This window comes from Desmodus rotundus, chromosome 13, assembly GCF_022682495.2.
Source record: "Desmodus rotundus isolate HL8 chromosome 13, HLdesRot8A.1, whole genome shotgun sequence".
Lineage (NCBI taxonomy): Eukaryota > Metazoa > Chordata > Mammalia > Chiroptera > Phyllostomidae > Desmodus > Desmodus rotundus.
This window is the reverse complement of record NC_071399.1, coordinates 65166678-65238766: the sequence shown is the minus strand read 5'-3', so window position 1 is coordinate 65238766 and position 72089 is coordinate 65166678. Positions and strand designations below refer to the sequence as shown.

At 34.3% G+C, this 72089-nt stretch overlaps 1 pseudogene; it reads left to right on the top strand.

Moving 5' to 3' along the window:
* Window positions 1-21397: 21397 nt before the first annotated feature.
* On the top strand, window positions 21398-66614 carry LOC128779823 (large ribosomal subunit protein eL22 pseudogene; annotated as a pseudogene).
* The last annotated feature ends 5475 nt before the right edge of the window (window positions 66615-72089 follow it).

Below are 72089 nucleotides of genomic sequence, written 5' to 3'. Positions count from 1 at the left end.
AATTTGAAAGAATGTTCTTAACAAAATAAAACAAATTACAAATCAAAAGACTAGATATTTAATATCAGCTCCCAAAATAAACTGATTGCATAAACCTGGGTAAAATCATTAACCTTTCTCAGTTTTAGCTGTCTAAACTTGAGCTGCGAGGAATGGCAAATGAGATACTGTATTTTTCAGACTATAAGACTCACCACCCCAAATTTGGGAGGAAAATGGGGGTGCGTTTCATAGTCCAAATGTAGCTTACCTGGCTCTCTGGGGGGCAGGCGGTGGTGGAGTGGGTTTTTTTTCCCTATTTTTCCTCCTCTAAAACTTAGGTGTGTCTTAGGGTCCGGGGCATCTTATGGTCCGAAAACTATGGTGATCTATTGGAATGAAGTTTATGCTGCATGTCACCAAACCTTACAACTCTCATCAAACGTAAGGCAATATCACTCTCATCATCACAGTCCATACTGCATACACCTCATTACAATATCTTTTACTTAGTCTCCTTATTAAAATTACTTTTCATTTATCTTTTTAAAAAAATGCAAAAGATTTGTGTGTTCTGAAGGGAAACCAGAGTATCATTTATTGTTTTAATAATGAGATATACCTTTTCAAAATTTACTTTGAAACATTAATCTGAAATGGAGCTGTAAAAATTACCCAAATTATAATGTTTTCTTTAAACATTAATGTTTGATCTCAGTTAAAGGATATAAGGTCTTAGGCAAATTACTTGAGCTTTATAACCTCACTTTCTTTATATTTGAAAAAGAAAATACTGCATGACCCTAAAAGTGTTGCCTGTAGAATTTTGTCTCTTTTCTGTTTCTTTTTTATTTGTTTGTTTCAGATAGAAACAGGTACATTTGATATTAAATTCTCAAGTAAGGCAGAACGTGAAATTTCATCTGTCTTGCAAAGTAATAAGTTAACCTATCACTGTTTCACAGATACTGGCAGTGAGACATGAGATGTCTGCTTCAGCCACAAAAGACCATTTATTACTCAGAGTAAAAACAGCATGCAGAATAACATTATAGCAGGAGTTCCCGAACCCTGATTACCACAGGTAGTAAGGCCAGGCATTGTTTTTACATGCTACGGAGGCATGTGACAGGAAAGGAACCCTGAGACTAAGGGACTTCTCTAAGGACTGCCTGAAAGTATGCCCATTCTCCCTGCTAGAGTGACACGATCTTGGAACACAAGCTAATCTTTCTGGAAAGAGAAGTATCTTGATTTTATTACCTTGGAATGGCTTCAGGAAAGAGACTGCCTCCACCTTTATTATTTAAACATGTAAATACATTTGCTTCAGCAGGAATCTTTGTCTCTGTCTTTCCAGTTACGTGTTTATACAAATATTTCTGAAAAAAATAGCCCTGTGGCACATGGCTTTTTACTGACTAGATGTGTAGAAACATGTGAGAGATTTATGGCAAATTTTCTTTCGACATCTGCTCCCTGTTAGCTATCTTAGTTGGAAATAGAAATTCTTTACAGCTTTTTAAGAGTGAATAAGATCTAAGGAAGAGAGAACTTTAGATAGAACATAACCTATAGATATAACTGCTAAAACATTTCTGTTGAACGTGTGTGTCCACTTAAGTCCCAATAAGAGAATCTAAAATGAACAATGCATGACTACTTAGTAACTCTGGAAGTTAGGGGTCTCACTCAGTCAGGACTATCTCATAGATTAGAAACTTTAGGAAAATAATCCTCCACCATTTGAAGTGCATCAGATTCAACAATAATTCAGCTTAAATTTTAGATGCAAGCAGCTCATCTTAGCCCAACTGAATCAATATGATTTGGGCACAATATCTGTATAATTAAAATCAAAATGAACAACAGAAAAATACTCCAGAGGTGATATTGGTGAAATTAAAAGGAGAGGAAAACTGAACCTGGCAGTTTTTCCATCTGTGCCGTAAAGAACTGTGACTTTCCACAGGGAGAGTGATATTTCATGGTGCTTAATAAGTAACAAATGGTTTCAATGTTCCTGAATTTGTTGAGCCTTATTTTGTGTTCTGTCATTTAGTCTGTTTTTGAGAATGATCCATGTGTACTTGAGAAGAATGTGTATTCTGATGCTTAGGGATGAAATATTCTGTAAATATAAAGTAATTCCATTCAATCTAGTATACCATTTAAAGTTGCTATTTCCTGGTTGATATTTTATCTGGAAGATCTATCCATTGGTGACAATGTGGTGTTAAAATTCCATAGGATGTCTGTATTGCTGTCTATCTCTTCCTCAAATTCAATAAAATTAAAATCATATCAAGCTTTTTTTCAGACCACAACGACATGAAACTAGAAATCAACTTCAATTTAAAGAACACAAAAACATTCAAATACATGGAGTCTAAAGAGCACGTTATTAAATACTGAATGGGTCATTAATGAGATCAAGGAAGAAATAAAAAAATTACCTGGAAACAAATGAAAATGAACACAACACAACCCAAAACCTATGGGACACAGTAAAAGCAGTCCTCAGAAGGAAGTTCATAGCTTTTCAGGCCTACGTCAAGAAGATAGAAAAATGTCAAATAAACAATCTAACCCTACACCTAGAAACACAACAACAAACAAAGCCCAGAGTGAGTAGAAGGAACAAAATAATCAAGATCAGAGTGGAAATAAATGTCACGGAGACAAAAAAAATTCAGGAGATCAATGAATGGTTCTTTGAAATGATAAACAAAATTGATGAACATTTAACCAGACTTATCAGGAGAAAAGTGAGAGGACTTAAGTTAATCAAATCAGAAATGAAAGAGGAAAAGTAACAACTGAGACCACAGAAATACAATGGATTGTAAGAAATTACTATGAACAACTATATGCCAAGAAATTGGACAACCTGGGTGAAATGGACAAATTTCTAGAAACCTATAATCTTCAAAAACTGAATCAGGAATAGCAGAAAACCTGAACAGACTGATAAAACTGAGTGAAATTGAAGCAGTAATCTATAATCTCCCAGCAAACAAAAGTTCTATACCAGATGCCTTCACAGGTGAATTTTACCAATGATTCAAAGAATTAACACCTATTCTTCTCAAACTATTCCAAAAAATTCAAGAAGCAGGAAGACTTTGAAGTTCTTTTTATAAGACCAGTATTATCTTAATTCCAAAATCAGATAAAGATGTAACAAAGAAAGAAAACATAGATGAATATTAATGCTAAAATCCTTAGCAAAACATTAGCAAACTAGATCCAGCAATATATTAAAATGATTATTCACTATGATCAGGTGGGATTCATACCAGGGATGCAAGGTTGGTACAATATTCATAAACCAATAAATGTGATACATCTCAGAAGCAAAATGAAACATAAAAATCATATAATCATATCAATAGATGTATAAAAATCATTTGATAAAATCCAGCACCCATTTATGATAAAAACTCTCAGCAAAATGGCAATAGAGAGATCGTACTTTAACATATTAAAGGCTATCTACGATAAACCTACAGCCAACGTCACACTCAATGGGCAAAAGCTAAGTGTTTCCCTTAAAATATGGAACAAGATAGGGATTTCCACTTTCACCATCCTTATTCAACATAGTGTTGAAAGTCCTGGCCACCGTGATCAGAACAGTAGAAGAAATAAAATGCATCAAAGTGGAAAGGAGGAAGTAAAGCTGTCATTATTCTCAGATAACATGGTATTGTACATAGAAACTCTCTGGGTTCAACCAAAAAAACTACTAAACTTAATAAATAAATTCAGCAAAATAGCAGGACTGTAAATCAATACTCAGAAATTGATGGCATTTTATACACCAAAAATGAACTACCAGAAACAGAAACTAAGAAAACAATCTTATTTACTATTGCAACAAAAAAATGAGGTACTTATGAATAAATTTTACCAAGCAGGTAAAATAAGTGTATTTGGGAAACTATAGCACACTGAAGAGAGAAATTGAGGAAGATATAAATAAATGGAAGCATATAACATGTCCATGGACTGGAAGGTTTAACATCATTAAAATGTCCATATTACCCAAAGCAAGCTACAGATTTAACACAATTCTTATCAAAATACCAATATCATATATCACATATCTTGAACAAATATTCCAAAAATTCATATGGAATCATTTCTACCCCAGATAGCCTCAGCAATCTTGAGAAAGAGGTACAAAGTTGGAGGGATCACAATATCTGACATAAAACTATACTCTAAGGCCACTGTATTCAAACCAGTCAATCTGGTACTGGCATAAGAACAGATACATAAATCAATGCAACAGAACTGAGAGCTCAATATAAACCCACACCTTCATGGTCAATTAATATTTGACAAAGTAGGCAAGAACACACAATGGAGTAAAGACAACCTGTTGGATAAATGGTTTTGGGAGAACTGGACTAGAACTGAAACTAAACCACAAAGTTACACCGTATACCAGAATAAACACAAAATGGATAAAAGACTTAAATATCAGGCACAGTACCATAAAAACCTTAGAGGAAAGCATAGGTAGTAAAATTTCAGATATCTCATGTTGTGATAATTTTGCCAATATATCTCCTAGGATGAGGGAAACAAAAGAAAACAAATAAGCAAACAGCAACAACAACAGTGATGAAACAAATGGGAGCATGTCAAATTAAAAAGATTCTGCAAAGCTAAAGGCACTATAATCAAAGCGAAAAGGGAAACTACTGTATGGGAAAACTTATTTGTCAAAGATACATTGGATAAAGGTTTAATCTGAAAGATATGTAAAGAACTCACTTGACTCAACACCAGGACGACAAACAATACAATTAAAAAATGGGCAAAGGACCTGAATAGACACTTCTCCAAGGAGGACTTATAGTGGGCCCATAGTCATATGAAAAAAAATGCTCATCACTAGCCATCAGAGCGATGCAAATTAAAACCACAATGAGATATCACCTCACACCTGCCAAAATGGCTATCGTTAATAAATCAACAAACTACATGTGTTGGCAAGGATGTTGAGAAAAGGGAACCCTAGTGCACTGTTGGTGGTAATACAAACTGGTACAACTACTCTGGAAAATAGTATGGAGTTTCTTCGAAGAATTAAAAATGGAATTGCTTTTGATCCAGCAATTCCACTTTGGGGAATATAACCTAAGAATCCTGAAATACCAATTCAAAAGACTACATGTACTCATATGTTCACAGCAACATTATTTTAATAGCCAAGATATGGAAACAAACTGAGTGCCCATTAGTAGATGAGTAGATAAAAAGTGGTGGTACATTTACACAATGGAATACTACACAGCAGTTAAAAAAATTCTTACTTTTTTGTGACAGCATGGACAAAACTGGAGTCTTATGCTAAGTGAATTACGTCAGTCAATGAAAAATAAATACCATATGATCTCACCTATAAGTGGAATTTAATGAACAAAACAAATTAATGACCAAAATAGAATCAGAGGCACAGAAACATGGCACAGACTGAAATTTGCAAGAGGAGAGAGGGGAAAGGTGGGGGGCTGGTTGAAATAAGGTGAAAGGAATGGTCAAAGAACATATATGCATGGACCATATACAGGGACAATGGTGATTGTGGGAATGAGGGCAGGGCTCTGTGGCAGGGTGGAAATGGGGAAAATTGGGACAACTGTTGTAAAATAAATGATCAAATATTTAAAAGGCAAAAAAAATAAAAGAACCAAATGGGACTCAATATCATCAGTAACTGTGCTTGCTGCCCCCTATAAGAAGGAGCTGTGCATCTCTGTGTTTCTGCACCGAAAGGCACAGAAATGACTGAGGAATTACAGCATCATTATCAGCATGCACAGTATTTCAGCCTTCTGGACAACTTTGCAGAGATGACAAAGCACTATGCTGGCAATGAAATGTGCAGAAAGTCATTCAGAAAGTCAAATGTGCAAAAAGTAGTAGTGCAGATGTGTTTAACAACTGTACAAACACAGGCAGGGAAAAGATTTAGGTTCAGTGCCTAGTTATATGTGTGAAGCAATCTCAGGTATTTATGCTTCAGAATTCTTAATAACTTTTTTATTTTTTTAACTGCTTTACAGTTGTTCAATTACAGTTGTCTGCAATTTCTCCCCACCATCCCCCCTGCCTCCAGCCAAACCCATCTCCCTCCCTTGCTTCCACCCTCCCCCTTGGGTTTGTCCACGTGTCCTTTATAGTAGTTTTATGAGCATGCTTTGTGAAATCCTTGAGTATTCTGACAAATCTTCTTCAGATTTAATAGCAAGAATAATTGAGTTTTTAGGGAATGTCGTTAGGTGGGTGGTATGAGTGCAATGGCCAAAGATTAACAGAGAACTACAGAAGATTCACAAGTGTCCTTAAAGTATATGAGAGTGGACAGTCCAGGAAAATGGGCAGCAGCAGTGAAAGAGATTCAGTCTGACAATGATAGCAGAAATGGACCTTTAGAGAGAGACTCAAGGTACCCAGGCAGAGCAGCCTTTATAGGGTAACCATGATTAAACTTTTGAAGCTTGGGGTAAGTTAAATAAAACACAGATAGAAGAATTGAGTGCATTGGAAACCAAGACAATAAGAATTTATCTCAAAGTTTTGGGCATCAGTTTTGGTGAGTGTTCAAAGACAATTTTTTAAAGTATTTTAATTTTTTTAATTTGCATCTCTCTGATGGCTAGTGATGCTGAGCATCTTTTCATATGTCTCAGAGAGATGCAAATTAAAACCACAATGAGGTACCATCTTACACCAGTCAGAGTGGCCAACATAAACAAATCAACAAACAAATGTTGGAGAGGATGCAGAGAAAAGGGAACCCTAGTACATTGTTGGTAGGAATGCAGACTGGTGCGGCCACTGTGGAAAACAGTATGGAATTTCCTCAGAAAACTAAAAATGGAACTGCCTTTTGACCCAGCAATTCTGCTGCTGGGATTATACCCTAAGAACCCTGAAACACCAATCCAAAAGAACCTATGTACCCCAATGTTCATAGCAGCACAATTTACAATAGCCAAGTACTGGAAACAACCTAAGTGCCCATCAGCAAATGAATGGATCCAAAAACTATGGTACATTTACACAATGGAATTCTATGCAGCAGAGAGAAAGGAGGAGCTTATACCCTTTGCAACAGCATGGATGGAACTGGAGAGCATTATGCTAAGTGAAATAAGCCAGGCGGTGAGGGACAAATACCATATGATCTCACCTTTCACTGGAACATAATCAACAAAAGAAAAAAGCAAACAAAATATAACCAAAGACATTGAAGTTAAGAACAATCTAACAATAGCCAGAGGGGAGTGGGGATGGGATAGTGGGGAGAGGGGTTTATAGGAGCTACTATAAACGACACAAGGACAAAATCAAGGGGAAGGGTAGAGGTGGGGAGGGGGGTGGGACTGGCTGGGGTGGGGTGGGGGGATGGGGAGAAAATGCAGACAATTGTAACTGAATAAAAATAAAAAAATAAAAAAGTATTTTAATTTAATTTATTTATCTATTTATTATGGCTGATATATTGCTAAAACAATAAATGATATAAAAAGTACACAAAATATATTGTCTAGATCATTTTTTACAAAATGATATTTAAAAAGGCAAAATTATTTTAGTATTTAAAAAATTATATTGGTTTACAATTTACAGAGTGTTGTCACATACATTGTTTTATTTTAAATTAATATTGATCATATATTAAAAAACTATGATGCTGAAATATTCCTCAAGGACATATAGTTATGTGGCAGAACTCCCTGGAATTCAGACTTATAGATTCCAAATTCAATGAATTTTCCAGGATATAATACATATCATAAGGTGTTTTTATATTTCTATTATTAAACACAGAACCTTGATATTCTAAGCTTAAATTTTAACTGGCTAGAAACTGTATTTTCTATATTGTAGGAAATAAATAATAATTGTATCAGACAACTATTCTTTTATAATCTTGTCATACACCAACAGTCTACTTCATACTTTAATTTAATAAATCATGGGTAAACATTACTTTATTCCTTCATAATATTTTAAGTTAAGCAAAAGCCAAACTTAAAGTATCAAGTTCAGTTTTATCTCACAATGTTAGGTGAAGTTAAAATATCAAATATTGCACGTATAGGGGATCTGCCTTCTGATAAATTGCATGGTTCTTATTTAGTATGATTGTCAGGGCAGCATTTCAATGCAATGAATCTTAATGACTTCATCATTGATTAATTGCTTGCCTAATTGTGAAAACTGAATTAAATAAATTAGGGGCAAGAAAAATCAATTTGTCAGCCTCAAAGCCCAATTAAGTTATGAAGTTGACAAATACAGGTTCCAAGTTTAGAAAAAAAATCTTCAAATGTCTTTTTGTGAGCCCCAACTTTTATTTAATTAGGAAGTGAGTTAAATTTCCTTCAAAAAATAGTAGTTACAAAAAAAAAAATCAACTTTATTTTCTTGTTTTTAGGATTAAAATCAGTCTTTCATTTTCTCTTATTTAATATTTCTCAACTGTTCTTCCATTCCTATTTGTTTTTGTCATCCTCCCTCTTTTTCCCTGAATCTAGTCTTTCAACATTTCAAATTTCCATGCATATTATGGCTAATTAGTTTTTTATATGATCCAGGGGCTCTTCCTGGGTCTACAGTACAGTCAGCCTTCCAACTATGAGCTCAAGTTCCTACACAGTCAAAGACCAAATTCATCTCCTTGCTCCTCTATGAACAACCAGTGCTGTCGTTCAACTGTCAGAATATCTGTTTTTCCGAACATATTGATTACTATCCTTCTAGCTACCTTGTTCGAACTTCATGGCTGATTTCAATGACATTGTCAGTTAATGTTTATATTGTATTTATGTGTTCCAGAGACTATTCTAGGGACTTTACATGTAATAATTTATTTAATTTTTATAACAACCTTATCACTGGCAAAATTATGTTCATTATTTTGCCGATGAGAAAACTGAAGTGTGGAGAGGCCGAGTGTCCACAAACAGTGAAAAGTGAAGCTAGGATTAGAATCTCACCTGCAGAGAGCCACATTATGACTTCCATGAGACTTAGGCACTTTTTTCCTCATAAGACCTTTCCTCCATTAAAAATAATAAAATATAAAATAAAATAAAATAAAACTGTTTTGTTACTGCCAAGATACAAAGATAAGCATGTTGATATTATATATTAAAACATTTCTTTGGTATAAAAAGTCATTTTTCTTTTAATTTTATAAGAAATCAAGCTTTTCTCTGTCTTTTTTTAAGCATATGAGCCACAGACACTATGTGACGGTGCTTACAGTGTAAATTAGCCCTGCTTCCTAGTTTGACTGCTCTAGTCCCTTAAACTCTTTGTGTAATATGTTTCCTGAATTCTCCAAAGTCTTGCTGCCATCTTTGAAATTTTATTATAACTTATTTTTGTTTCTCTTCAGTGACATTTATTATATTAGTTTTCATGATATAATAATATTTATATTCCTTGTATTTCTGAATAAATTATTGACTTCTTGAGGATATGAATTGTTAATATATCATATTTCCCTTTGACATCATGGTGCCTAGCAGTTTCTTACATATATTAAATTTCATTAAATTTCTGTTGTGTTTTTTAACAAAGCAGTTAACATGAAATCATTACTTAGTGCTTTCATTAGCTCAAGCCTACCAGTTTATGTAAATGTAACTCAAATAACTCATGTATTATTAAATAGAATCTATTGACCTAAAATGCCCAGAAATCATTTTGTCATTATTTCTTCAGGTCACACATTTTTCCATGTTCCACATTATCAGTATATAAAATCTTACAATTTTTTAAAGAAATTCAGAAGTATCAAATATTTTATGGTCCTTTGCTAAAAGTTACAAATTGCTGTGCATTTGATATGTAGATTAGTATTTGTAAATTCTTCAAGAAAATGTACCATTGATTTTACATGTAAATCTTTGTTTCTACATTAAAATAATAGTCTATTTGGAATGTCTTTAAACATATGTATGTCCCTTTTCTACTTTAATCATTCTTGATTCTTTTAAGTATTTCTCTCATTCCTCATTCTTACTAAAATGTGTTTGAGACAGCTGGTGTTCAAGTACTCAAAGATACAATTCTGGGGACTCAGCTTCAGTTCACACTGGTTCTACCCTTTGTTAAATATTTTCAATGTCACCTTTGAAAAATAATTACAGATTAATGATTATAGGTATTTCTCTTCTCAGATAAATTTATATATTAGTAGAAAATAACCTAAAAGCAGAAAAACTTTTAAAATCCTAAGAATGTCTTTAGGGTTTTGAGAGATTCTGTACTTAGAGAAGAAAACATATATATGATAGAAGGGTCTACCTATTATTTTCCACCTTTGCATCCCAAGCTGTCACTTAATTTCCCAGTGTACACAGTATCCTCAGTAAATATTGCTGCTAGTGTTGAAAAGAATATCGTGTAAAATCAAATTTCTATCACCATAATCAGCATATTACTTAATTGGCAAGTTTTTGCTTCAGTGAGGATGTGCCAATTAAAATTTTACTGTACGTTTTTTATGTGCACACTCAGCTCATACCTCAACTTCCATAAACCACTCATGAAATACAAAAAAATTTTTTCAGACTCAGTTAAGTCCTTTGTGCTTCATTAAGTATAAATACATTACCCAATTCCTGTTAAATTCTATGGAAATTTTTAACTGGCTTAGGTTTTGTTAGTCAAATTCAGAATTGTTCTGTCTATGATATTATAGAATATGAGGTAAGGACATTTTTAGTAGTGAAAACTCTTTAAAATTTCATTTAAATATAAAAACTTGAATGTATTCACTCTCAATGAAATTTACTTTAAGATTTATGATATTAAAACCTTTATTTAGAGTACAGTAGGTATTGCATGGTCCATGTATTATTTAGTCTTTTATTTTTTGACATTGATTTGCCCTATTATAATGATTAATCTACACCAAAATCTATTTTTGCCAACAGAGGGTGAGGTGTCCTATAGTGAGACAAGTGGAGAACTACTCAATAATCCTATCTAGTTGTGCGTTTAAATATGATAATAAGACATTTCAACACATGCTGATTTAAAGGAATGATATCTAAGTTTTACTGATCAAAAGAATCATGCATGACACCGTTTAGAGTAGTGATTACCAAGTTCCACCCCATAACTGGTTTCTAAGGGTGCAGTCGGGGAAGTCTGTACATTAAAATATTTTAAAGGTGATTTTAATGCGAGTATTAGCTCAAAAGAATGGGGGAGGTGTTCCTAATATCTATAGACTTTAATTTAAATAATACAAACACTCTAGAAATGTGTTTCATTCATAGGTAATAATTTTATGGGGAGAAAGGTGGGACAACTGTAACTGAACAATAAAAAAGAATAATTATTTAAAAAGAGTAAATGAAGGAAATAAGAGACTACTAAGATTAAGGAAATGAAGATCGCTCAAAGGCAACAGATTTCAAAGAGAAACAGTTCAGAAGGAACACAGAAAGCTGAGCAGAGAGGAAGCTCTACAGTAAGAAACTGCAAACTTATAAATGATAGAAACAGTAGGTGAGAGACTATAGGGTTGTAAAAATTTCAGAATCACAGAGTTGAGGAATTTTTTTACCAAAGCTACCTGCACATAATTTTAAGATAAGCCATGATCAATTCAAAACCTGAAATTGGAGTTAATGCTTGTGTTGTTCTAACAAGACTACATCAAGATAAATTAGATAAAGTATGTCTTTAAGCCTTTCACTAGTCTATGCCTATCTTTAAATGCAGCCTGTTTTTGTTCTTATCTAATGAAACTCAGAATTACGTGGGATTACAGCTTAACCGTCATATATTTTCCTCTGGAAACAAATGACAAATAACCAGCAATTCGATTTGGCTTAAGAATAATTTTGTGAAGAACTCTATTATAAAAACATATAATTTAAATAGCCCTGTATTATTACTACAACTTATAAAATGTTATCAAAAAAGTAATGATATTGGATAGAAAAATATTATATTAAGGTAATACATAATTTAATTATAACTACTCTAAAACAAAACCTTTTTAGAGAACTTTCTATTTCAACTACATTTTGCAAACATACCATAAACTATTTTGAAATAATAGTTTTAATATTTCATATAACAGAAAAACAAACAAAAACTATGTTAGCATAGAGATATCATGAGGTTCTTTATATTAAGTAAGCATATATACAACTTTATCAGGTACCACATATGTATTCATTTACTTTGTTTCTTTAATCGCTAGATCCACACTTATCAAGTGTATTCTCAGGAGTAGACAAAGAAATAAAAAATGGAAATGCAGAAGTTAAAGCATATTTTCTCTCCTTTAAGTCTTCAATGTTTATTAAAAAAATTAAGTGAAATTTAGAGTGATAGTGTCAAGAGAAAATTTATCACTGTGTGCTGTGGATTCCCTGAAAGGTCACACGTTCTAGATGAAATGGGGATAAGGGAAGCTGCTGGCTGAAGAACGTTTTGAATGATTTGTGGAAGACAGCCAGATGAAAAAGAGATGAACAAATAGATCCCCAATATAATAGAGTACAGATTCTACCTTTCTCTCTCAATGTTGGTTTAAACTTGCTCTATGAAACTAAAACTGTCCCTGGCCATGGATAAAATATAAAGTAGGGTGCATATGTTATCCATTTATTTTCAGATATGAAAAGCCTGTTCGTACTTAGCTAAAAATAATCAAATAATAATTAATAAATATTAAACACATATTCTATTTTAGAAATGAATATTTAAAGATAAATTTATCAATTATAATGATGTAACTTCAAATTTTATTTGAAATGAAAGGCCATTTTTTATCTGTTAAACTGGATGTTATGAAAAGGGAGTCTTAGCTGGGAGGTTTTCTGTTCTTCCACCGATATCTGTCCCTATTTCTTCACCACAAATTCTGACTCCTCAGGGGTAAAAGTAGAGGAAGAAAGAGACACAAAAGGTCTTTTTTTGTAACACACAATGTAACCAGGTGTTGATTTATTCTGGCTGTGACAAATGTTTAAAAGAGGTTTCTAGTGTACTCCTGAAATGCTTCTCCTGCTTCACTGTGATAACCTCGGACGCTCATTGTTAACCTTCCTTACCTGGTCCACAACAAGCACACCCTTCTGATCCCTCCTCAAAGCGAGTGCGCACATTCCCTAAAGGCAGCTTTGCACTCACGACAAAACGCTGCCCTCCGCACAGCTGCTCTTCCTCCCTCCTTCCCTTTTCCTTCCCTTCCTTCCTCCCTCCCTCCCTTCCTTCCTTTTCCTTTCCTCCCTGTGCCTGTGTGTATTACTTCCAGCTTTCCATTCTTAACTTCTTAATTTTCTTTGATGAAGATGAGACTCAGCATCACAAAAATGACATTTTTTACATTCTTTCCTGATTTTACATTTGGTATAGCACTTTTCTTTAAAATGTGCAATCATTGCTACTTTGGGGATTTAGCTTCTGTTAAAATTGAAACAGAATGAATTCAATTCAGAAACTGTTTACGTAAAAAAAAACATCTTGAACATTTAGTATGACACTGACAAATACATGTATTAGCCAGTTTAATTTCCAAAGCAGTCTCTTAGGCAGGCATCATTATTAAGGTGACCAGAAGGTAGACACAAAAGAATCCATATTGTACAATTTCACTTAAACAAAGTTTGGTGATTGTCTGGCAATGATGGCGGGGCAATTGTGGTATAAATAGAAAATTAATAGAAAGTAATCAGTGCTATCATTATTCTGGTCATTCTATTGTAGAAACTCCTTTAGAAAGAGAAGAATAGTTCTTTTTTTATTTCTGGATGTCAGAAAGAGGGGAGAGCAAACACTTGGTTTAAATCAGTACTAGTTGTCTTTCATGGCCAGCAGCTGAGCCATGGTTGACAGACAGAAAACTTCAGAATATAAGGAGATAAAAGGCACAGACAGGAGTTCTGAGAATCTTTCCACTTGCCGACACTTCTCCTCCTTCTCCTCTTCTTCCTCCTCCTCCATCTCCTGCTTTTTTCTTTCTCTCTCACACAAACACACATACACACACAAACACATCATAAACACCAAGCAAATTTAAATGAAATGCTAAAGAAAATCCATGAAAATACAGTGCTTTTACCTCTGAATTAAGTAGACAATTTTTATTTATTGATTTGAAAGAGAGAGTCAGAGAGACAGAGAGAGAAACATCGATTTGTTCTTCCACTTATTGATGCATTCATTGGTTGATTCTTGTGAGTGCCTTGGCCAGAGATGGAGCCTGCAACATTGGCATATCAGGAGGATACTCTAAACAACTGAGTTACCTGGTCAGGGCTCCATAGATATTTTTGAAACATTGAAATTTCAAGTACAATTGTAAACATGACAAATTATTCTTTCCTGGAGGATAGAGCCTGAAGCATAAATTTTTTTTATTTTTTAATTTGTATATTCAGGAAACAAGTCATTTTCTTAAAATTCATGTGCTTTTAATAATGGGAATTATTAAATTAACCACAATCTTAAATGTCTTGGGCAATTTTAATACCAAAAACATGTTTCATTTAAAAATTTTTAAAAGAGTTTATTTATTTTTTAGAGAGAGGGGAAGGGAAGGAGAAATAGAGGAAGAGAAACATCAATGTGTGGCTGCCTTTCAAGTTTCCCCTACTGGGTACCTGCCCCAAAACCCAGGCATGTGCCCTGATTGGGAATCAAACTGGAGACCCTTTGGTTTGCAGGCCCACATTCAACCCACTGAGCTATACCAGCTAGGGCCTTATTTAAATTTTATAGGCCATAATTACAAGAAGTCTCAGATACTGAAGTTTTCAAAACTCTCTTGCTGTTTTTACATACAAAAATATCAAATTCCTGAAGCCAAGAAAGGGTACTCCCATCAGGATTGCAAATCCATTTTTAAGACTAGTAATAAAGGTGAGAAGACATTTTTTTTCTCTCTTACTGATCTTTGATCAACTTGGGATTAGAAAATTGAATCCAGTTTGTGAATAGAATCATAAAATATGTGTCTCCATGTATATAAGAGATCTAATGTGTTTTATAACTTTATGAAAGAGAAATAACCTCTGAATTTATAAAAGGGGAAAAATAGATAACCTCAAAGCAACTACTTCCATAACTGAAACCAGCATATTCTAGCTTTGCTAATGAGCATACACTTACACATATAATAGGGCACCATTTCCGAACAGTGAGAAGAGACTAGGTAGTTTTCCTTATTAAAACGTATGCTTACTGTATGATGTGTCCAAGGCTTTTAATGCATGTCCAATGGGCCTCAGCATCAGGAAAGATGAATGGGTCAAAGACAGGAAGAATTAAAGTAGAGATTACCATGCCTCAAGGGTCTATATATTTCTTGAAAGCCCCTGGTCCTTGCCCCACCCATCTTTATCTCTCAGAAGTAACTCCAAATAAGAGGAACTTCAAATAAGTAGCTGGATGGCAGCAACTGACCTCTGTGGGGCTCACACAAATAATCTTTAAACATGTGTTGTCAATTGTTTTTCTTCATATTGTATTTGACAGGACAGGTATTTATTGGTTCCAGGAAATTTTACATTTTGACAGGGTTGTTTTGTGTTTTTAAGTGAATACTTTGCTACTAAAGAATTTGTTTGATTTATTTCCACATGGAAAGCTCATAAAACATTGAAAGGCTTCAATAGTTTTAAATCATTCTGCATTGCTCATGGAGATTTAAATTTCAGTGCTAATTTTTATATTAGTACTTTAATTTGGAAGGTACCAGACTTCTACAAGATTTAAAATTGTTGGAGTATTTCCAATTTTTATAAGCTTTCCAGTAAGGTTGTGGCTGTGATTCTGGGCTTGTAAAGTAAAGCACAATTTAAAGTTAATTTAAATTATTTAAGTGCTGCTGACTTTAGGGAATTGTTTTGTCTTTCCAACTGGACTTCATGATAGAAGATTAGAGTAATGTAATAAAAAAGAAATGCTTTTTAAAAAAAATTGTTAAAGATTCTGTTTCATGTTGAAAATCAGATTTTTTTTCAATTCACGTTGACTTACATTTTAATATTATCATCTTTACATTGTTTATTTTTAAACAATTTTATTCAAATAATATTTTTCAATGATTAGCATCAAACTAGACTGATAGATATCCCTAGAGACTGATCTCAGATCTCAGTCCTTAGTCCTGTTTCTGTTCAACAGTGTGATAATGATTTAGATGATAAACCTGGAAAAATGCTTAACTTCCTAGGTAATAGAAAGTAAATGGAATTAATTGATTGAATCAGAATGTTGCTATTTAAGAAGACCTTATGAAAATAAATTGCATCTAAAGGGATACTTTTTTAATTTAAATATTTTATTGTTTATATTATGATAGTAGGAAGGGATACATTTTAAGAAAAGCAAATAAAGAGGATTTTACTTGAGTACAAATACCTAACTACTAAAATTCAGAATTGAAGGAACATTATTAATATGTCTAAGAAAGACGAGTTATTTGTTCACATCTTTTAAGAGGAAGCTCACACTGAGGCATGGAAAAACCAAAAACCAGATAAACAAACAACCAAAAAAACCTAAAAATAATTATAGTCAAGATAAATATATAAGTAATTATGTAAATAAGGGATTTAGAAATTCCTCTCGTGTATATGTATAAGAACACAAAATAAATGTGAGTTGTCTGTACTTCTTTCAAATATTGCAGGATATCATATTTTATATTAGAACATGCTCATATAATAAATAATTTCAAATGGCAAAAGACAAAATACATGTGAAGAAACCTACAGAAGGTAAGCATATTGCTCCAAGAAAGAAAAGTCTCATCATTTTTTTTCATACAAAAATTTAAATGCTTGAAATATTGTTAACAGAATTTAAATGGCCCAGGGCATAGACATAACATGTGTTGCACAGGTTTTTTTTTCCTTTTGCATTTTCAAGGATACTCTGAAACCACTTGGACAGGTTCACGTCTCTTCCACTGTTTCACGATCCCGCTACATGTCACGGCCGTGGCACAGCGTTGCAGCATCTAATCACTCCTTTGGAGCCGTACAGAAACTTACATTTTCTTTGTTTCTCTTAACAGCAAATTTGAACAATAGTTACACTTATGTTGTACCAAAACACCTAGTGGAGTTAGGTATCTAGAAAAATATTGTGGAAGCAGGCCAAAGAGAGTGCCACATCAAACTAGCAAAAAAAGGGGGGGGGTAGTTTTTCTCCTTTGTGTAAATCTTAGAAACTTTTTTGAGTTTAGTTAACCCTTTAAATCAGTCCTTCAAGGAGCTTAAGCTTATGCACAAAATTTCTCAAAGTATTGTAGAGATGAGGAAATTATCTTGTTATTTAATTGGGTACTATTTTATATATATAATATATGTAACATATAATATATAATACACATATATACATACATATATAATAGTATACATATACTATATACACATAAATATATTCATGTGTAGGTTATATAATAAAGGCTGTGTATATATAATGTACATATACATGTTATGTATACACTCATGTATAATGTATATATGTATATTATATATGTGCTTTATGTACATGTATATTGTATAGCATACATGCATATGTGTTTATATATAACTTTTATAAAGTATTTACATTTGCAATTTTTGTGGCTTAGAAATACAGCATATATTTTTAAATGCATTTGATATTAACATCCTTAGTATAGGTAATTCAAAGACATGAATTAAAATTCTAATTTACCTACTAAATTATTTTTTCAATTTCCCATAGTTATACTTAAAAAGTTATTTCTTTGCTTTTGAATAAATAAAGATCTAAATTACTTTTTGTAATATCTACAATCCAATCCACTGTTTTTTGAGGCTTATCCATACTCTGCCTACCTTTCTCCCAACCCTTATTTACTTTAACCAGGCACAGGATTGTCTCCTAGTTTTTCTTTATTTCTGGTGCTGAAGCCAATACACAGCATTTTTAAGGTTTATTTTTTTTTATTGTGAACAATTTCATATGTAGAACAAAGGAAAAGAGAATAGGACAATGTGTCTTCATATATTTGTGATCTAGTTTCAATAACTCTCAAGATTTCTTAAAACCTGCTTCACCTAGCTTTTGTTGTGGTTTTGACTATTTAAGAAAAATCCTAATTCCAGACCTCATGGTTTTTCACCTTATATACCTCCTTCTGCATGTGTTAAAAAAGTTTTTGTTTGCATAACCACAGTGATAAAATTACATCTGAAAATTAAAAATAATCTCTCATTATCCATTACATCTTAAAAGATCTATTTTGTTATGTTTGTTTAATCAAATCAGGTTTCAAATGCGGTGCATGCGATACTTTCAATTATTATGTCTCTTAAGTGTTGTCTCCTCCGTGACATTGACTTATTGAAAAAAATGGATCAATTATCTCAGAAAATGTTTCACATTCCGGATATTTTTTCCTCATGATACCATTTTACATGGTTTCCATTTCCCTTATTTCTTATATACAAGAATTGGTGTTTAGAGATTTTATTCAATTTAGATTTAACATTTTGTGTAAGAATATATCATGGCTGATGTTGTGAACTCATATTTCATCACATTAAGGGGCGTATATGTCTGGTTTTCTCTCTTAATGATCTGAAGAAAAATCTGCAGGTTGAGGTGATGAAAGCCAACTTCAAATTTTCCCACTGTTCATCTAGTCTTTTCACCAATTAATGTTCTTTACTTAAATCAACTATTTCATTAAGCACTGCAAAATGTGAATTTCTTATGCTACTATTTCTTCCACATTATTAGCTGAAATTCTATTTTTAAACTTATTTTTTACATTGGCACATTTTATATAAGGCCACATATCTGCTTACCTTTTGTCAGCCACACAGCAGTTGATAGGTTGACTACTCCTGACCATGTCATGGGATTTGCAAGGTTTCCTGTCAAAGGCGCAGAATCACTCAAGGTTGACCGGAGTACAGCATTTTGCCGTGTATAATGCGCACCCATGTTTTTGGTCCAAACTTTCAGGGAAAAAAAGCCCTTTCAATTTAATTTTTAATTCAACTTTTATTTATTTATATTTAGATACTTAGATTTTATATTATAAAGGAATTTTAGCATTTATTTTTGAGCATATTATGAAACAAGAAATTTTATGTAACAAATAATTACAAAATACCAGGTATTTCAGGTACTACCCATGTAGAATGTGCATCCTTATTTTTCCCTCAAAAATTTGGGCAAAATAGTGCATATTATACATGGCAAAATACATGGGAAAGACCATGAGAATTTTTATACAATAAGAAATTTACTATACAGATCTGAATCAGATAATTGTGGAAAGCACGCAAACAATCTGTGGCCATTTCTTTCGTGTTTGTGGCAGTCTGAAGTAAGCAGATAGGTCATGGGAAAAAAAAGATGGACAAGAAAGGACAAATCGGTACTTCGAGAATGAAGAGAATCCTCATCAGTTTCACCCCCCCCAAGCCCACAGCCTGGATATGCAAGTGCCTTTTAGGAGAATCTGGCTGTCTTTCTGAGGGAGCTAAATGCACACCTGATCCCGGAGACGGACAACAGCTGGTTTAGTTGCAGGGCCAGCTGCTGCCGCAGCAAATGAAGTGAGATAGCAGATAAGCAACCTAAACACGAGCACAACAGCACCCAGTGCTTTTCTCAGTCCTGACAAGTGCAATAAGAATAAAGCTGTTTCACCTCTGCCTTCTAAATTTCACACAAAATATGGTCTAGACTTACTCTGGACTCTGCGGAGAAGGACATTTTGGCAAACACAATTTACACTTGGCTAAATTTATATAATATAAATCTACCACAAATCTCATTTATTTCATGATTTTTAAAAATATCATCCCAATTGTTTTTGTTTAATTTAAAGAACTATTTGTAAGAGATTCATACAAGATAGACGCTCTATCCCCATCTATTTCCCCCTTTTTCTAAAAGTATAAACAAATGTGTGCAAATAAACCAATAACACTGACAAGTATTTGCAGTTATGAATAATCAATGCTAAAATTAAAGCAAGAATGAAGACAACTCTGTTGTATGATTTCATTTTCTTTCAGAAAATAACAGAGGCATAATGACTAAAATTATTAATTTCTGAATCAGACAGGCCTGGGTTTGAATCCCAGCTCTATTGGGTACTGTTACAGGATATCTGTTACTTCACTTTACTTTCAGAACTTCAGATTTTTCAGTAACAATTGAGATAATAAGCCAATTGTTCAAGGCTACTGTGCAAGGTAAATGACACAATGCTAGTACATTGGCTACACACACTGCTCCATAAATGACAGTTTTTAAATGTGTTCTCACTGCTATTACTCCCTCCCCCACACAAACACACTTAGAACATCTAGAGATTGTAGAATACTTAGGTGATCTTGGCCTGAGGTCATTGGCTTATACATCACCGTTTGATAGGTACTAGCTACCGCTCTGTTAATTCGGAATTGAACCGAGAATGACTACCTGTCATTCTTGCCAGCTTCCATCCCGACAGTGTAATTATTGAGGCCACATTTTCTACTGTCAAAATACATAGATCATACAGAAAAAAAAGTCAAGATTTATTGAATTCAAAATGTATTACAGATAATGCTGCTTCCTATCCACAAAACCTGTCATTTGTTACTGAATTTAGGATTTTGTTCACAACTTGTCCTCCTGAAGACATGAAGGTTTTTGTTTCACAAGCTACATTTTTCCATATGTAAAATTTATTACATGGCCACCCTTTCCAAAATATCTAGTAAATGAAATAAACTATTATTTTAGCATGTGGTCATCTTACTTAAAAAAAGGAAATTGAAGGGTTTTCTTTAAAAAGATTCCAATTTTTCAAATGTCAAATTGTCTTCTTAGATGAATAAGGTTCTTCACTACCAAGTTTCCAAATCTGTATGAGTACAGTCTCATATTGCAACTCCTTTATTTTATGCTTCAGTTAAAGTAAGAAAAATGATAACTGAAGCAACTTATTCACACACTAAACATTGGCTAAGTGCCTGTCTTTTAACAGGTACTGTATTATGTAAGGTGGTTATAAGAAAACCAAAACATTTTCTCCTGGCCAGGAAATAGTGATGTGGAGGAGACAAGACTGGTACACATTCATCTGAAGTCTCAGACCATCTGTGAAGAAAACCTTTGACATAAGTTCAATAAAAAATGCTTTGTGAGATTACAAAAAAGTAGCAATTATGTCCTAAGTTCAAGTTTTCAGAAGATGTTGCTAAAGCAGTAATTTTTAAGTTTTAAAGAAGGACTTTGATAGGCATGAAAAAAAGGCAGAAAAGTCCAGAGATGTCAGCAAAAATTAGAGTGTAAGGGATGCATGTGTACCTTGAACAGAATCTCTTGTGTGTTTCGCCTGTTTCACATGTCCAGGCAAGTCTGTGAACTGGCCATGCAGAAGCACCAGGAGTATCCTAAAGGAGAGATGCACTTCGAAAGCACGAGGAAATCTTCAAAACCGTGTTGTACGTTAGAAGCAAAGTTGGGTTTGGGCAGTTTTAAGGTCATTGACAAGAACAGTAACCACAGGGAAAATGTGAGATACAGCCTCTTGAGAATGGACAGAACAAGTGTACAAATAGAGGAAAAATATGCCATAGATGCTGAAGCAGGGCTTGTGTTAGTGCAGAACTGTATAGCGGCTTTTGTCATGTGCTTCCACTTAAACTCAAGTGTTCTTGAGCACTTGGCACTGACAGTCTTAACTGCAAATTTTCCAATTATATTATTTCCCAGTAAGTGGCCTTCTATAGTCAAAAGTTGATTATATGACCGTAGAGTGGTATATAACTCTAAAATATATGTTTAAACTATATTTAAAGAGGTTGATAAGTTATTTTTGGTATATTGAACAAATACATGATACCCCTTCTATAAAAACTTCCCTGGGAGGGAGAAACTTGGCTCCAATATTGGTTTTATGTATAATTCTGCCCACCCGTCCATATCAGATCAGACTAGGGAGGGACTGTTGATTCATAGTGTGACTCTCAATTACTTCCTCCCTCAAATATGCAAGTGAGAATCAGAAATCAACTTCATCTTTCAGATTTACTTCATCGAATGTTTTATACAATGTGAGGCAGTTCTCTTTTACCACAAATGAAGAAAAAGGAAATAAAATAGTAGATTAAAAGAATAATCTAGACACAAATAAGAAATGAAGGGAGATAATTTATGGGCCCAGAAAGACAGACTCAACATAGTACAGTTCTGTTTTGAATACACTAACTAGATCGAGATATTTTCTATTATCTGAACTATGTACAGAAAGCCTCCTCCCTCCAAACAGTCTGAGAATTTTGACACTTATGTCATGGGAAACTGGATTATATAACAAGCACATGGCAGGGGTGTAATGATCTTACTGATTGCTATTTTGCTGCTTCTTTTTCTTTCATCCTAAGAGCCTACTAGTGAAATCTTTTAATGCAGATTTATACACCTATATGAAGACCATAAAGAGAGATGAACTTGATGTAGTGGAGGAACTGAGATAGATAAAAGTATTTGGGCTGAATTATAATAAGCCTATAGGAGAGTGCAAGTGGACGATATTAGGCAGTGGACAGATGCCAGATAATATATGGAATCCATATTATATGTCATCTGTCCATGCATTATATGTCATCCATGGAAAGGACAAACATGATAACTCTTGCCTAAAATCCAAAGGGAAGAAACTGAAGATTTTAAGCTTAGCATAACATGATATACTTTATGTTCTATAAAACATATCTTGGTTGTTAGGGAAAAGAGTAGCTACACAAAATATAATACTGCTGCAGTAGTCATAGTGATGTGAACTAGGAAGGTATCGTTGGATATTAAAATAAATAAATGTAATTCGGATATATTCTGGATATAAAGCTAGTGACAGAGAGGCGTAAACAGTAGTTGAATGCCCGGTTTGGGCCACTGAATGAAACCTACTTACCCATTCTACATGTAAATGTATATAATGTGTGTGCAGTATATGTGTGTGTATGTGTGTATATATATGTATAGACATACTATATATAATGTCATGTTTGGTTTCCTGAGGAGCAGTCTGTGGAACTCTTCAGAATGCCATTCTGGAAGTCTTCTATTAAAATGTATCTCTGCATTAATTAGTACCCTACTGTTCACCACTCCGCTTTGGACTTCCAGTAATTGTACGTAGCTGGAACCTGGTATCTGGAGCTGCCAGAATAAAAAAAATTATATATCCTCTATTAACTTACGAATATACCAGTTTCCAACCTCACTGGGTGGTGTTTGGACTATGATCCTTGCTAGGAGGGCTATCTTCTTTCTTAGGTAGAACTCTGCTAAGTTAATCTCTTTTGGGGAAAATTTTATTCTATTCCTACCTTTAACACAAATATATATCTCTTAAGAACAAAAAATATTTTTTCATGACAGTACAAATGAAACTCATAAAGAGGTGTGAAACATTTTTCTTACTGCCATATCTCTTGATAGTTATTAATTTTTGTACATGCCTTTCAAACTATAATTTGCATACTAGTTCCCTGGAGATCTTGTTAAAAAGCAAATTCTGATTTTTGCAACTGTGGGATGACACTTAAGACTCTATATTTTTATACAGGCTCCCAAGCGATACTCATGCGGCTAGTCTGTAGGCCACAACTTGGAGTGGCAGACTTAATGTCATTATATAGAACATTATCTCTTTTAATTATTTTTTCCTTTTAAATTTTGCACCCTTGTACTTGACAAAAGGAAGTAATAGATCCATTACTTAACTATGTGCTTTTAATAACTGCTAATTTAGCTACTCAAAGATCTGCTGAGTTTTAATATTATCAACTGTATTGTCATTTTTGAGTTTCTAAGCAAGAAGCCATTCTCTCTCTCTCTCTCTCTCTCTCTCTCTCTCTCTCTCTCTCTCACTCTCTCTCTCTGGAGTTTAGTAGAGTAGGATTGTTCCTTTAACTCTAACATGGGAATAAGGCAGTAAAGAGAACATAGATTGTTTGTGTTTTGACAGAGGTCATTTAAGAATTTATTAAACTATTTTTAATATCAGTTAAACACAGTATATTTATTAATACCAAATATTGTTTACTGAGTTATTTGTGTTGGTAATACTGACCTTGGAGGATCAACTCTCCAGCATTAAGTAATTTACTCACTTCCGTCAGTGAAGAACAGAGATAAGGCACATAGCTAGTCTTTGAATGTCAGTTGTAAATGATAAACTACTGAATAATACTGAATTAAAACATGAAGAGACAATTTTAGGCAACAGTGTCAAGTTATAATTACAACCTTATCCTTGATAAAATAGGAATTATGACTAAATAAAAATAAGTTACAAATGTTACTATTAGAAATTCTAAAGCTTATCAGAAAAAGCAGTTTTAAATATTAATCTTAATAATCTGTAAGGGAACCTTAAGTTTTACACTTTATAAATCATTTTGCTGAGCTCAACTATATGGTATAAGGATTAGAAAATATTTGAGAAGTATATAGAACTTTATTTCTAGAACAAATATCTAATTTGACTAATATAATTTGATTAAATTTACTAAATATCTCAAAAAGATTGAATTTGACTTAACATTTTAATATGTGTAATTATATTTTCTGGGTATTTTTTAAATATTTGTTTAGATGTTGATTCATGGTAAGAAACTGTCCTTCTTTGATGATAATTCAATATATTGGTAATGAGAGTAGTGAATGACACTATTGATAATAAATGCTCATTGAAAGAAAAATAAAAGATCTATATGAAATGATACCAAGTAAATTTTATTTGTAATGAGACGATGTTTAAATTACCTATTGCTAAATCAATTATCTTAAATTTAGTGGCTTGATGCAACGCACACTTATCTCACAGTTTCTGCTGGTCCTGATCTGGACAAGGCTTAGCTGGGTCTTTGACAAGCCTGCAGTTAAGGGCTTTATCTGAGGACTGACTACAGGAGGATATGCTGAAAAACTCATGCGGTTATTGTAAAATTTCACTTCCTTGCAGGCTATTTGATCGAGAGCCCCGTTTCTTGCTGGCTATTGGTCAGAGATTGTCTTTAACTCCTGGCCATGTACTCCTTAGGCAGCTCACAGCATGGCCATTGTTGAAAGCCAGTAAGAGAACCTCTGCTGGCAGGATGCGTAACAATACTGCATCACGTAATCACATACACTTTTGTCATATTCTGTTGACTAGAAGCAAGTTACAGGTGCCATCAACTCTCAAATGGAAAAGCACACAAGGGTTGTAAACACCAGGTATTGGGGACCCTGGGGCAATATTAGAGTTGACCCTCACAGTCCTAAGAAAGTTGTCTTTGTCATTATTATAAATAACTCTCCCATGCTAAAAAAGTTAACCGCAGGGATATAGAAACTTTATCCACGTTATTCAGTTCTGCATCCTTGGAGGCTATAATAATGCCCCCTACATAATAGGTGCTCAGTCAATATGTCCTGAATAATACAGTGTTAAGTGACATTTTTCTTAAAAAAAAATATCATATTCCTTTGAGTTGCAGTAATAAGGAGCCAGTATCATATGGTGATTATGTAAGCTCTGATTCAGGTTCCCTTAATGGGAACTCTCCCTCATGGCTACTAGCTGCGTCTCTTTAGAAATAATGATAGAATAAGGACAGCAACAACTTTATATGTTCATTTCCAGGATTAAATAACTGATAATTGTATATGTATGTTTTCAAACAATTTTTGGAACATAGTAAACATTCACTATATGTTAAAAATTATCTTTACTGTTTTTTAGATTTATCAGATAAATAGTTTGATTTGCAGTTCTCAAATTTTGCTGCTTTTAGTAACCATTTGGGGATTTTGTAAAAGTGCAAATGCTGATTTAGTAGGTCTGAATGCAGGCCTGAAATTCTGGATTTCTAACAAGCTCCCAGGTATTTTCTATAATGTGGCTCTAAGCCACATAATTTGAGGAGGTAATTAGGTTTCCTTGGTTAAACACTTCAGTATATGCACTGTCTAAAAGCCATCAAATATTTTAGACAAGAAAATGTAATGATTTTTCTTGCTTATTAGAATTTGAACGCATTGAATGACTCAGGTGCAAACCCACTATAACAGTATTCTTATACCTTTAACTAGAGAAGCTATTTTTTTCCTGAATTTATTTTAATTCCTATTAAGTTCCAGTTTTTCTTATATTAATTTTAACAAATTTAGGGTGATTTTCTTATCTGAATTAAACAATTGACAAATTCATGGTAAAAAAGGTGCACCAAATGAGTCTACATTCACTTCAACATGTGATATTTAATTATTTTACACTAAGTTTATAGGTCTTTCTCATCTTTCAAAATGAGATAGTAGATTCTAAAATTGATAGAGTCTCTTCTATTAAAAGCAAAAAGTAGGATTCTAGAAGTAGTCACCAGCCCTGGCTGGTGTAGCTCAGTGGATTGAGCACAGGCCTGTGAACCAAAGGGTCACTGGTTCAATTCCCAGTCAGGGGAACAGCCTGGGTTGGGGGCCAGGTCCCCAGTACAGGGCACGTGAGAGTCAACCACACATTGATGTTTCTCTCCCTCTCTTTCTCCCTCCCTTACCCTCTCTAAAAATAAAATCTTTAAGGTATAAAGACAAGAAATAAAACCTCTTTAAAAATAAAATAAAAGTAGTCACCAAATCAAATAAAAAAACACATGAATCAAATACTGCCATAAATTGGTTTGAATTTTCTAAATAAATATGAAAATGTATTTCTAATATATGAAGAAATTAATATTTGCCTACAAATTTTACCCCACACATTTCTCTATTTTAGATTTCAAAAGGGAAATGGGAAAATGCTATTTATTTTATGGGTACTAAATATTCTAAGTGCTCCCCCTGAATAAAAAAGAAACACTTCTTTTTACCTTTTCTCACCAAATATTTATTCAGTTGGCAGCACAAACTCTTCCCTGAAACCACTGATCTCTTCAGTAAAAGAAAAGCTCTCAACTTGGATGCCTTTGTCCTGCTTACAACATTACTTTGGGGAGTGCTTCAGGCACTGTCCTAATCAGTTCTTCTTTCTATATTTAAATGAAGAAATGGTCATTCACCCCAAGTATGTTTCAGTTATTTCTTGCACATACAGAGTGAACAATCAAGACTTTCAAACCTTGAGATTACTGATCAGTTTGGGCATGTGGTGCCTTCCTGTTGAAATACAGGTGGGTGACCCTCAGGAGTCCTCCCCGTGCATCCGTGCATCCGTCACCAGCAAACATTTGGAAAGCACCTGCCCCCAAACAAAACTTACCTGTAACAGTTTTTACAAGTAACAAATTACCTGCCAAGAAGATCCCAAACCAACAGACTCAAAACAAAAGACATCATTAGTCTAGGAAATCATTCTAAAAAGGAGAGCTGAAAGTGACTTTTGATTTTGCTAGAGTAGGCTACACAAAAGATCATGATTTTTCTTGGAAAGCAAACCCAAACAAGACAAAACTGGATATTTCTTACACCTCCCTAGGAGAAAATCAAGGACTAAAGGAGGTTTGTAACCATATCTTTTAGCAAATGTCTGCCTTGGGAAATACCAATGCTTTTACTGAAGTTAAAAAGCAGGTTCCAGCTAGTGTGATGAATTTAATATAAACTCGTATTTTCACTCAGAGCTGAAGATAATTTTTAATGAAGACAATTTGTCTTTATCTGGTTCCTCAGGGCTGTTCCTAATGACCCAGCTCTAAAGGGAGAGTTATCTCGTCTGACTGACTTTACATGCAGCCACTCCTATGGCCATTTGGCATTTCCAAGTTTCCCTTGAAGAGTTCTGATTGTCAGCAGGAATAAAGCATTGGAGCATAGATGTAAACAAATTATCTGAGATCTTTCCTAAAAAAAGAACCTTGGCAAGTCCAGTCCCAGGCAGCAGGAACACCAGGGAAAAAAATCGGCAGTCTAATTAGGGTCGGTGGCTAAATTCAGGTTCGTCTCTGTGCTAAATGAGTTGTTTTGCAGAATCCTCTTCCCCCTTCTCACTTCTTAAATTAACCTTATTAAGAACAGTTCACTCTATAATGCTGAATTATCACTCTCTTACTTCTTAGGTCAGCTATAGCATGAATATAGAGCTCTAAAATGACAAAGATTTCTCAATGATTAACAAGTGAGGGTTTTGTTTGTATTTTCATCTCTTACTCATATTGTGGTCTAAATTTTAATTTATTACTGTAAGACTGGCTGCTATGGACTATAAATTTTCCTAACAGGCATAGGGATGGGGCTTACGATAAGACACCAATTAAAAAAGCGTAGCACCCCCCCACACACTAATTACTATGCGTGGGAATTTTGTCTACAGAAAACGGTAGCATTGTTATTAGGGTGAATTATGCTGTCAACCAAGTAGGAAACAACCTTCCCTCAGTATGTTGAGATTGTCCATCTGATTCTTGAGAGAAATCTTAATACTTTGTGGCCACTATGTCTGCCACTTACTGACCCAGCCTGTTAACTGTAGAAAATGGAAAAGGATACTCTTAGTATTGGTTTCTTAATTAATTCCATTGTGCATCTTAAATTGAAAGTATATTAAAAGCTAGAGCTTATTCATTCATGGCCATACCCCAAAAATAAATTGCTGGAAAATCACAATCAACTGTCTAAATTTTAGACTCTATAACTCAATGTAAGTAAATTTTACACATTGTGAAATAACTCTAAGTCCAAATACTCCTAATATCCTAAAACTAAGTCTTTGTTTCATAAAAATGGATAACAAACTCTTGACTTTTGAATATGGATATGAAAGACAATAACAGTAGTCAAAAGAAATAACGGTAACTATAAAATTTTTAAGATAAGATTTATGTTACTTGGGCTATAAAATTATTATAGGTTCAATTATATACTCCAGAGGAGAATATTGTAATATCACATTACAATAGGTTTTCATTTATACAATAAGGTCTTTTGATAGTTGTTTCACAGTTTGATCTTTTTAAATTAATAAAATATATTTTGAAATTTTTAACAAACAAAGCACTCAAACACAAATTCTAGGTGAATGTCTCTGGTAACAGATAATTTTAAATTACCAGAAAACTGATCTTTGTGTAAATATTATTCTTTCTTGTTTCCTCTGAACATTTTTAATGAGTACTAATTTTTTTCTAAAAGTTATAACTAACTGGGGTTTGCATTTAAAAGTACAGGATAGACAAAAGATATCGCAGAATCCAAACTTTGAAAGCCAAATTAATCAACTCTAATGCACTGCAACAATTCTTTCTTCAGAAAGGGTTGCAAGGTACCAATGTGAACAATGAGAGAAAAGACATCACTACAGACTTTTCAGATATTAACATAATAATTAAACAGTGTTACAAATAACTATTCTAGAACTGAGATGAAAAGGGCAAATTTCTTGGAAGACACAAACCTTTAAGGGCTCCCAAGAAGAAATAGAAGGCATAAATGTCCATATACCTATTAACAAAATTGATATTTAATTAAAACTTTCTCTACAAAGAAAACTCCAGCCGCATATAGATACAAAGCCAAACTCTACTAAACATTAAAAAGTAAATAAAAACAATTCTATATAAACTCCTCCAGAAAATTTAAGAGAAGGGAGTAATTCTTAAATCATTATATGAGGCCTGCACCACTTCGATATCCAAATTTAATAAACATATTACAATAAAAGAAAACTAAGTCTAATAGCCTTCATGAACATAAGTTTAAAAATTCTTAGGGATTTTTTTTAGCATATTGGATCTATCAGTATGTTTAAAAAAATAACATATCATGACTAAAGTAAAGTTTAATAAAGAAATGCCAAGTTTCTTTAATTATAATAAATCAATCATTGTAGTAGGCCATATCAAAGGAAAGAAAGAAAAAAACCTCTTATTATCTCAATACCTGCTGAAATAGTGTTGAAAAATTCAATATTGACAGCTAACGAATTCTCAGCACAGAAGGAATAGAAAGAGATTTTTCCAAAATGATAAAGGGTACCTGTGTAAAACTTACAGCTAACATCATACTTTGTGGAAAAGGACTGAATCTCTTCCCAATAAGATTCAGGAATAAGACAAGGAAGTGCATGCTCATTGATTTTTTTAAACATTGTATTAGAGATTCCAGCTAATGAAATAAGGCAAGAATAAGAATAAAAAACATCTAGATTTATAGGAAAAAGTAAAACTGCCTTTATTCACAACCTAATTGTTTATATATAAAATCAAATGTAATCTTAAAAAAAATAGTATAATCAAAAGATGAATTTGTCCAAGTTACAGGATAAAAGACCAGTAATATAAAAATCAATTTTAAGGTCTATAATTTACCAAAGATTAATTAGAAATTTAAATAATAATATTTACAAATATTTTAAAATATAATTTTTTAAAGATTTTATTTATTTAGTTTTAGAGAGAAGGGAAGGGAAGGAGAAAGAGAGGGAGAGAAACATCAATGTGTGGTGGCCTCTCACACGCCCCTTGCTGGGGATCTGGCCTGCAACCCAGGCATGTACCCTAACTGAGAATTGAACTGGCAACTCTTTGGTTGGCAGGCCCTCCCTCCACTGAGCTACACCAGCCAGGGCTAAAATATGAATGTAACTTAACAGGATTCAATCTGCCAATAGATGTGCAGGGCTTGAATTCCCAAAGCTAATATACTAATACATATATTACTCATATATGTATGTGTATATATTATATATATGTATATATATTATATATACACACACACACAACAAGGTCTTTCCAGAAAATGTCCAACCATTGTTAATATAGTGAGAACAGTTTGTGTGACATTGATGTAACCTGGCAGCCAGAGTAGACTGGAATGTGCATTAGTGAACGAACACTGACAACTTCACTGTACTAGTCAGTGAGTGCAGAAGATGTCACTGAGAGAGCATGTGTACTGTGTGGCCGTCACATTAAAAAATAACTGAGAAAGTAGAGCAATGAATCTGCATCAAATTTTGCATTAAGCTTGAACATTCCTCTGAGGAAACTATTCAGATGATTCAGAAGGCTACAGCTATGGGCAACTGGTGATTGGCAGCTTCATCACAACAATGCATCTGCTCATGCATCTTGTGTAGAGTTTTGTGATGAAACATCAAATCACACAGGTGACTCAGTCCCCTACAGCCCAGATTTGGTGCCCTGTGACTTCTGGCTTTTCTCAAAACTACAATCACCTTTGAAAGGAAGAGATTTCAGACCATTGATGAGAGATTCCGGAAAATAAGACAGGGAGCTGATGGTGACTGGGAGAACTGTGTCAGGTACCAAGGTGCCTACTTGGAAGGGGACTGAAGCATCATTGTCTTGTGTACAATGTTTCTTGCATCTTGTATCTTCTTCAATAAATATCTCTACTTTTTATATTACATGGATGGATACTTTCTGGACTGACCACAGTATAATATATTTATGACATTACTGAGAGAAATGAGTCTTTAATAAATGCAATAGTATACTTTAATCATGTGTCTGCAGAGTTATTGTTATAAATATGTTAATGTTTTCCAAATAGATTTGGTGTAATCCCAAACAGAACTCTAGCAGGCATTTTTTAAAATTATTTTTCTTCTGCTTTTGTGTCTTTAGCAGGCATTTTTTAAAAAAATTCTCACCTGAAGAGAGAGGGAGGGTGAGAGAGAGAGTGAGCAAGAGAGAGAAACATCAGTGGGCTACCTCCTGAATTCGCCCCAGCTGGGACTCTCCCACAACCTAGGCATGTGCCCTGACTGGGGATCGAACATGCAATCCCTTGGGGACTGAACCTGGCCAGAGCAGGCATTTTTGTTGTTGTTGTTGATACCAACTACCTGCCTTAAAATTCATGTGGAAATATTAAAAATATAGAATAGCCAACACAACTATAAAAAAGAGAGAGTAATATTGGAAGAGGTGCATTGCCTGACTTTAAGAATTACGATAATGCTACTATGATCGAGGTAGTTTGTTATGGGTATCAAGCTAGACACAGATATCTTGGAAACAAAACAAGGTCTAGGAATAAAAATAGATTCATTTGAATCAAAGAAAATAATAAAAATAAGTTGAACAAGTTGGCCCCAAACCTGTTTGCACATTTTAATCACCTGAAGAGATTTTAAAAGGCACAGATGTGTGGGTCCTATCCTAAAACTTTTTTAATTAAATTTGTCTGGAATGGGCCCATCTATTAGTATTTTAACAGACTTCTAAATTATTGTAAAACTCATAGAGATTTGGGTACATGGAGAAAAGTTGCCCCTGTGGAAGTTCCACCCTATTATTAAATTGTATCTCTTCTTCACAATTTGAATAAAAAACCCATTTATTATTATTTTTTTGTTTTTTTTATTTGTTTGTTTTATCTTGCAGTTACACATACCAGCATTCTATGGAAGACACTTTGGTTTTATTTCTGAAAAGATGCCTGACATGTTCACATATACAATACCTGTTCAAAAGGTTATGCTAAATCTTACACAACCTGCTAAGTTTTCATTACCAAAGATTGCTCTGAAAAGGGCCCATTCGTGCAATGCAACAGGAGAGCCACTCAGTCCCAGGTGTCTGGGAGCATAGTTCTGAGCACTCACCTCATGTATATCACAAGATCTAATTTCTATTTCTAAGTGGTTCTTTAAACAAACTCACTTCACTATCTCCCACTTCATGAGAGATGATTAGGTGGAACACATCACATCGTCACATCCTTTTAGGAACTGATACTTCATTGCTTTATGGAACGTTCATTGAGAAGAGCATGGTCAACCATTTGCTCATGCAAGACTTAAGTGTGCATGTGCAGGTGCCCGCAGGGCTAGATCCAATTTATTTGGGTGATATCGCTGCAATGGTCAAGAGATTCTCCCAGGCATTTTGCTGAGATAACCTCTTATCCCAAATGGGTGCTGACCCATGTTACTAATGATGTGAGAGCTCAGATTGCTTTGCTGGTTTAGTTTAGTGCTGTGGTAGGCAGAATCATAACCCCCGATATTTTGATGTGATGTATATGCCCCATGTTATCTCCTCCTACTGAGGGTAGGTGGGATGTGTAAATATGATGGGATATCTCTCCTGTGGTCACCTTATATGGCAAAGGTGAGTGGATTTTACAGAGGTAATTAAGATTTGTAATGGAGTGACTTTACATTAATTAATGAAAGATTATCTTGGGTGAGTCTGACCAAATCAGTTGGGTGTTCTATAAAAGGATCTAGATATCAGAGACAAGAAGTCAGAAAATGCAATGAACTGAACAATCGTTATTGGCTTTGGAGAAACAAACAGCTATGAGACAGAGAGGGCCACCTGGCCAGGAACATTAGGTGGCCTCTAGGACTTGAGAGTCTCAGTATACAACCATAAAGAACTGAATTCTGCCAATAACCACTGAGTTTGGAAGAGGACTCAGGCCTCAGATGGGACTCCAGCCCCTTTAATCCTGGTGACACCCTAATTAGAGATCCACTAATAAGTACCCAAACACCTAACCACAGAAACTGAGAGTTTTTCAAGATATAAACTTACAGTAATTTGCTACCTAGCAATTAAAAATTAATACAACTGCCCGTTAATTTTGATATCTTAATCAAAGCTATAGGTTAGAAAAGAGAGCACACATCCTTCTAAGTACCTAGAACCCAGAGTTCCCTGTCATTTCTTATCATCCAAATTTATACCAGTAATTATCATTTGTACTCTACAGACCCAAAATCAAATATTGAAAACAGGCTAACAGCAAGTTAGTGGCATTCTACAGAAATGGAGATGTGCACGTCCTTTATTGAATGAGAATAATAGTTATATAATAAAAGTTGGATTCTGAGAAACAGCTGGTGAAAATTTCAGAAAATCGCATTCCTCCCAGAATTTAAAACACACATACACAGATGCACAGACACAGTTGGCCTCCCTGTTGGTAGCATTGTGTTCCAAATTACCTAGACACAGTCAAATGATACATTTTTCTTATGTGTTGTCCAGCTTTAAAATTTCATCTCATTAAACTCATTTTTATACTGTACTAGGAAGATATGATCATGCTTATTAAGACACAACTGAGTTATATAAATTTAAGACATATTTTCTTAAGCTGGGCTCAGAGTCACCCTTTACAAAATTGGGGTTTTATTAATAAAGAAGAGTTAGGGCATTTATTGGGTAGGCAATTAACAGTGTCTTGCTGTTTGTTTGTTTCCCATTTGTTTATTTTGCCATTGCAGTTCCTTCCAATACTTCATAACCGTAGCCAATCAATGTTTAGGCACAGCTTTTAAGCCTGAGGATTTGTTTTGTTTTGTTTCTGTTTCTATTTTTTTATTTTATTATTTTATGTATTCTTCTCTTCCATTAGTCTTAGTTTAGTTCAATGGCCACTGCTTTGAAGTATTTCAAAACAATAACCTTTTGTCCAAAGGCAATACTCTCAATCTACATCTGCTTGGTAAAAATATTAATGTGAGACACTTAAAAAAATCCTAAAGCTAAGGTTTTTTCTCATATTGAGGCATTCGTTACCTTCAGTTTAGGTTTCAAAACTTGGAATTTAAACCCTGCAAAGGTCTAATTTTGGGACTCCAAGTTAATTTGGACAGCAGGTTATAGGCAGAGATTGACTTTTTTAGGAAACATTATTTTCTTTAATCCCCGACTTCAGATTGATCAATTCTAGTTTGGGATTATATATGTCTCTTGGAAGACTTGTTTGAAAATGATGGTAAATCTACACATTCTATATGTGTGTGTATGTGTATACACACAAACATATATATACACATAATATCCATACACTATCATAGATTTGATAGCCCTATCGTAAAATATGATAGTCACTATTGGTGATTATAATTGCCAACAAGATGGTATATTCATTTTATAATATGATATTCTGATGGATCAATTTTAGTACTACAGCTTCCCTCAGCCTACATTCTGAGAGGCAATGTATAGCAGTAACAGTTTGATGAAATGCTTTGCCTCCACATAAAATAGACACCAATTGTCTATTCACTAGTATTGTTCTATCTTTCATATTCAGTAGGCTTAACATATAGGTTTTAAAATTTGTACTCATTTTAGGTACCAAATTATATCTTAACTTTAAAAAATATATTTCTTTTTATTTTTAGAGAGAAGGAAAATGAAGGAGAAAGGGAGAGAAACATCAAAGTGAGAAAAATTAGTTGTCTCTCACATGTGCCCTGACAGGGGGGTGAACCCACAACCCAGGCATGTGCCCTGACCAGGAATCAAACCTGCGGCCCTTTGTCCTGTGGAACTACGTCCAAACAACTGAACCTCACTAGTCATGGCTCTTAATTTTTTAGCCTATATATTTTTAGAGGGGATAATAAAAATATCCACATGATAGAATACTTGTGAAGATTAAATGAACTCATCTATATATAGTCTTAAGACAGACCAGGCATTTGTTTTTCATTTGTATTAGAAATAGAGTTTTTCCAAATTATATAATGTATGTAAGCTAACAAAGAGGGTAAATCATTTACGATAATCAAGTGCTAAGCATACATCTCAATGAAAGTATGTAATAGCAAGAAATTATTAAAGCAAGGATATACTGAAATTATCTGCCTTATACATTTGTAAGAAACTATTGTAGCCCTGGCTGGTGTGGCTCAGTGGATTGAGTACTGGCCTGCAAACCAAACGGTGGCTGGATCAATTCCCAGTCAGGGCACATGCCTGGGTTGCTGGCCAGGTCCCCAGTAGTGGGTGTGTGAGAGGCAACCACACACCGATGTTTCTCTCCCTTGCTTTCTCCCTCCTTTCCCCTCTCTAAAAGTAAATAAATAAAATCATTAAAAAATAAACTATTGTAAGCAATTAAGTGGACTTACAAATACTTAGAGTTTTAAATATATCAACTAGAAGATACAATGACCTACTAGAACTTTTTCCTGCTGGACTCTGGGGTAATCCTGCCATTTGCCAAGTGACAACATTTCTTTTATTTGATAAGCAAAAATTTGAGGATTAACAAAGAGATAACATTGAAATGAGGTCTAATATTGACATTTATCAATTTAATTTATTATATGTTTTAGCAATTGAATAGGAAAAAAGTAACAGTCTTTATACTTTTGAGTATATTGTGAGATATAAAATGTTGTATGCCAGAGAACATCCAAGTTTTAACATCCCCAACTGAGAAATAAAATTGGAAATATATAACAGTGATCTCAATCATCTTGGGAATAAAAGAGTAAAAGTCATTTTTAAAGGATTAAGTGGCAACAAGTTCATGTTCCTGAAGTCTTACTGTGGAAAAACTAATTTTTGGCCAAACCTGTGAGATTTACATATTTTGAACATGTATATTCTCATGGGTTTTTCAAACAATTCAAAAAGAGAGAACTTAACAACAAGGGACTGAGAAATAAGAAAAATAGTATCTAATTACCCAGTATCTCAATGTTATCTTGAACACAAAAGTTAGGAGCACTTGACAGAGTTTATTTGGAATTCTGAAACTACCTCGGTGCTCTATAAAAATAATGTATTAATTAATTTAGGCACTGAGAGAAAATTGAGTTCACTAATATTAGGCCAAAAATTCTCCTTAAAAATTCATATTCTTTTACACTCTACATGCTCGGGGCTTCTAAAGGGTTGTTTGAGGAAAAGTTGCTCTTTCCCATTCTGCAAGTGCTTGAATACGCAGACTCAGAGTCAAAGTAAACCCACCCAGCACACAGAAATTGATTCACTTTTATTTGGCAACTCACTGTTGTTTTCCTTCATTTTACTCTGTATCTCCAAACCTCTGCCACTTTTCACTGCTGATTGGCACCAGTTACAGTGAAAGAAGCAAATCACTAATAAACTCACATTGAGGGGCACTGACTTCATATCTCATCTCTATTGCATCTGTCAGCAGTAATTTTTTTTAAAAAAGGAAAGTAAGGATTAGTTTTAGTTGTTTATTAAAACCCTAATAAATGTAACTAAATCCTACATCTTAACCTCAGGCAGTACGTGAATTGAAATAACATCAATTCAGTAATAAATTGAAATACAACAATAAAATATATAATGATAGGTCCCCTTGGTGAATATAATTGACAAGAAGATATATTCATTTGGTAATATGATATTCTGATGGACCAGTAATTTATTTATCTACTATATGGATATCCAATGTTAGAATTTTAGATACAATAGCATCTGAGTAAGTTGTATAATTTTGGTAAAGATTCTCTTCTGGGACCTACGAAGTATCGTGTTCCCAGTAGCCTGCTTCCACAATTGGTAATTATCTCTTTAAAGAGATAAAGACTAAAATACAGCCTAGATGTATTAGGTTCATCTGTCCGTGTCTGGAATTCTTTCCTGGTATGGCGGCACAAAAAAACGAACGACAAGAACAAATGAATTTTGGTGAGTGGAATATAATAAAATAGACCTGATCATATCTGGCTTCCTTGAGTAGGAAGCCGAATTCCTATTTTTCAATAAACATAACTGTAATATGCAGAATTGTGAAAATTAGATCAGAACCATAACTGCTAATGAGATAGGGCCTTTGTCCCCAGACGCCGGGAAACGCAAGTGTCTCTTCTCCTGCTGTAATAAAGACGCTTGTTGGCTGATAGCTTTTAAGCCCCAACCTTTCCTCTTCCCCTTCTGCTCCCAATTCAGGCAAACTGATAAGAAAGCTCGAGTGCTGCCCTGCTGGTGCCTGAAGTGCAAAGCACCCAACCCTCAAAGCGACCCATCCTGTGCAAGCAGATCATTCCCAGCAGCCAAGTTGGCCTCCTCTCACTGTTCTCACGCCGTTTTCCGACCTACTCAGGGGTTTCCCTTGTTCTCCCCAGAGAGTCTCCTTCTGTGAGTAACCGCTGTCTTCACATTCTCTTGGTGTACATGTGGCATTATCAGACTGCACATCCCAAACACATTTTGCTAAGTTCAGTTACCAAGGGTTTCATTAAGACCGGGCTAACTAAACCAAACTAGATTTCATATTGCATAGACACTTTGAAGGTAAACATGTACAGTAGGATTGACAACAGAGAACATAAACAAAGCAAACAGCTGTTTAAAACCACTCTCTTTCTCTTGAGAGTAATTTTTCAAATCATTTTTGGAGAGCATATCTTTATTTTCAAATAAATATGTGTTTGTCGTAATAAAGTGTTTGTAAACATAGTTAAGAGAGGTGTTAAACTGGTTATCAGTTTACTTTGCTTCTGTGAAAACATGACTGAGTCCAGAGAATATTTTCCCACAACAGACTTATAAGAGAACAGCTTTGCAAGTGAGACCTAGATGCACAGAGTTAGAGGAAAAATGCTTATAACACAATCACTTTGGGGTTTCTGAGAGCTAAAATATAATTTAACTATTTCAAAGGGACAGTTATGAAATCAGGATTTTAAACACAGTTTTAAATCAGTGTTCTAAAATTAGAATACATAAAGATTAGTATAGAGACCTACTTTTTAATATATCCCATATGTGTTTTTAAAGGAGTTCTGTTTTGGATATCTTGGAAAAGAATATTTCAGAGATATGTGAATTCCTCCAAAGTGCTCTGCCCAAAGTATCCCTTGTTACTGTAACAGGACTCAGAACAATGGTCAAAATGTTATGTTCACAAAAAGAATAATTATGCCCCCAAATACTAGAATATGGTGTGTGGTTTCTTAGACCATCAGACTTTATTTCTCTTAAGGCTTTATTATTAGAAAACTGGATTAACCTCATTAAGTTATAGAGCATTCTATGGAGGGAATAATTTTTATTTCCATCTGTCATATTTACCTTACATATTTCACATAATATATAATGTATATAATTTGTATTATATCCCAGTTTATACATCCACTTTTTTAACTTTCATCAGTTAACTTGGTTACTTGTGGTTAGAAATATATAAAGTCGCAGACTGGCACACAATCACCAAGGTGGCGCAGTAACACTATCATGAACTCGTAAAACTTCTTTAATGTGGAATTATAGAGTCTTTTGGCCAGAAGTAGCTAGAAGAGTGTTTTTTAGGAAAACATAGATCTGAGTCTGAGACATTGCTCAAAGCAGCAAACTTGCTTGGAATTCAAATCTTCTATATTTGATATCAATAAAAATATAAAATTTAATCTTGGATATGTCTGTTTAATATAAAATGTCAATCATGATCCGAAAGTTTTGGCCCCATGTTTCCAAAGTTAATTATTAAGGGGCTGTGCAATTGAGTATCTCGATTTTCTATAAAAGGCCATATTCAAAAAGACCTGAGAGTAGATATCACACCCAGTTCTACTTTCAATTTTAAACACTATGTGTTTAGCTTCTGCTTTCTTAACTACATGGTACACATTGATATTTGAAGAAGGAAATTAGTGACCCCCTTAATTTTTCTTCCACCCCCATCCTTCACCAGCCACCTCAAAATAATGCTCGATATATTATGAATTCAAATAATACAAATGACATACCAATTAAGTTCTCTTTCACTCTCTCTCTCTCTCAGTTTTTCTTTTCATTTTGTTGGGATTTATTCTAAACTAATTCTTACACAGTGTATATTTGAGAAAAATATTTTGAGTCCTTGCCTGCCTATAATGACTGTACTTTGTTCTCACACTTAATTGGTATGTTTCCATGCTCAATACTATTTTCTCTTAGATTACTAAGACTTTGCTTGATTTAGTGTTAGTGCTTCTGATGAGAACTGACATAGACCTAAGTTGTGTTCCTTTGTGCTCTCTCTCAGGATAATTTTTGGGATGCTCTCTTTAGCCCTTGTGTTCAGAAATTTCACCTAAACATGTCTAGGTAGAATATGACTTATCCATGCTATCTAACACATGATTAGCTCTTTCTCAAGCTGTGGTAAAATTTAATTAATTTTTAAATTATTTTCTTCCTTCCATACTCTACTCTCCCTCATTTTCTTCCTTAAATACCTATTTGTTGTATGTGGATCTTCCTGGATTTTTTTTTCCCTTTCCCCGCCTCATTTTAAGGAAATTATCCTGGGAAATGTGAAAATGCTATCATTTTTTCCTATAACATTTTTTTTAATTTCAGCAACATATTTATGAATTTTGTGAAATCATGTTCTTTCTACTCATTTGTCTTCTTTTCACAGTTGGCATTTTCCAAAGCTTTTCTTAGTATCCTATATCTATCTCTTTTTGGCTCCACTCATGGTTATTTATGAATAAAATTTGAGATTGACTTTTATCAATAAGTTTTCTCTGCTTCTACTAGCCTTTTATGATTGGGCATTGCAGTTTTATTGTAAGTGGCTATTGTATTTGCACTAGTAATTCAAAATTTATGGTAAACAGACAAGAGGTGAGAATGTGGGCTTTCTCACATCTTCAGCCCAAGTCAGCCATAGCCCAGCACACTGGGTTTTTGTCTGGTGATGCCAAGTCTCACTCTGAGAACTCTAGCTCTTCTAGGAAAGTTTACCTGAAGGGTCTTTGATTTGTCTTCAGATCGGGAAATATTGTGCCACTGGGCAGCAGGCATGAAGAAAGTAGCATAAGGGTGATCAAACCATATGGCTATTTTGAAGACAGCTTTTCAAATCAATCACTTCTGACTCTACTTTCTTTCGTCTTTTCAGTAGGAGAATAATGGTTCACTCTCAAAATTCTTCCATGTGTTTCTGCGTTGTGGCTTTTTCAGTTCTGAGGTATCTGTAATATCAGCATCATTGAAACTGTCTATACTCTTTGAAAGATTTGTGAAAATAGTTCAGAGAGAATCTGTCCCTTGGACATTGTTTTTTTTGGTGAATATATTTGCATTTCTTAGTCTATACTCTTATCCAATGGCTTTTCAGAGGAGAAGGTAAATTCTGTGTGCTCACCTCACCATCTTTAAATAGGAAACTCTCATTCAAAATACACCTTACCTTCCTAAACCTTTGGGAAAACCTTAAATATCAATGTTATGATATTCTATTCATTTACTTAACCCTGGTACTGCAATATATCTTTTGGTATTACAGTTGTCCTAGTGTGTTTATTTTTTTATTTTTAGTTTTCACCTAGTATTTTATGTTCCAGAATTCCATTCACTTTACCACGTTACATTTAGCCATCACGAATCTTCAGGCTCCTGTCAGCTGTGGCGCCTGTTTCTGAGACTCGCCTTGCTTTTGAAGAATTTCACTGTTCGCAGGAATTTTAGGTGTGTTGTAGTATGTTTCTCAATGCAGACTTGTGTGATGTTCTCACAAATACACTAGAATTACTGTTTTCAGGAGGATCCCAGTTTTAAAACCACAGATCTATGCTAGCTCCTTTCTTCCAATAATCTACCTAACTAATCCAAAGTTAATTAATAATTGAATTTAAGGCTTTTTAAAATTAATTTTAATTCTTCAAACCTGTTTTAAAGTATTAACTCTAAATTACAGGCTGTCAAACTTGACTAACACCTTAAGAAAATTATACTTTTATTGTTTAATATTTACTCTATAGTAAGTTTTGATTGCTGACACTATGTAGGTACTGCGTCTGCTGGAGTGGTAATATTTGCCACCCCTGCTCCTGCAAAATGCTCCCTATATTTTGCACTTCTCCCTCACAAAATGTCTACTTCACTATGACTAGAGGCTATTGGTGGAAGTTTCTAGCTCTGGGTAGAGAAAAAGATGTCTCCCATGTTGATCGCAATCCAGTTCTTCATATAATCCTTATAACTCTGAATGTAATTTTATTGTTTCTTTAGGTATCCTCTTTAGGTATTTTCTGTATCCTCTTACTAGAGTATGAAGTTTTTGAAAGCAATTATTTTGTCATGGATATAAATGTACCGCTAAATTTGAAATAGTGTTTCATAGTATGGTGTTTCATAATAGTTAGTAAATACTTAGTAAATGAACCACAGTTTCCTCATCATTTGTGTCTTTTTCCGTTTTATTGGAAAATATTGTTCCGTGTTTAATTTGTATTTTTGTTATTAGTGGCCTTGAATAATTTTCTATTTTTTAAAATTATGTGTAAGCCTTTTTTTTTTTTCTTGGTTGAAAATTCTTACAAACCTGTTAGGTAAGAAAATAGATGAACAAAATCTGTATGAAGACTCTCCTCTACATATCACACAATTTTTATTATTGCTAAATATGTTTCTTAATTGATAATATACCTTTTAAAAATAGAAAGGCAATTTTTAGGCTCATTAGAACCTAAATAGAGAAATTAGCACAAATTGTCCTATATGATATATATAAATGGTATACAGTTTGATTCTAAAATTCCTAATTATGCAATTTTTAATGTGGCCCTGAACAGCTCTCTTCACCATAAAAATACCAGGATAAAGAATGCAGGTCAAGTCAGTCAGTCAAAATTAAACTTATGTTTCATTAGAAAATAAAAGTTGAATGAGATGGTTTAGATAGAGACTTGTGAACTTTAAACATCATAAAGAGAATACAAATGTCTAAGTTTAAGAATTGGACTTTGTGGCTGATCTTGGCTATCTGTATCTGCTCTACCTATTGACATTACAGTGTGTCTTACTGACTTTTTAATTGTTCTTAAATTGTCCCACTACCCACTAGGAGAAACATGCTTAGGACAACCTTGTTCAGAGGCCAGCATCAACACTGATACGTTACCATTTTCCTAACATGGATATTCTCTCTGTTTAATATCCACTGCATTAAAATGATATGGGTTTTAGTTATTTTATAATGCTATGTTTAAACCATAATATACCAATGACATGCTCCTGTGACATTCTAACATAGCAAAAAAGGTATTCAGTTCCAAATATGTGAATTCAAAGAGATTATATATATTCCAGGTTTTACTTACCAAAAAAAATCCATTTCAAAAAGAGCAAAAATGATTGTATAATGTTTCCAAAAATAAGGAAGCCACACAAATTGCTCAAGTAAAACATAGAGTTTATATCAATAATTTTGACATGATCTGGAATGCTTTAATTTTAAGTAGTGTGAGTTGAAGCTATATGCATACATGTATATTATATGTGTATATACATATGAGGTCAATCTAGAAGGTATCCAGCTGTGTAATATGAAAAATAGAGACATTGATTGAAGAAGATACAACATACAAGAAACACTGTACATAGGACAATGGTGCCTCAGTCCCCTTCATAGTAGGTACCTTGGGACCTCACACAGTTCTCCCAATCACCAGCAGCTGTCCTGTCATGTTTTCCTGAATCTCATTGATGGTCTGAAATCCCTTCCCTTCCAATGGTGATTTTAGATTTGGAAAAAGCCAGAAGTTGCAGGACACTAAATCTGGACTGTAAGGGTGCTGAGTTACCTGGGTGATTTGATGTTTTCCCCAAAGACTATAGGAGACATAATTCATGAGGGGGCACATTGTCACGATGAAGCTGCAATCAATCACCAGGTGCCCATAGCTGAGGCTTTCTGAATTATCCAAATAGTTTCTGCAGAGGGATGTTCAAGCTTATTGCAGAATTTCATGCAGGATCGTTGCTCTACTCGCACAATCATTTTGAATGTGATGGCCACACGGTACACATGCTCAATCAATGGCGTCTACCTCCCCCACTGACTAGTGCAGTGAAGTTGTCATTGTTCATGCATGCACACTCCAGTCCAGTCTCCTTGGCTGCCAGGTTTCATTGATGCTGCACAAACCATTCTCGTTATATTAACAATGGCTGGACTTTTTCTGGACCAACCTCATATATGTGTATGTGTGTGTTTATGTTTTTTAACCTTGGCTCCATGACATTTTCATGTAAAGACTATGTATGTGTATATGTGCATGTATTCATTTGAGTTGATTGTAAATAACATTCCCAAGGTTTTCTGAGTAATTCATGAGCACACCCAAAGCAAAACACCACATTTAGGGGGCTTTTGTCCAGTCCAGGAAAATTTGTATTCATTGTTCATCTTATAATAAGAAGCTTCTGAAGGACATTGGTTTATGACGGGTTGCCATTATTTCCAGAAGAGAACATTATGATAAAGAATAAAATTTTATTTTTTACATGGCTTTTACCATTAAGTTTAACGTGCTTCTATCAATAGTAAGAATATAACAATACAAGTCCTAGCCTTCACATATTGAGTGCCTACTATCTTCCAGGCACTGCAGCTTATAATAAAATCTTAGCAGTTACATCTATTTAGCTATCAGCATTTCACAAATGGGAAATAGCAGGGAGGTTGGATCCATCTGTGTTTACATTTAGTAATATCAGTAGAGTAGTTAACCTTTCATTTCAGTAAATATGATAGGATGAATTCTGAAATTAAATCAAGGACAATTTGCTGAGAGGCATTTTATATTTTGTTCAAAATGGTCTTGGTGCTTCTAAATAAGGACCCCTACAACATATACAATGGGTGTGTTTTTATGAAGCTCTTAAATATTACACAGTCTATTTTACAGTAGACAAATAACAACTAATATGTAGAACTTAATTAAATTCACCATCATAATTTTCAGTTATGCAAAGCCATACTTGGTTCCAACTGCAAGGGGAAGGGCTTCATGTCTTTGTTTCCCTGGAGAAAGCCCTGTCAGTACATATGAGAACCAAGAGTGTCTCCTTCACCTGACAGGCTGGTGGGCTTGCATGACAGTAGAAAGTTTGTCACATTCATTTGTGTATTTCCTCTGAGCATTGCAGTGTCAGAAACATAAGAGAATTTTAGTAATTAGTAGTTTAATTAATGTGGTAATTGACATTAACTGCTGTAATTTTTATATTTCTCATACATATTAACAAATTAATTTGCTTAGGTGGACATATTACCCCATAAAAATATTTTGAAGCAATATTCCTACATAAGCATTTAAAAATGCCAGTGATAAAAGTGAGCAAATCTAAAAGAAAATTAATCAGATATTTACAAGTGCATTTATTTACTTAAAGAGAAGTCAACGTTAAAGGCCTGCCATTTTTAGTTTCCTAACTTAAGTATTAGCATATTTTACCTATGCGTTATTTAAGCAGTTTTAAATACTGTTTTCTACCCTTTGTTTTATTCCTCAGTTATTATTCAGGAATAAGCATTTAAATGGTGCTTTGCTCTATAGCAGCCCCGCTTTAAGTGCTTTACATATGATTCTTACAATATGTTCAGTGCTTTCTATGTAGTATCTTCAACCACCCTGTGAGGCAGATGCTGTTAGTATCTCTGATCTGGAGAATGGAAAAATGACACACATTTAGGTGCCTCGCCCAAGACCATACTGCTATTAAATATCAGATCTAAGAATTGAACCCAGGCAGAATATATTTATGTTCTTTACTTTTCAACAAGCTATGTTGCCTCTGTATAACTAGTAAGTCTCATTTTATTTCAATGTTTTATTTTATTAATTCCATCTTTATTATTTCAAATAGGCATATGTTTCTTATGCTTTCTTACTCAAAGTCTTGTGTTAAAATTTAACTAAATTACATGTTGTCAGATTTAGCAGAGATATACGAGAGTTAATTGCATTGGCAGTAGCATCAAACAACTAATATACAAAAATCTGTTCTTTTGTTCAAGAATATTCTAGACAAATGTTTATTATCTAAGATGTAAAATTTTCTTATCAGTCTATTATATAGGAGAGAGTCCATCAGCTTTTATAAATTAGATTGAAATAATTTTTATTCTCATTTCCCAGGTTATAAATAAATATCAGAACTTAAAAAATTCTTAATATGAAACTAATTCCAGGATATATTTTTTGTTTGTCTATCCTTTGTCTAAGGTGTTTTCCTTCATCAAAAAACAGAATTTACTTATAAAAATTGTGTATTTATTCTTACACGTTTAGACTTCAGGCACCTGCAAAGTGCTCTCCATTTGATGCAATACACCCATTGAGGCCTTTTTTCCACTGCTCAAAACGGTTTTTGAACTCATCGATTTTGATGCCTTTTAGTGCTTCTGCAATTTTTTGTTTCATTTCTTCCACATTGAAAAATCTTTCATTTTTAGGACTTTTTTTCATCTGAGGAAACAAAAAAAGAGTTGCTCAGGGCAAGATGGGGTGAATAGGGAGGGTGGGCCATGGAGGTCATGCCGTTTTGGTCAAAAACTGCTGAACACTCAGTGCTGTGGGGGCAGGTGTGCTTGTAAATCTCCCATTGTGAAATGGGCAAAAGTGTTGAGTCTTCAAAAAATATTCAATATTCACTGAAGCTGAACACAGCCTCTCACAACAACATCAGATGGTACTGTGATACAGATGGGTTCCTAGAACACTCAGCTAGCAGGGAGCCTGTACTATAAGGGGCCCACCCTCCAGAAGATAATTCTGTTTTGGGGGGGGTTCCTTTTGAATTTTGTTTCTTCACACTCACTGTCACCTAATCAGAAATAATGAACAACATGTTGGATCCAATTGAATCGGAAAGTTATTTTGTCTCAATTAAGCCTGAGAGGTCTCTAAAGTATTTGGAGCAATGAACTGATGTTCCAACAATCATTATGGCACTTTATGGTTTTTATAACTCTTCAAATTGTCCCTAACACAACTGCTTATTTCAGCTGGTACTTCACAGGATTTCAAATTTAATTTATATATTGTCATTTATAGAACACTACCCAGAAGAAATGTTTTCTGATCATCCCATACTTTATTTGTTTGATCTTAACAGATTTAAAGTGTTGCTCCTTATACAAATTGAATTGTCCTTCAAATTCAGTGTTTATATTATTGAGCTTCAGGAACACTGCAGTGAATAAAATGAAGACCTGAAAAGGTAAACAGACAAGGTCCAAAAGCCGATAATAAAAGGAAAAGTGGTAATTTCTTCTTCAAGGCATGTATCACGGCTCACTTCTGTCAACTTCTCCTCACCATTTTTGAAATTATTTTTCTATCCCAAATCCATCAATGGCATTCCTTTTGTATGCATAAAAGTCATATTAAATTTCAAACATCTCACAAGATAATGTATAGCTTATAGAAGGTCAGTTTTTTGAAAAACAGATGCTGAGATAAAGATTCAGATGCAAGTAATTTTTATAAGAAAGTGCTATTTAAAGAAACTGACAAGGGAACATAATAGGAACTTGGAAGAAGTCAGAGGAGGATGCACTTTTCATCAAACACCCTGTTACAGCCTGAGGACACCAGCGGCTTACACTGGCGCATATTTTTCCCTGAAGGCATGGGTGCAGTGACAGGAAAGTGGATGCTTAGAATCCGTGTGGCACCAAGGACAGTCTGTCAAGTCATAGGCATACTAATCAAAGATCTAACCTAGTTCCAAGATTTACTTTTCATTTAAATATGTCTTCTAAATATTTGGTATTTTGGGGGATATTTAAATCCATCACTTAATAGATATATGAGGTCTGTCCAGAAGGTATCCAGTCATGTAGTATGAAAAATAGAGACATGTATTGAAGAATATGCAAGATATAAGAAACATTGTACAGAGGACAATGGTGCCTCAGTTCCCTTCAAAGTAGGCACCTTGGGACCTCACACAGTTCTCCCAGTCACCATCAATGGCCTCATCGTATTTTCCTGAATATCTTTGACAGTCTGAAATATCTTCCCTTTCAAAGGTGATTTTAATTTTGGGAAAAGCCAGAAGATGCAAGGCACCAAATCTGGACTGTGGGGGGCTGAGTCACCTACGTGATTTAATATTTCACCATAAAACTCTGCACAAGACCTGATGCATTAGTGTGTTGTTGGTTTGAAGTTACCAATTGCCATTTGCTCATGGCTGCAGACTTGTATATCATCCAAATAGTTCCCATGGAGGAATGTTCAAGCTTAATGCAAAATTTGATGCAGACTTGTTACTCTACTCGCTCAGTCATCCTGAATGCAACAGCTACACAGTACATGTGCCCATTCAGTGGTGTCTACCACCCCCAATGACTAGCACAGTGAAGTCATCATTGTTCATGCATGCACATTCCACTCCACTCCTCTTGGCTGCCAGGTTACATGGATTAATGCAAACTATTCTCATTATATTAACAATGGCTAGACTTTTTCTGGATGGACCTTGCAAAACTTTTAAATGTTGGGAATATTTGAATATATTTTTGGCACTTCTTCAATTGTAAATTGACTTTAGGATTTTTTGGAAACTTATATTTAGTATTTGCCTATACATGTCTTTTAAATACAAAACATTGTCGAACATTTCCCTTGCTTGTACCTTCTTCAAGGATTGGGTTTGCCTTTTTACTTTACTCATAACACTACTACAGTATAGAAATTTTTAATTTTAATGCAATCATATCAACCTTCCACTTTATTTGTAAATATGTAATGTTTCAGAAATCTTTCCACACACTTGGTCATAGGACTTTGAATTGGTTCTATCTCTGGATACGCTATTTCCTCACTATCTATTCTTCTTTAATATGTTTTAGTCCATTAGGCTACTATAACAAAACAATCATAAACTGGGTGTCTTAAGTGACAAATGTGTCTTTCTCACAGTTCTGGGGAGTGAGAAGTCCAAGATCAAGGTGCTGGCAAATTCGATGTCTGGTTAGAATCCACTGCTTGATTCACAGATGGTCACCTTCTCACTGCATTCTCACACAGTGGAAGGAGTGAGAAAGTTCTCTGGGGTCTTTTTAATAAAGACATTAATTTAATTCAACCACATGGCTTAATCACCTCTTAAAGGGCCAAACCTCCTAACGCTATCACATGGGAAAGCAGGATTTTGTTATATGGATTTTAGGGGAACACACGTGTCTTGTTCATAGCCCTGCTGAAGTGTGGTAATAATGACTGCTTTCCATTGATTTTGATCCCTGAATACCTGGAATGTTATTTTCCATCACTGCAGTGAGGCGTTCTTTGAGCTCTCCCACAAACTATGCTGCTAGTTGAAAATAAACAGACTCTGAGAAGTTGAAAATAAACGGACTCTGCTGTGTCTCCTTCCAAAATGACATTTGACGTTTTTGGCAAATTTACTTCTCACACACCAATTCCTTAATCTCTGTGATAGAAAAAAAAAATCCTAGTTTTTCTCCTAATTCTTTGATTACTTTTTCAATGTCCTTTGAAGGTTTCTCTTCTTCGTATATAACATGGATATTGCAATTTCTCTAGATTCAAATCTTAGCTTTCTTTTATTACTTTACATATCTTACCTACATAATCATAGGTTCTAATATCACTTCAGCAGCACTCTTTAGGCTGATTACTTCAAGTTGTACATTTCATAACATATTTCAAATGGACCTTTAAATGTGCATTTTCTACATATATGTATGTATATATATGCATGCATGTATGTGTGTATATATATGCATATATTTACCTGTATCTCAAATAAATGGCTCTAAAATTAAAGCAAATATTCTCTCCTAACTCTATTTTGTGTTCCCTATTTTAGTGAGTTATACCTTCTACCTTATTCCCAACAACAACAAAAATTATTCTCATCTCCTTTTTACTTACACCCTTCATCCAGTTGATGTTGGAGGCATAGTATGTCTAACACCACAGCAAGCCTCAGACATTTCCCATGCTCTTTAAGCAGACTGATTCTTTTTTGTCAAGATCCTTGGTATTTTAGCTTGAAAAACAACACTTATAGATACATTGGAAATATTTTTGAAATACCCAAAGTATTTCCTGGCAGTAGATATATCCTTCATTCAATTCAATACTAAGTTATTAAAACTAAAGATAGTGCCTTCTGTCAAAGAGTAAAGGAGTATAAAAGAAGACATGTCATTACATACAAAAGTATGAAAAACAGAAAATGCACACCATATGGCACATGATGCATATTGGTATGCATTAATTTGTCACAGAACACTTATGGGCCTGAACCTATAGATTAAATAAACACTCAGGGCTTAATTAGAGAAGGTACTGTGGAGGAACACATACAAGGATACACGGAAGAGCATGTGGGGCGTCTGTGTGAGCTTGCCAGAACAGCCGCACAGTCATTTTGACATTTTAGGAAACTGAATGTTCTTCCATTTACTTGGAAAAACACTGCTTTTTAAATATCTTTCTGTGTCTTGTATTTTGGCATCAGCACTCAACTTTTTTTGTTGTTGTTCTGTAGTTTTCCTGTCTGTAAAATGGAGATAATGTTAATTTCCCCATTCTGGTTGCTGAGAAAGTGGACTTATACTTACAAAGGACTTTGAAGATGAAAAGCACTTGTGCGTATTATTAGCTGTAGCATTGGCCAAAAAAAGAACAAAAGAGGCATTTGTCTGAAGAGGTCATTTGCTATAGAGTAGTGCAGTAGAATTAGCAAGGGCAGCAGTAGAGAAATAATGAATTGTAGAAATAAATATAGGAAGATAGCTTCTTAAAGATTATAATTTTTTATGGTTCAAATCTCCAAATAGGCTTTGAGATTCTTCTTCTTTTTAACAGTGATTATAAGAAGTTCCCTACAGTCAATATATATGAAAAGAAAATTTTCATTTTCCATATCAAACATGGGGAATAATTATCTTCAGCTATAAAGAGCCCAGGTTTTCTAGTATAAGGAGAATCAAGTTGGATTAGAACTGGAAAGAATCATTTAATTTTTTTTTTATTTCAATATGTGACTGCAAAAAAATCCTTCATTGAATTTGATTTGAATCATATACTTTATCACTTTCATTGTGCTAAATTATTTAAACATTTGATTATAAACACAAATTATTAATTTCTCACTGAAATTGACAAGTACATAGAATTGAAAGAAGCATGGTATGCACTGATTACATTATTCAAAAGAATCTCTTATTAATCCCACTCAGGGGAAAAATAATGGCAAAATCAATAGCCTGATATTTTATATTTTAGATGCTTTATATTATAAGTACTTGGTTACAGGAAAGGAAACTGTCATTGTAATTTTCTATCTGACTGGATGATTTTAGTTTTGTTGGTTTACTGTTATGCTATTCCTTTTATTAGTAAGGAGGCATGTTTACTTCTGTTAAAGTCATTGATCAATGAAAAAAATCTATTATAATAAAAACTTGATGGAATAGAATTCTATGTTGAACTCAAAGGTAAAATTAGGAAGTAACAGAGAATTGCTTTCAAACAATAGTTGACTATCTATGAGAGAAAACAAAAGAGGAATTAAGAAATTGATCAAAGATCTTTATCTAGAAAATATTAAGTATTTAAGAACATTGAGTTATGTTTTGTCAGAGAATTGTATTCACTTTCATTACTGAGTTGTTTAATCTAAAGATCCAAAGGTGGATTTAGTAAATGCTGAAACTATTTAAATAAATCGACCCTATGAACCAAAACAAAATGTGTAAAAGTTTTCAGATTGATAAAAGTACTTTTATTTTAGTAATAGTAACCTACCATTTTACTTTAAAAAGAAAGAAAAAGGAAAAAGAGGACGTAAACTTCTTGCCAAAATGTATTGGTTATATATGTATAAAATGCATTTATATTTAGTATATTTATTTTTCAATTACAGCTGCATTCAACATTATATTAGTCTTGGGTGCACAGCTTGGTGGTTAGACATTTATCTAACTTATGAAGTGATTCCCCTGGTAAGACTCATACCCACCTGACACCATACACAGTTATTACAATAGTATCGACTATATTACCGATCTGTACTTCACATCCCCACGACTATTTTGTAATAACTTTCAGATGGTGGTTAGAATACGCTGTAGTGTGTGCATGAGTGTGTGCGTGTGCCTTTGGGCTTATTGGGTTTATGTCTGAAATTGGCTCCGTGCAGAAGCACAGCAATACATGTCAGAAGGTTTCGGGTGTTGTTTTTTTTATTTTTTGTATTTTCCCCCTGTTAACTCTACAATGGTCTGTGGAAAACATTCTGAATAGCATGCCTGATACATTTGCTTAAGGCAGATATAGTCATACTTTTAATATATTATTCAAAGAAGCCAATCAAATTTTTAATTTTATGTTGACTTACTTAAAAACAACTGAGATTAGTATGTATTCACTTTCCACTGATGGTATTGGTTAATATTCCACTAAAACAAGTGAAGTAAAGGATTATATTAAACTGTAATAATTTAGGAGTGTGTGGCAACCATTTAGTTTGCAATAGATAAGGTAACTCTTATGAACGTAGATTATGCATCTCCATTGACCGTGTTGACAACATAACTGCCAGTTATGTTTCATGTTGACTCTAAAATTTGAAACATGATACTGAATTGGAGAGGAAAAATGAAATGAAATATATATATACATATATATATATAATCAGCAATAACCACTACAAAAATAAATAATAACAATATCATTTATTTTCTATTCTATATTCTAACAGCAAAATGGGCAAAGCTTCTCAAAAGGTATAAATTCAGTTATAAAAGCCTAAGTTCTGGGACAAAATGTACACATGGTGTCTATTGTAAATTACACTGTACTTTATATTCAAAAGTCATTAAAGAGTAGATGTTGAAGGTTCTCACTACAGGAAAGATAATTTGTAACTCTCTATAGTGATCAATGTTAACTAGACTTATTGTGATCATTTTGTAATATATACATATACTTAATCATTTTGTTGAAAACAATATGTCATATGTCAACATATCTCAATAAAAATACTAGCTTTTCTTTCAAAGATTATAAACTTATATAATAAGTATTTGTTTTTGTTATTATGATTTGTTTCATAGAGTCTGTCATTTACTTTCAGATATTTCTGTCTTACCCATAACAATTGACTAGTTGGAAATCTATGCTAGGTGCATTGTGTCTGTTATGGACTGAGACTCGTATTCTGTCCAAACATTTATTTTCCCCTTTCCAAAACACAGCCCTTCTCTCTTCTTTCTACATTACTCCTTTTCTCCTTCCTCTCTCATTGTCTTCTACTTTTACTTGTATGGTGACTGCCACAGCAACAACAGCATGTCCTGGGGGGGTTTGCTATCTTAAGTAAAATAAAAAAATAAATAATTAATTAACAGGCAGGAAATAACTTCTTTTCAGAAGAATTAAAACTGCCATATTCACAATCAAGTAGCTTAAATTAAAGCTTCAAGTTATATATAAAAGAGAAAATATTTAAAATGTCATGTGAAAGGGACTTCTGGCCAAGATGGAGGCATAGGTATATACACTTTGCCTCCTTGCACAACCAAAAGATGGACAACGACATTCAAAAACAAACAAACAAAAAGCACCCAGAACAGCCAGAAGATTGAACTGTATGGAAGTCCGACAACCAAGGAGTTAAAAGGAGAAATATTCATTCGGACAGGTAGGAAGGGTGGAGACAGGCAGCCAGGGTGGAGAGTACTCACGGTAAGGCTGCATGCAGCTAGAGGACAGGGCAGTCTCACATTTGTATATGGATAAACTGTGAGGAATAACTAGGAAGCAAGACAGACCCAGCAACCCAGGGATCCAGCACCAGGAAATAAAGCCTCAAAACCTCTGACTGAAAAAATCTGTGGGGGTTGTGGCAGCAACTCCTAACCTCACAGGAGAGATTGTTGGAGAGACCCACAGGGTCCTAGAATATACACAAAATCACCCACCCGGAATCAGCACCAGAAGGGTCCAATTTGTTTGTGGATAGTGGAGGAAGTGACTGAAAGCCAGCCAAGAGCCCAGCAAGTGTCATTGTTCCCTCTCTGAACCCTCCCCACATACAGCAGCACAACACAGCAATGTGGGTTGCCCCATCTTGGTGAATACCTAAGGCTCCACCCCTTCCTACATAACAGATGCACCAAGACAAAAAAAAAAAAAAAAAAAAAAAGGCCCAAATAAAAGAAAAGATCAAAGCTCTAGAAAAAATACATCTAAGTGATGAAGAGATAGCCAACCTATCAAATGCAGTATTCAAAACACTGGTAATCAAGATGTTCACAGAAATGGTTGAGTGTGGTCACAAAAGAGAGGAAAGAGTAAAAGCTATGAAAAGTGAAATAAAGGAAAATGCAGAGATAACCAGAATGGAAAGGAAACTGGGACTCACATCAATGGTTTGGCCATAAGGAAGAAATAAACATTTGACCAGAACAGAATAAAGAAACAAGAATTTAAAAAATGGGGAGATGCTTAGGAACCTCCAAGACAAGTTTAAATGTTTGAACATCCCAATCATAGGGGTGCCAGAAGGAGAAGAGGAAGAGCAAGAAATGGAAAACTTATTTGAAAACATGGAGAACTTCCCTAATCTGGCAAATGAAATATACTTTCAGGAAGATCAGGAAGCTCAGAAAGTCCCAAAGTAGTTGGACCCAAGTGTGCACACACCAAGGCACATCATAATTACATTAGCCAAGATTAAAGATAAGGAGAGAATCTTATAAGCAGCAAGAGAATAGGAGACAGTTACTTACCAAGGAGTTCCCATAAGACTATCAGCTGATTTCTCAAAAGGAACCTTTCAGGCAAGAAGGGGCTGGAAAGACATATTTGAAGTCATGAAAGGCAAGGACCTACATCCAAGATTACTCTATCCAGAAAAGCTATCATTTAGAATGGAAGTACAGATAATCGCTTCCCAAACAAGGTAAAGCTAAAGAAGTTCATCATCACCAAGCCCTTTTTGTATGAAATGTTAAAGGGACTTATCTAAGGAGTAGATCAAAAACTATGAAGAGTAAAATGACAACAGAGTCACAACTGTAAACAACTGAATCTAAAAAAACAAAATAAACAAACTGAGCAAACAACTAGAACAGGGACAGAATCACAGAAATGGAGATCACATGGAGGATTATCAGTGGGGAGAATGGTAGAAAAGGTACAGGGAATAAGAAACATGAATGGTAGGTACAAAATAGACAGGGGGAGGCTAAGAATAGTATGGGAAATGTAGAAGCCAAAGAATTTGTATGTACAACCCAAGGACATGAAATAAGGGGTGGGTGCATGGGGATGGGAGGGGGATGCAGGGTGGAGGGGAATAAAGGGGGGGAAATGGGACAACTGTAATAGCATAATCAATAAAATATATTTTTAAAAATGAAATAAAATGTCATGTGAAAAATATCTTAATTTGAAAAATAAATGAGTGTAGTCTAACTGAAGTTATACTTGATATAATAAAGTGAATATAATAGTAAAAAATACTAACAAAAAAGCCTAAAATGACATCCCTAACAAGATTACAGGAAAATAAATTTAATACTTATATTAAATATGTGCATTATAGAATAAAATGACAATTTTATTGTTGAATATATATATATACATATTTGAAAATGTAGTATTGCTATGTCTTAGAACTCATAGTTCTTTTTATCTACAAGTTGGAGAATTGTATCCTGATTTTATCAAATTTACCTTTTATTTTTGTTCTGTGCTCATTTATTAAAAGAAATCATTTACCATATTGCAAAAGGTTACATGAAATTTTTCTCGGCTGGGAGATGGTGGTCGAAAGGTAAAAAGGAGACCTGGAAGCCTTTGGGAGAGGCCAAATATGGAAAGTGAAGCCAGGTGAAGTCACGCTGGGCGAGGCAAGAGGGTACCCCAGGAGATGCCATTGCTCTACCTCCTCATTTACCTGCTGGGCTATCCTCTATCCTTAGGGACAGGAAGGGGTTCCAAAGGTTACATGATCAGATATTTCATAATTTAACTAAAGTGATGATCATGCAGAAGTATTATCTTAATGTAATATATTTTTGAAATGCTTTTCTTACAAGTCAAAAAGAAGTATGTGTCTATGTATGAGAACTCAAGAGAAAAAAATAATGAAATATGTACATAAAGATGGATGAGTCATTCCCCATTATATCTCATTTGACCTAATGAGGAGTAGTTCTTAGCTTTCAATCAAACTCAATAGAGCATAAAATTAAAAGAAAAAAATTTAGAAGAATCTTCTAAAGCTAGAATATTAGCCCTTTTGTATTTTATTCCCTTGGTAATAGATTTTCTTATTTAGTTCTAGATTTTTGAGAAGTAATTATTAAAATAAATGGCACTGAGTTCATTTTTATTATAAAAATTTTATATTAACTAAGAGTTGTCTAAGTTGTCAGGGAAATTTATCAATTTGTGTCAATCATTTGGGTTCATAATTTAACACAGTTATTTTTTGAGATTTTTATATAAATCTGTATAGTTCTATGTAATGGGAAAAGGGGTTTTAAATACATTATGCTCATGACTTACATGAATCATTAGAAAATACTGTTAGAAATCATGACATTGGTTTTTATAAATTGTCTCAAATCATGCTTGTTAATTAAGCATCATGGTGCTAAATAACATAATATATTAATTCCAGGTCTACAAACAAACCCTAGTCATAGAAAATAAATCCATTGAAGAAACTGGTATTGTGAGAGTATAGTAGAGGGAAGCTTAGGTTAAGGAAAGAAATGGGGGTGATGTGATGAAGAAGGAATTTAACATGGGTAGTATTGTCCCCCCACATCCATAAATCCAGTTAATCATGAGGAAACAGCAGACACACCCAACTGAGGAACATTCTACAAAAATCTTAACTAGTACACTTCAAAAATGTCAAGCTTATGAAAAAAATATTGAGAACTAACAGATGGAGAACAGTAAGTGGAAAATGCAACAAGGTATCATATAGTTTTAGAAAATTATACCAATGAAAAAACTGGTAAAATTTTATGCCCTGGCTGGTGTGGCTTTGTGGATTGAGGACGGCCTGCGAACAAAAGGGTCGTCAGTTCGATTCCCAGTTAGGGCACATGCCTGGGTTTCAGGCCAGGTTCCCAATAGGGGACATGCCAGAGGCAACCACACATTGATGTTTCTCTCTGTCTCTTTCTCCCTCCCTTCTCTTCTCTCTAAAAGTAAGTAAAATCTTTAAAAAAAACTGGTGAAATTTTAATTAAAGCTGTAGGTTAGGTCGCAGTATTGTACAATTTTAACTTCTAGGTTTTGATAAGTGTCATGGGTATGTAACATGTAAACTTTATTTTGGGGAAACATTGTACACTTTTGCAAGTCTCATAAAAACATAATATTATTAAATAATAATAATAAGATATATTAGCAAAGCAAATGAAGAATAAACAAATAATAAGATAATTTGTAAGAAAAATGAAAATGGGTCAAAGAGGACTAGTCTATATGGGAACCAATAAAACTGCAACATTACATACACATTTATTTCTTGATGATATTGAGGTTTATGTATGATTATAGAAATTTACATTGACCCCAAATACATAAAAGATAATTTAATATTAATTTGGGTTGTCATCAATTTTTTTTACATGTATAAATTTAGTCATTGCCAGGATGAATACTAGGCTTTACATTAAAACTAATTTCTTCAGAAAGAGCTCTGGAGGTATACAAAAATATATTCTGCTAAGGCACAGAAGAATGACAACTCTTCATCTTGCTTCAAGGTATCATAATGAAGTGTGAGAGGAGGAAGAAAATAGACTGTCCATATGGCATTTCCAGTGGTAGATTACGAGGGAGGGTTACATGGGATCAGAAATAGCTCATACCCTTTGCGACAGCATGGGTGGAACTGGAGAGCATTATGCTAAGTGAAATAAGCCAGGTGGTGAGGGACAAATACCATATGATCTCACATTTAACTGGAACATAATCAACAAAAGAGAAAAGCACACAAAATATATCCAGAGATATTGAAGTTAAGAACAATCTAACAATAGCCAGAGGGGAGGGGGGAGAAGAAAGTGGGGGGAAGGGTTTTCAGGAACTACTATAAAGGACACATGGACAAAACCAAGGGGGAGGGTGGAAGCAAGGGAGGGAGGTGGGTTTGGCTGGAGTAGAGGGGGGCGATGGGGGGAAAATGCAGACAACTGTAATTGAACAACAATAAAGTAATAAAAAAAAGAAATAGAAATCGAAGTGCTGTTGTTGTAGTGGTTGTTACTGAATATTGGTGAATTCAAAAGGATAGACCACAGCAAAGCACTGAATGAGGACAATGATAAGTCCAAAGGGACATGCTCCAGATTTTCCTTATTCAAGGAGTCCATAAATATGACCTAAGTTCAAAGAATAGAGTGTGATCAAATACTGAGTAATATGAAAGCAGTAAGCATGTGCAAACAGTGAGCTGAGATTTACTCTGTGGTCTACTGATGCCCTTGAAGATGATTAAGTACTCCATGGGAAAAAAAATGTATTTTGGTCAAAACACTTAGAAGAGATCGTATTAAAGAAAGTTAAGGAGATTTCTCTACTCACATCAGATAGCAGTGTGTTTTGTGAAGCTTGCTGCTGAAAGGGGGTAGAATCTAGGATGGAGGATGAATTAAAGAAACTATAGTATGTACAAAATTTTATTTTTACCACTGAACTTTTTTTTTATCTTAACAAAACTTAAATAACAATATACTGGACAGTCACAAAAATGTATTTACTGTTACTTTAAATGTATCAATATTTTCTGGAGCTACTGCTTTCGTATACCTGGATGTCTTCGTGCTTTGATAGTCCTGGGTCTCTGAGTTCAATGCCTGCCAATGCCCCTGGTTGCTAATCTTTTTCTCTGTTAAAATCTCCACTTCAATAATTGTGTCCAGTCAATGAAGTAAATCAAATCATACACACACATATACAACCAAACAGGAAGTGAGGCCCTTCCCTCATCAGGTCTACTGTAGGTGAGCCCCCAGCAGTCAGGATTTGGGGATACCTATAGGTTTTGCCTTCTCTTCTCTGATTAGTTGCTATACTCTTCATCCACCATGGTTTCTGACACTTCTAGAATCTGGATCAGGGTAAGGAGAGTAGAAAAGTACCATGAGGAGAGGAAAAAACTTCCTTTGTTTTAATAACAATAAAGTGTATCAGTCCATATAAGTGGAAGTTGGGGCATGGGGCAGAATTCAAGGTGTGGTGGCCTACTGGCACCCTGCTCCCTCAAGAGGCTATTTTGTCGCTCTGCTTTGCCGTTAGAGCAGTTCCTCCCAGAGTTGTAGGATGGCGACCAGCAGCAAGCACGTCTAAGAGCTGCTTTATAAATATCCTGTGTGAGTAAGTCTTTTGTCTATGCTTTCCCAGTTGCCATCCTAAAATCCGTCTTGACTGGCCTGCTCCTTCTCCTGAAACAACAGCTGTGTCTAGGAGAATGGACAGTGCCCACTGGTTAAAGCCTATCAGAGTTTAACAAAGAAGAAGGAGAGGGCATGACGTCAGTCTTACCTGAAGAGAATGGAGCTGTTGACAAGCATTTGCTCGGTCATTAACTTTTGGGTTGACTATCCTAATTTCTTTAATTTCCTGAACCTAGTTTACCTCATTTTTAAAAGTTTAAAAATAGGATTAAATAACTACTAAGATCTTTCCAAAGAATATGATTCTAAACACTCAATTTCAGACTGATTATAAATTTTTATTCAATAATTCAACATTTCTTATTTTTATATGATAGACACTAAAATCTTGGTAACTGATGTTCATAAAACACAAATACTTTATATCTCATGGAACCTACTTCCTAGTGAAGGAGAAAGAAAATAAGAGAAGTCGAGGCATTTTAATATCAAATAATTGTGGCCAGTTATCTCACTCAAGAGATGACATGTAAAAAAACATTTGGAAGGTCATGGTGTGTTCCAGAGATGAGTGTGCCTAAGGCAGAGAGAGAAAAGGAATGAGACGCAGGTGATGACAGACGACAGGTAATGAAGCCAGATCGTTGGGTGGCCTAGTAGGCCGTTGTTAGAACTATGGTAAATTTAGGACTTGTAGAAAGGCCACTGAAAATAATTACTGAGCCCTGGCTGGTGTGACTCAGTGGACAGAGTGCAGACCTGTGAACCAAAGGGTTACCGGACTGACTCCCAGTCAATACACATGCCTGCGTTGTGGGCCAGGCCCCCAGTTGCGGGTGTAAGAGTGGCACCCACACACTGGTGTTTCTCTCCTTTCTCCCTCCCTTCCTCTCTCTCTAAAAATAAAATAATAATAAACAAAATCTTTAAAAAAAAATAATTACTGAGAAGAGTCTTTCTTTCTCTACCGGTCAGCAAATAGAGGCAAAACCCCTGTTGGATCTGAGTAAAGCAGGCAGGAATTGGGCAGTCAGGGGTGACATTTCATTAAAATACATGCGTCTGTAATAAGTTAATTGTGATACTGAAAACTTCTGTTGTTTATGACACTAATAAAACAACATAATGGGATATGTTATATGTTACATTTTATAAGTATCACATTAAGGACAGAGGCTTTTAAACTGTGTTTGGTCAAGTATTACAGATTTTAAAAGATTTGCCAAAGGAAAAAATTTCAAATATTCCAAACATTTCTGTCACGTCTCTCACTTCACTAGTGACAAATGTTTTTGTCTCTATAGTGCCAATTGAATTAGGTTTTTGAAATGTGTGCTTCAGAGTATCATGCTTATCTGATGCTGAAACATCCAAGGGTAATTCGGTGGGAACTATACTCAAATCGGTGCAAATCTCTTACAAATTTTATATAAGATGAAGCCTTATGCTACAGTATATTTATATGCAGCTTTACAGTTTGATCCATTTTTTAACGTAGTATATAATGAATTTTACCTAAAGATATCTAGCTTTATTTGAGTTACTTTTATGTATTAATTGTCCATTTCAATAGAATGTATTAATGCTTCTCTTAGAAATGTTATTACTTAAAAGAAAACAATATTGTTAATAATCATAAACTCAATTTTAAATGAAAATATGCTTCTTGTATTTTTTTTTCAGCAAACACAGACTTTGGTAAATTTCTTTCTTTAGTCAGAATTGCCCCTGTATATTCACTAACTAACAAAATATCAATTGTTTGTATTCAATATAGCCCATGTTAATAGTTTTATTTTATTCAAATCTGATTACTATTATTTGAAAAATATAACTATAAAGCACAAATTATCATCCCTTCTACCAGATTCATGTTCCACAGAAAATCTTTGAAAATAGTAAAGAGTGATACTGCTGAGAAGACCTTAGTTCCTGGCTCTCTTTGATACTACTTTTTTTTTAAATTGATGTTCAAATACTGTTGTCTCCATTTTCCCACCACCACTTTCCTCCGCCCTGCCCACACCCACCTCCCACCCTCAATCCCACCCCCTCCTTGGCTCCGTCCATAGGTCCCTCATACATGTTTATTTACATTCCTTTCCCTTCTTTCCCTCTCCCCTCCCCTCTGGTTACTGTCAGTTTGTTGTCTATCCAATGTCTCTGGCCATATTTTGCTTGCCAGCTTGTTTTGTTAATTAGGGATACGACTTTTTTTTTTAAGATTTTTTAGAGAGGAGAAGGGAGGGAGAAAGAGAGGGGGACAAACATGAATGCGTGGTTGCCTCTCACATGCCCCCTACTGGGGACCTGGCCTGTAACCTAGACTTGTGCCCTGACTGGGAGTGGAACTGGTGACCCTTTGGTTCACAGGACAGTGCTTAATCCACTGAGCCACGTCAGTCAAAGCTAAATCTACTTTTTTTTTTTTTTTTTAAGTCCTGGTGTTTTCGAAGTGAAGGTATTCTTCCAGTTCCCTGTTCTTTCAGTTCCTTGAAAGTCTTCCTCTTATGATCTTATTTTCCATTATACTTCAGCCTCTCACTCCCATATTGTTACCAAGATCTTGATGTGACCAGTAATTTCACATACACACTAGAACATCAATCTCATTTGTCCCATTATCTAACTAATTACGTTTCATCATTTTGCTTCAATCTTTAGGTGCACTGAATCCAGCAATCCTTCCCCCCTACTTGCACCACTGATACTACTAGATTTTCATCCTCTAAGTCTTTTCAAGTGCAGACTCCCCTCCTACTCCCTTTGTTTTCCTTTATCAAGAACTATAATCAACCCTGCCAGTAAACCTTGATTTCCCTCGCCCATCACCCACTCTGTGGTAACATCGTAGCCATCACTGTCTCCACCATGCTTTTTCAGCTGAATATGACTGAAGAACAAACCGGGCTCTGCTGTTACTGGGTAGGCATGCGCTACACCCCCTATTCATTTGCTTTGGATGACTAGTTTACATATTTTCTTTTTTCCTGAAGCCTCCAATTACTACCTAATTGATCTGCCTTCTCAGGTGGTGACATTGTTGCCTAGTTAACTGAGAATATTAAGCTAACTTAAAGAAATCACCAACCCTGTATTCATCTACCTGCTGACATCTTTATCCATAAGCTCTATCTTCCCACCTTCTCTTAGTTAAACACACTTTCCATTTATACATGAGACCCTCCACCTACTTGATGACATCTGTCAGCAATTCTTCCCTCTCCTACATCAAGCCTTTTATACTCTACCATTCCTTTCAGAATATCGATATCTCATTAGTTTTCCCATCTTGACAGTCCATCAGCTAATACTCCTCTTTATAGCAAACCACCTCAAGACTTGTGTTTATTCACTGCTTGTATTCTTATTAAGACCACTCCCCTTATTCATGATAGCCAAGGCATGGAAACAACCGAAATGTCCCGTGACAGATGATTGGATAGAGAATGCATGATATGTATATGCAATGGAATACTACTCAGCCAAAAGAAAAATTGAAATACTGCCATTTGTGGCAACATAAATGGCTGTTGACAGTATTTTGCTAAGTGAAATAAGTCAGACAAAAAACTCAAAAACCATATGATTTCACTCACATGTGGGATATAAGCTGAAAGCAACAAATAAACAAACAAGATAAACAACAATAAAACCACATAGACAGACAACAGTATATTGGTTACCAGAAGAAAAGGGGGTTGAGGAGAAGGTAGTAGAGGGTAAAGGGGTTCAACTATATGGTGGTTGAAGGGGATTTGATTTTGGGTGATAAACACACAATGCAGTATAAAAATGATATATTATAGAATCATACACTTCAAACCCATATAGTTTTATTAGCCAATGTTACACAATAAATTTAATTAAAAAACACTCCATTTAATGTTCCTGTTAAAGCAACCTTATATCTACCATATTGCTAAACATATGCTTTAATTGTCAGTGCTCAACTTAACCAGTGCTCAGCGTTCATCAGCAAAATTTGACACAGTTGATTCCTTTATCCTCCTTCATGCATATTCTTTTGGATTTTTATGACATCAAAAACTCAGCTTCCCTCCTACTTTACTTACTATTCATTCTTGATCTTTTCTGGTGGTCCTTTTTTCCTCCTTAATCTCTTCAATGCAATGTGTTCCAATTCTAGGGCTTTGAACTCCTTCTCAACAGCTACAATATTTTTCAATCTTGTCTACTCTCCTCATTTTATTATCTGCTAAAGTTTCCCGCTCAGAACTCTCTCATGAACTTCAGACTCAAAGGTATATTAAGCTACTTGCTTGACATCTCTACTTGGATACCTAACCGAAATTTCAATCTTTGCAGTCTAAAATTAGATTTCTGCTCTCCCCCTCCCAAACCTCTCTTCTCACAGCCTTTCCCCCCTCAATCAGTAATAACTGCACCCATACAGCTTTTTGCTTTTCAATGACAACTAGATCCAAAGCTCACAGAATGATTCTTAATGTCCCTTATCTCCTTATGTCAAATCTGTTAGAGAATCCTTTGGTTGCTGCCTCCAAAACACATCGAAAATCTTACTAATTTTTTCCAGCTCGCCTATTCCAACACCTCCGTCACTGGACCAGCCGACATCTTTAGCTGGTCTTATTGCAATCATTTCCTAACAGATCTTCCTGCTTCTACCCTTGACTCTCAAGAATCTCTTTTTGATATGGCATCACAGGGGTCCATTTAAAATATAATTCAGATCATATCACTACTCTTTTCAAAACTATGCAGTGATTCCCACATCATAAAAACAAAAACAAATAGTAACAACAACAAACAAAGACCCTATAAGGCCCTATATGATTTCCCTCAGTTACTGTTTTTATTCCAGTCTCTGCTAGTCCCTATCTTGCTCACTTTATTAAATCCATGCTAGCCTTCTTTCCAGGCCGATACCATAGCAGGCCCTTTCTGCCACAAAACCTTTCCACAAATTGTTCCCTCTGTCCCAAACATCACTCCCCCCAAAAAATCCGTTATGGCTCACAGTTGAGTCTACCCAAATAAGTACCATGTCACTAGGCCTTCTTCGCTCAATGACATAAAATTGCAACCTCTGCCATTCCTGACCCTCTCAACCCTCCCTGCCCTGCTCTTTATGTTTTTCCTCTATAGCCCTTAGCATGTCCTAACTTTTTATTTTGCATTTAAATTATACTTTTGGTGTAATTTTATCTTTCCTATTAGCTATTAGCAGAAAAATAGAAATATGTGTTTTGCTAATGTATCCCACAGATCCACAAAGTTACTGATGTGTGATTGTCTCTCATTTCCTTTTACATAAATGAAATAACAAAGCTAATATTTAATAAGTACTTGCTGTTTGTCAGACTCCGCACTAAGTGTCTTACGTGTCATAGATATTATTCTCATTAATGTACAATCATTGGGGGTGAGCTTCTAAGAGCTTCAGATACAATAGTTCATTTTATCTGAACAACAAACCATATAAAGCAGTTATTACTATATTTTTCATTTTGTCTAAGGAGAAATCTAAAATACATAAAATATTGTAACTTGCTCAAGGCTGCATAGTTAAAAAAAAGTTCTGAAGCGGGTACTCAAATCCAAGCTGTCTGGCTCTGGCCTCCAAGATTGAAACCAGGTATATATTATCTCATGCTAGAAAGTTAGAGAGCTGAGATGTGATGACAAACTGATTCCAGAGCCCACATTCTTTTTTTTTAAATTGAGTTTACTGGGGCAGCTCTGGTTAACAAAATTATACAGGTTTCACGCCCACAATTCTACAACACACCATCTGTACTCTGTGTTGTATGTTCACCACCCCAGGTCAAGTCTCCATCCATCGTCATTTATTTTTCTTTACCCGCATCCACCTCCCCACCTCCCCACCTCCCCAACCCTGGCAATCATATCCAAAATATATTTCACTCATCCCTAGGTCATTAGCAATGAATCAGGGCCCATTTGGCCAACCAAATGTGTTCTTTTTAAGTTCTATTAAGTTGTCAGCAGGCAATTGAAAGTAATAGTAGAATGCTATAAAATCATTTAATGTCTTCAGTGACTTTGAGATATAGGGACTTAAATAAGTTCTTATTCTTATGAACCCATTAAATCTATGTCTGCACTGGATTCCACTCCAATTGATACGTATACAATGATAAGTACCTGTAAAACATACATATGTCACTGAATCATTCTAGGTTGCATTTGTATTTTCATTAAAATGTGACGAGTTTGAATTAGATGAATGTTAAATTTCCAGTTTTAAAATGTTAGATCATCAGGTGACAACGAATTTATATATATCTTTACTTTTTTTTACAATTTCACATAAGTTATTTTACACAAAAATTTATTTTTAATTTAATTATCATCATCAACACTATTGTTTCTCATGAATCCATATATTAAATTTAAAATGTATAACAATATTTATATGCTAATATATTCACAAATGACAATGATGAGAAGGAATGAATTTATAGCAAGAATTGCAACAAAATCTACTTGCAGTTTTTCCTGCAGTGAGACTGTAAATATGATTTATCCTTTACAGTTTATCTCATCGAAAAAAATCATAATACACTGCTGAAATTTGTTAAATATACCCATAATAATCACATATATTTTGTTTACAGACTTCAAAGACTCTGAAGAATATATATATTTTAAATGAACACTTTCAAGTTTTCTAAGAACTTCCTTCTAAGTTTTATGAGAAAGATGTGTAAGGTTGTAAGATAATGAAGGAAATAAAATTAACCATAGAAAAAGAGATTCTTAGAAACAGCTGCGAAGAGCTTTGCATGGAAATTTCAGGAGCTCGATCTGAACATTTTCAGAGCATGGTTTTGTTTATCACGGCTATCTATGCAGGTTTCCTCATAAATAATTGAAATTCAATTTTCCCCTTCAACACAGTCCCAAACAACAGAACTCAACGGTTTTTTTTTTTTTCCTGACAAGAGTACACTTTAAAGCAGCTGTTGTCATTTTGCAGAAAGCATGAGCAAAATTATATGTTTATCTTTAATTTTATGTTTCTTAAGGGCAGTAGAAATCCAAACAGAAGCTGATTTTTCACAAATAAGACTTATAAAACAATCATGAGAATTCAATGTACGTTTTCACACATATGACTGATACTTATAGCACAACTTATCATAGTATTTGACATTAGTGTTGCATAATAATCTTTAAGATTCTAGCCATTTCTCATTTACTAACATGTGCAATAGATATATAGGGTGCTACATTTGAAAATGGGCTGTCTGCCTCCACTGCTGCCAGGGTACCTGTGAAAAAACTGGGGGAAAAGGGGACAAAAAAAAAGAAGCAGGTTCTGAAGTTTACCCCTGACTGCACCCATCCTGTAAAAGATGGAATCATGGATGCTGCCAATTTTGAGCAATTTCTTCAGGAGAGAATCAGAGATCAGTGAATGGTTAAAACTGGGACTCTCAGTGGAGGAGTTGTAAGCACTGATTGAAAGGAGCAAGAGCAAGGTTACTGTAACTTCAGAGGTGCTTTTGTTTTCCTCCTGAAAAGTACTTGAAATATATCACCAAATATATTTGAAAGAATAATCTCCTTGATTGGTTGCATGTATTTACTGAAATAGAGCAAAAATAGTTATGAATTAACATTACTTTTGGATTAACCAGGATGACAAAGACAAAAAAAAAAAAAATTGGGGATTAAAACTCATTCGTCTGGAATATTTTGTATAAATTCTTAAATAAGACTTAGAAACCAAAGAGAAAAAAATGGACACATGAATATCTTGTTTATATAATTTTTGTTTCCATTCTTGAAAGGTGATTTCCATTTAAAAAGATTACATATATAAAAAAGGTTACATGTATATAAATACATACACATATAAATTGCATCTTGTAGGTCAAAAATAGAATATTATATATAATACACATATGTATACATATATAATATGCACACATATGTAATGTTTTTGGTTTTGGAATAGTTTAAAAGAAATCACAATTGTATAAAATGATTTTATTAAACTTTACCAAAGTTTAAATCATATTGAAATAAGATAATTAAAAAAACACTAAATTTAGGCTTATATTTAATTCCATTCAATATTAAAATCAAATTTTTATATTTACTTTCTGAATAAGAACATAATATATATAAAAACTATTAAATATGTAAGGATGTGAATGATTCATATGAGTTCTATATTTAAAGAAATAGGTAAAAATAATTTAACAGACACACTTGATTTAGAAATGATCTTTTTTTAAAGATTTAAGACTAACACATTAAATGGTTATTTAATTAAATGTAACATATCTATTTGGATATTTCTGTGAGCCAATGCTTTAACATTTAATTGTAAGGTTCAGTATTTGAATACTTCCTGATTTCAGTGGGAAAGGTGAAAGATGATTTAAAGCCTACTGTTGCATTTTTACAATCTCTCCTTGATGCAGTAAAAGAACCTTTGGAAATAAAATTCTAAGGTTTGGCATTAGTTCCTGTCCCAGTTAAGTCCTTATGTTCAAGCAATAAAACCTCCCAACTTCAATTTCTCTAGCAATGAATTAATGTAAAGATCCCCACCCAAAGAGGTGTCCAGAAATGGGTTTAATGTAAAATAACATATAGTCACATTGTTTACTGTTTAAGTATTTTAAAAGGTAAAAATATCAGTACTTATTCCAAGAATATTAGTGTTAGGCACAAATCATATCTGTAAAATGTAGTATAATTGTAACTAAATGTAGTTAATCTCTTAAATTATTGAATCCCTCTTCATATCCCAAATGATAAACAACTAAGTTTCAAGGCTACATATATAACACTTTCTTATTTATCAGCCATATGATTTGTAATTAAAATTCCTATTTATTTTTATTTGAAAGAATAGAACTCTGGAGTTCTAAAAACACTTCTATGAGAACAAAAAATAATACCATATTGTGATATTTTCAAATTTGTCTAACACTTTGAAATTATATAAAATAGTTATATCACTTTATATAAAGCCAGTGTTTTAATTTAGAACTTATTTAGAGTTTTATTTTTAGAGATGTATATTAAAAAGGCATGTGTTATACCTTCCTATGTATATGTGTACATAACTTTTTAGCTTAATTTTTCACTTTTTATAATGAATATCATTTTTTTTGTAAATGTGCAAAGATGTACATTGCTATTTTGGCCCAATATATAACATTCCGTTGTACGGATTTAACATAATCAGGGTTTATTTATGAATCTGCTTTTGGATCATTTCCTTTTTTGTTGTTGTTATTATTTACAAACAAAGATAAAAGTCTTTGCATAGTCATAAAAGATAAATTAAAATAAAAAAGCATGTGCTGAAAGAATCAAATAGCAGATTCGGTTTTGTTTTTCCAAAACACATATGCTTATTCCACATTGTAGACACATTATGTTACAAACTACTTGTGGAAATACTGGGAACATACACTTACTTTGAAAAGGCACTGGGTTATTTCTACTTACACACATGCCTATAAACTAATGATTTGCCACAATATTCAAAGAGCAAAAGTTGGAAATGTTCCCAGAAATAGCTAACCCTAATTAAATTAATTTTTAATAAATAAATGTTACAGATTACGAAGAATGATAATTACTAGCACAGATGAAACACAGCTACTTATTAGTATAATAAGGAGCACAGTAGAAGGATCACTGAAATTTCAGATTCATAAACTAAAGTGAGCATACGAGGTTTGTCTGGAAAGAATATATGTAATATGAAAAATAGAGATATTTCTATTATGATAGATAGATATTATCTATCTTGAAGAAGATACAAGAAACATTGTTCATAGGATAATGATGCCTCGGTCCCCTTCAAAGTAGCTACCTTGGGACTTCACACAGATCCAATCACCATCAGCTTTATTTTCCTGAATCTCATTGACTATCTGAAATCTCTTCCCTTTCAAAGGTGATTTTAGTTGTGGGAAAAGCCAGAAGTTGCACGGCACCAAATCTGGGTTATAGGGGGCTGAGTTACCCAGGTAATTTAATGTTCCACCAAAAAACTGCATGAGATGTGGTGCATGAGTGGGTGTGTTGTTGTTTTGAAGTTGCCAATCACCAGTTGCTCATAGCTATGGCCTTCTGAATCATCCAAATAGTTTCTGTGGAGGAATATTCAAGTTTATGCAAAATTTGATGCAGATTCATTGCTCTACTCATTCACTTTTGAATGCAAAAGCCCCACAAAACACATGCTCACTTGACGGCAATTACTACCACCACTAATACAGTGAAGTCGTCCTTGTTCACCCATGTGCACACCGGTCTGCTCTCCTCGGCTGCCAGGTTACATCACTGTAGCACAAACTCTTCGTTACATTAACAATAGCTGGAGTTTTTCTGGACAGACCTTGTATTATAATATTATACTTTGATATGTCACTAAAGTGTGAGAGATTCCATTTAATGCTTCACAGGATGGCAAAGCTTTCACTAGTTTTTATACATAAAGATATTTGAAAATTCAATAATTTCAGGAAAGTAATTTTGTTAACATCTCTGCCACTGGTGTTTTGCATTGGTTGTTGTTTTCAGTTGTTCCTATTTTTGCTTTTTAGTACAAACATTGTTGATTTTGCCTTATCAGTATAACTGGATGGTTGAGGTTTTTATGATTAAAAAATGAGTGTTATAATTTATGTTTTCACCAATGTTTTGCCTTTAAAATTATCTAATATGTGAGTATTAAGGCACATACGTATTGCATTTTAAATGTGAATAATCCATATGTTTAATTTCTAAACATAAGCTATTAAAGTTTGTATTGTATCAGTATGTCTATTAAAAAAAGAACTAAAGCAATCTTAGGTTCACAACAAAATTGAGTTCCTATATTTCCTCTTATCACACACATACATAGACTTCCCCACCATCCACATCTCACACCAGAATGGTGCATTTGTCATAGGTGGTGAACCAATGTTGACAGATCATCATCACCAAAGTTCATAGTTTCCCTTAGGGTTCACTCCTGGCATTGTACTGTATATGGGTTTCAACAAATGTACAATGACATGTATCCTCTATTATAGTGTCATACAGATTGGTGTTATTGCCCTAAAAACCCCCAAGCTCTAGTCATCACTTCCTCCCTAGAAATTCCTGGGAACTACCAATCTTTTACTGTAACCCCAGTCCTGCCTTTTCCAGAATGTCCTAGTTGGACTCATATAGTATTTAGCCTTTTCACATTGGCTTCCTTTACTTAGTGATATGCATTTAAGATTTCTGTATGACTTCCATGTCTTTATAGTTTGTTTCATTTTAGTGCTAAATAATATTCCTTGTAGAAATGCAGTATAGTTTATTCACCCATTCACATTTTGAAGGATATCTCGATTGTTTAGCAGTTGGTAATTGTGAAGGAAGTGGCTACGTACATCTTTGTGCAGGTTTCTGTGTTGACATAGTTTTAATGCTATTTCCTTAAAAGATGGACATTGGCTCCTAGAGACTCTTTTCACCAAGTGGTGATTGGTTAAACTGCTCCTAATAAAGTACTAGTAGGAAGTGGTTTCAGAAACATAAACACTGTCTTTTCCTAGAATTTTCTATTACCCCTACACCTCACAACAGATCACATTCCTGAAAGCCACTGTAGCAAACCAGGTCAAGAGTGAGCTTCTTATGACGTTTTGTTTTAGGGTGTCAAGTCTTTCCCACAGGGGTCAGATTTATGGCCACAAACATTTTTGTGGCCCTTAAACTTTCTTATTAGTTCTATGCTTCTAGCCTTTCCTACCTAGGAATTTCCAGTCTAATGTAGTTTTCATCACTTATTTTTATATTTCCAAAATTAAAAATATTTTGATATAAATGTCAGTGGATATTAACATACAAAAGAGGTAGAATTACTGAGGGGGTACTTAATGACATTCTTAGTTAGAATGGTAAAAATGATACCTGGTTCACTATTTACATTGCTTAGTTTATTCAGAAGTAGGAGAAGGCGACTTTGTTTTCAGAATACTCAATATTTTATTTATCTATTTTATTTTTAAAAGTATATTTCATTGATTATGCTATTATAGTTGTCCAATTTTTCTCTCCCCCCCCCACCTACTACCACCTCCCCTCCAGCAATCCCCCACTTAGTTCATGTCCACAGGTCGTACACATAAGTTCTTTGGTGCCTCCATTTCCTATACTATTCTTAACCTCCTCCTGTCTATTTTGTGCCTACCAATTATGCTTCTTATTCCCCGTACCTTTTCCCCACATTCTCTGCCTTCGCCCTCCCCACTGATAACCCTCCATGTGATCTCTATTTCTATGATGCTGTTCCTGTTCTAGTTGTTTGCTTAGTTTGTTTTTGTTTTTGTTATTTTAGATTCATTGTTGATAGTTGTGAGGTTGTTGTCATTTTACTGTTTATAGTTTTGATCTTCTTTTTCTGAAGTAAGCCCCTTTAACATTTTATATATAATAAGGTGATGAACTCTTTAGCTTTACCTTGTCTGGGAAGCACTTTATCTGACCTTCTATTCTAAGTGATAGCTTTGCTGGATAGAGAAATCTAGGTTTGTAGGTCCTTGCTTTTCATCACTTTGAATACTTCTTGCCAGACCCTTCTTGCTTGTAAGGTTTCTTTTGAGAAATCAGTTGATAGTCTTATGGAACTCCTTTGTAGTTAATGCTTTTTTTTCTCTCACAGTTTTTAAGAGTCTCTCTTTATCTTTAACCTTTGGTGTTTTAATTACAATGTGTTTTGGTGTGGTCCTCTTTGGGTCCAACTTGTTTGGGACTCTGTGCTTCCTGGACTTGTATAACTATATCCTTCACCAAATCAGGGAAGTTTTCTTTCATTATTTTTTCAAATAAGTTTTCAATTTCTTTCTCTTCCTCCTCTTCCTCTTCTCCTTCTAGCATCCCTATAATTTGGATGTTGGCATATTTGGAGATGTCCCAGAGTCTCCTTATTCTCACCTCATTTTTACTGAATTCTTGTTTCTTCATTCTGTACTAGTTGACTTTATTTCTTCCTTATGTTCCAAATCATTGATTTGAATCCCAGCTTCTTTCCCTTCACTGTTGGTTCCCTGTGGATTTTTCTTTATTTCATTTAGTTTAGCCTTCATTTCTTATCTTCTGCATTTGTCATACCCAATGAGTTCTCTGAGCATCCTTATCACCAGTGTTCTGAAGTCTGCATCTGACAGATT